The sequence below is a fragment of the Peromyscus californicus genome, unplaced genomic scaffold, assembly GCF_007827085.1.
Source record: "Peromyscus californicus insignis strain IS unplaced genomic scaffold, ASM782708v3 Scaffold_20__1_contigs__length_68692818, whole genome shotgun sequence".
In the NCBI taxonomy this organism is placed as follows: domain Eukaryota; kingdom Metazoa; phylum Chordata; class Mammalia; order Rodentia; family Cricetidae; genus Peromyscus; species Peromyscus californicus.
Window position 1 is genome coordinate 18,629,010 of NW_026294503.1, and position 72,089 is coordinate 18,701,098.

The 72,089-nt window shown below is 39.9% G+C and overlaps 1 protein-coding gene across 1 annotated transcript; it reads left to right on the top strand.

Annotated features, from left to right (window-relative positions):
- The first annotated feature begins 13,015 nt into the window (after nucleotides 1–13,015).
- Slc30a8 (solute carrier family 30 member 8) lies at nucleotides 13,016–51,469 on the top strand. The gene is made up of 8 exons (XM_052747804.1): nucleotides 13,016–13,321; nucleotides 23,570–23,766; nucleotides 34,146–34,292; nucleotides 39,155–39,308; nucleotides 43,061–43,211; nucleotides 46,093–46,198; nucleotides 47,959–48,093; nucleotides 49,467–51,469. Exons 1-8 carry the CDS (start codon nucleotides 13,251–13,253, stop codon nucleotides 49,610–49,612), a joined length of 1,107 nt encoding a protein of 368 aa, XP_052603764.1. The 5' UTR covers nucleotides 13,016–13,250; the 3' UTR covers nucleotides 49,613–51,469.
- The last annotated feature ends 20,620 nt before the right edge of the window (nucleotides 51,470–72,089 follow it).

Below are 72,089 nucleotides of genomic sequence, written 5' to 3' on the forward strand. Positions count from 1 at the left end.
ATTTCAATTTTAGAACAGAATATAACATTCTTAATGTGTCTCACATATGATATAGTTGTTGACTTTAATTCCTTAATTTGTTAATAGGCCAGAGAAAGAACACTGAAAATACTAGGAAGTACTGATGAAGACACTGAACAAAAGTTGCATTAATATTAACTGGAATAGCCACTGTGAGAAAACCCTTCTTTTCTCATATTCTGTGTACACATTTTCATTATAAACTCCAGAAGTAATACATAGGCACCCGTAACTTCACAGCTTTTTCCTTTCTTTCTTCGTTCCTTCCTTTCTTTTTTTTCCTTTTTTCTTTTTTTAAGACATGATATTGCTATATTGCTCTGTGTGGTGGCTTGAAAGAAAATGGCCCCTAAAGGGAGAGGCATTTGTATGGCTTTGTTGGAGTATGTGTGGCCTTGTAGGAGGAAGTGTGTCACTGTGGGGATGGGCTTTGAGGTCTCCTTTGCTCAAGCTGCTCAGTGTGGTTCATAGTTCATTTCCCTATTGTCTGTGAATCAAGATGCAGAACTCTCAGCTCCTTCTCCAGCACCACATCTGCCTGCACACCGCTGTGTCCGCAACAATGATAATGGTCTAAACCTTTGAAACTGTAAGCTACCCCCAATTAAATATTTTTCTTCATAAGAGTTGCCGTGGTCATGGTGTCTCTTTACAACAATAGAAACCCTAACAAAGACAGTCAGCCTGGTCTTGAACTTGTGATCCACTTGCCTTATTAGAGTGAAGGTGTTAATGTTGTGTGCTATCATACTCAGCTTCTGACAGATGCTTCCTATCTCCACCCCTCTCTCTTCCACAGAGCCTGTATGTTTTCAGTATTAAAAATTAAACCTAGTGTCTCTTACATGTAGCCTCTTTTAATTAAAAAATTTTTTTTTGACAGACTCTCAGTAAGTTAGCCAGGTTGTCCTTGAGGGAGTATTATAGTCCCAGAGGGCATTGAACTTGTAATCCTCTTCTCTCAGCCTCCCGAGTGGCTGGGATTATAGTTCTACATCACTTGTCCCAGATTCTGTTATAGATAATTGATAGAAGATATCCAACATAGATGCAAAGCTGTGGAGGGATGCAGATCATTATAAAGACTGACCAAGTCACATGAGCACTGCCCCCCCCTCAGTAATGCCTTTCCAGACATTGAGACTCATAGAGACCATTTGAAAGGATGTAAGCAACTATTCTGAGTGCTAATGATCTTAACAATAAGATCTGTATAAGGGGATAGAATCTTTGACCAGAAGGTAATCGAGGCAAAACATTATGTCCAACTTTTATACTACTAATATTATTTATGCTGCAGAGTGATAAATAAAACAAATTTAAATATTTAAATTCTAGCCTCAGAATTCTTTGTAACAAGAGCAGACTTTTGATTTGAAAACCTGCCTTGATGGACAGCTGGGTTGTAGCATTAACAACTAACAAACAGGGAGGAAAGGAGGTTACTAATAAGTCTCTGGATGTATAAGTTCAATCTTTGCTCTGATTCTAGGAGAAGGAAGAGAAGTATTTCATAAAAGAAATCATGTAGAAGAGGGTCAACCAGAAACCAAAATAGTAAACATCTCAAATACATTAGTAAAACAGCTGAAGTACTTTGGTTCCATCTCACACAATCAAAACAGTTCACATGACTGCAAATGAGCTCCTCTTACCTTATTCCCTCCAGTCTTCTGTAAATTTAGCCACATTGAACAAGTCCCAGTGGATAGAGATTTCTTCTGTGAAGGAGTTGAGGGCAGTTTCTCTCCTGGCTTATGGCAATAGCTTGCATGGGTGCTTGGATGGAGACACCACCTCTTTGTTCTTTCTGTTTTCTAAGAAAGTTGTTAAAATACACATTTAAAGAAGGCTATGGAGCCAGGTGGTGGTGGCGCACTCCTTTAATCCCAGCACTCGGGAGGCAGAGGCAGGGGATCTCTGTGAGTTTGAGGCCAGTCTGGGCTACAAGAGGGAGTTCCAGGAAAGGCTCCAAAGCTACGCAGAGAAACCCTCTCGGAAAACCAAAACCAAAAGCAAAAAAAAAAAAAAAAAAAAAAGGCTGTGAATTTCTGTAGTCTATGAAATTCAGGGCTAAAGCCAAACAAAGTACATATGGCCAGAACTTTTGATAAGTTTTGATACTTTTTCAGTTTTTCTTCTGTTTCATATTTTTTTATATATCACATGAAGGTATAAGCCTGCCTTTTCAAGACTCTTATGTGGGTCAGTGAAGGAACCAGGAGTCTGCATCATCAATTTTCATTGCTACTTCTGGACCGTCAGACATATGTCCTTTGAAACTTTTTTCAACTTGAGTAGAAGAGTCACCAGATGTTGTTTTGAAATGGAGATGTTCTTGGGAAATTTTGTATTGTCTGAAGAGCACTATAGAGGGGAACACGGGCTCTCTGTGAGCAGTAATTCTTTAGGCTTTGAAAGTCAGTGGGGCTCGGCTGCTTGGAAATCAAAAGCTTCCCACATCAGCATTGGCCAGGTGGTTGTGCCCATTACTAATTTCAGCTGCAGTTATGAAAAGGATAAAGTGGAAAAATAAATATTTGTGCAGTGACTAGAAAAGCCAATTAGTTCTGCACCAGTGAGAAATAATGCAGAACTTCTCATGTCTAATAATAAATTGGCTCTTTCCATATATGTTTTAAAATGCATGTTTATGGTTCAATTTAAGTAGCACAGGAATAAGCATATTATGTAAGCTTTATTAAAAGATATAAGGCTATGAATACCTGAATTTTAAGAATAAAAATAACGAAAGCAGGACCTAGATATGTATTAATTTATCTGGTCAATGAGAGAGTTATTTTGTTGTTGTTGTTTCTAAAATACAGGAGCATCAGTTATACTTCCCTTTTCCTAGCTGTCTTTCCTTCTCAAGAAAGTATATAAGCAAGAGCTGCCAGTTAGCAATGTAATTTCATTCTTAATATCCCTGACAACTCCCACTTAACATTAGGCTTTAAAGATAGAAAAGTCTAGCTTAATGTAGGTTTTTCTTCATGCTGCTTGATTTCTAAAGCTAGATCTGAAAGTGTTTGGTGATTTGTTCCATACTTAACGACACAACATTGCCTAAACAATACCAGACCAGTTATGTATTTGAAACGTTCATTTGAATATCCTTTGAATATTTAACAATTAATTAGAATGCTATTTGTAAAATGATTCTTCTGTAAATCGGTATATTTAATTTTTGTAAGAAGCCTAGAAAAATTTAAGGTAGAAGAAAACCAAATATTCCCCATCCTACATGTAATGACACAAATTCAGGAAGATGATCAAAGTCCAGTCGGTAAGACTTCAACTTTCGTGAGTACAGAGGCTTTAATCTGAATCACTGTGTCGTGGTGTCTTTCTAGTATTACATCTATTCTTCATCCACCCTTCCATTTATTTCTAAAAAATTACTTTGCCCCCATGATAAGTCAAACACTATTTACTAAAAATTGGGGTTGTAAGAGTGGGGAAATAGCCCAGTTCCTGCCTAGCAAGAGCTCAGATTTTCGTGGGTTGGTGAGTGGGGAGGCAAACAAATAATTAAACAAAATAAAATAAACAACAAGCAGGTATAGTGGAGATAGTCATGGAGGTTCTTTCTAAGAAGCTGTGGAGAACTGGTCATGTTCCCGGGGTTTTTATTTATTGCGTTTGGATTACTGTCATCCGCAGGTGACCATCTTAGCTTAGTGCTGTATGAAGAAGAAACTGGAAATGGCTGGTCTCACTGTTTCCTTCTCACAGAAAGATGTGAGGATGGACCTGGCAGGATGTAGAGGCAGCATCCCTCTGCAATGTTAGAAAGGGAGTATTCTAGAAGAAGACTGTCTATGAGTAGTTGCCCAGCAGTGTTATCTCAACCTAACAGAACCTTACTCTCTCTTTTATTATTATTATTAAGAGATTTTCCATTCATTTTACATAACAACCACAGATTCCCTACTCCTCCCTCCTCCTGCCCCCTAGCATTCCCCGCCAACGCACCCCCCCCATTCCCACCTCCTCCAAGGCAAGGCCTCCCATGGGAAGTCAACAGAGCTTGGTACATTCAGTAGAGGCAGGTCCAAGCCCCTCCTTTTCCAAGGCTTTGCAAGTGTCCCACCATAGGCACTGGGCTCCAAAAAAAACAGCTCATGCACCAGGGATGGGTCCCGATCCCACTGCCTGCCTGGGGCCCCCCTAAACAGTTCAACAACTGTCTCACCTATCCAGAGGGCCTAGTCTAGTACCATGGGGGCTCCTCAGCTATTGGGGCACAGTTCACGCGGTTCTGAACCTTACTCTCTTGAATGCCTGTTTTGTAAAGAAGGTAGTCAGTATCACAGGAATTATCTACAAACAATGATATGCCACACTTTCCTTTAGAAGTGTCTGGGGATGTAGGCAAGTGGTAGAAAGCTTGCCTAGTATTCATAAGTTCCGGGTTCAGTGCTCGGTACTTAAAACAAAATGGAGCCGCAGACACAGTCCTTGGGTTCCTATCGATCACACTGAAGTCACCACTACAATCCTCTTCATTGGCTCAGCATCTCTGAAGTCTAATTATCATGTGTGCCACATTTATTTCTGGAACTTGGTAGGATGGAGTCTCTTGTGGATGTTCTTAAGGGAGAGTGATGGCCAGCTCACACTTCTAATTAGTCTTTTCACATTACTTAATGTCTTAGCTAAATTGATTTCTGTTTGGTAGCCTTCCCATTTCCTCTCCTCGGCTGAATAATAAGTTGCTGAGTGTTTGTAAACACCATGCTGAGGAAGAATAACCAAAACCCCCAAGTAAATGAGATCCTCAACACAGAGATGCAGGCTAATTTTACCCTAAGGGTGTTAGAAGAGAAATTATGTCTTGAGAACTGTCATCACTCCCACAATTAGACTGAGTCAGAGAAGATTCACCTTCTTGTGACATTTTCTAAAAGATAGGAAAATATTTGCATGCGTGTGACAATGTGAAGGCTTCATTTTAAGTCATGTCACGCTGAAGGATAGTGTTGTTTTAAGTTTCAATGTCTGTCATCTCAGGCGGTGAGATTTCCCCTAAGCCATGCAGAACTGGAACTGTAAGATAATGTATGATGTCTGACATCCTTTTTGATTGATAGAGTTGAGTTTAATAGCCTGAGGGGTTAAAATAGGAGTTCGTAATATCTAACACTGACATTGGAGGTACTCAGACCGGTGATATTTATTTGTTGGGACCTTAACTCTTTGCTCTGATTTTGTGAATGAATATTATTGACTTTATGGATAAAATGCTGGCATTCAAGTGACAGGCTTGTGATTGCTATGTGATATAACTACTGGATGCATTGCTTTTCAAGGGCAATTCCCTCTTAAAAATTCTCGGGAGAAGGTATATGTGTCTAGACTGCTCAGCCTTAGTGTGTGCTTAGAGCTCAATCTTTAGCTGTGTGAATTTCCTTTGGAGTTAGGAGGGCGAGGAAGGTGAAGATGGAGTGGTTGTTTTTGGGTTGAGCAGTGAGCTGAGTTTTTTCCCTAAGGCTCTTCCTTGAGTTTTTCATTTACTTTTTCCCCAGCGACAAATAACTTTTGTGAACTTTGCTTGTGCAGTTTGCTAGTAAAGAAGACATAAAGTGGAAACGGGTTAGCCTTTGCCCACGCACGGGGACGTATGGAGCAATGGGAAGAGTGTCTCACCTTCATTGTCCGGGAGAGGACAGGACTGGGAGCCTCAGAAGTATTTGGGGAAACAAATAGCCTACATAGTCACCATTGTAACAGTCAGCAGACAGTAGCTTCAGAGTTAGTCACACCTGCTTTTGAAAGATGAGTGTGTGCCTACAGATGTACTACTAATTCTGTGAAGACATTCAGAGCACCTTTTAAAAGATGAGTGTGTGCCTACAGATGTACTAATAATTCTATGAAGATATTCAGAGCACGTTTTAAAGGCTGACTTATTCCCAGTCACCTTAACTTTTGATTCCAAGGAGATACCTTTCCATATTTTGAACATACTTTGCTGTATCTATGTGCTACCTTTTAAAAAGTTAAATTTATTTGACAATAAATGACTTATTAAGATATAATCTGAATACTTAACACAACAAATAATTAGAATATGTTTTATTCAGTGTGAAGGAGGAAGGTGATTATTTTTTCGGAGGAATGCCTTCTTAGAGGGCTAAGGTCATTGCCTTCTCTCTGGTAGGAAATTGGAACAAATTTGCATTGATTACCACACTTAAAAAGAATTACAACATACATCCTCCAGACTTACCAACTGAAAGAATTCATCATGAGATCATGATCATTGCCTTGGAAATATGAACTAAGACAGTGGATGGACTAGCCTTGCCTATCAGATATGCTAGTCCTAAGAAGAACTATTCTCAGCAGTTTAATACATCACTGGTTAGAAACTAGAATATAGTATCTGTCTAACAAAGAGTTTGAACCAGCAGCCAATGACCACATGGTTTATAGGAATCTTCTAAAACTTTTAATCTGGCCACTCAGCCATTTGAAGGGTGTATTTGTGTGGACAGTGGACCTATTGTGTCCAAACTAGGACTGATTAGTATATCCACTTTAACTGTGAGCCTATTCCTTATTTAAAAGTTAGGAAGAAAGGTTTATATGTTATAAAATGAATCAAAAAGAACTTTCTTCATTTGTTGACAACAATGTCCATAATTATGATGCTTCAAAGAAGTGATACAAGAATAGTGCTCATTGGAACATTATATTAACTGTAAGATTTATTTCTACTTCTTTTCTCTTAATGGACACTCAAGGGACCTCTGAAAACACATCTTAGAAATTATCTTCTATCTAAGAAGTGAATTTTAGGCCAAATCCCATTCAAATAAGCAAGTGTTACATTTTTACATTGATTTATGTTTCATAAGTAGTATTTTAAATAAGAGAGCATTGTCACTATGTCTTAGATGTTATTTTTCTAACAATTTAGTACAAACCTCTTTCCATTATTCAATCAGCAAACATTTGTTAAAAACTTGCTATATTCTAATCACAAAGAATACAATACTAAATTTTTAGAAAAAATATCAATGATGAAAACATTTGAGCAAAAGATGTAGCTCAGTGGTAGAATATTTGTGTGTAAGCCCTGGGTTGGGTCCCAGCACCACAAAAAAAATAAAAAAAAAATCAAAAAACCCTAATATGATGTACTTCTGAAGCCCAGCATACCTGCATGTACTTGCAATCTTAGTTTCTAAGGCCAGCTTGGGTTACATACTGACTTTGAAACCCCCTCATAAGGAAGCAAACCCAAAACCAAAATGTGAAGACTTAAAACTTTTGGCCAGCTTGTATTACAAACTTTTTTGATGCTCTCATTGTGGGAATGAAGGAGTGTCACATGTTTTATGGTGAATCAGAGGACATACTCGTTGCTATAGATGCTGGATGCCGAGGGGACTGTAAGCCTAGCTACATAAGCCTTTAGGAAATCTGTTGCTTAAACACTGTTTACAACAATGCTTTGTGTCTTCTTGTTCTAATTAAATTAACAGTTTTCTTTTCTAGAGTTAGCTGACTCCAAAGAAATGGAATCTCCCGTCCTTTGGTCATTGTTCAGCATCTGAGTGATTGGATAGAGCTTAGTATTGGAGAAGCTAATACCACGATGCCTCACTTCTCTTCCTCGGATGCAAATTCAAAGAACTCATACAATAGTGGTGAGATTTGCCACAACTGGATTAGCATCACTTGAAACGGTAAACTCACTGGAAGCAAATTCACTAATACCAGAAGAGACGAATTAGTTGTAAAGCCTTGTGGTTGTGCTGCGGAGCGGGAGAAGACAATGCCATCCCTCCATGCATACATTGAAAAGCAATGCCTCTGCTCTTGCCAGAGGACCTCTGAGGCAGCCCTTTGTTTGTCTCCTGGCAGCCAGAAGCCACACAAATCCAGGCTTTGGAATTCACAGGAGAAGATGAGCTCTGCTCTCTTGTGGCTCATCTGGAGGCTTTGTGAAAATTCACCTTAAGACAAGTCACAGGCCTCTCAAGCCACCCAAGAACAGTCAATAGACAGTACTGATGCGGTTCTAATACTGCATTCCAGGTATGGACAGGAGAGTTGTATTGCTGTGATTTCTAATTTAAGAAATTTAGGGCTTTAGCTTTGAGTGACTGTTTTGTACACTTATGTCAAGGAAGAGCAATATCAGAGGACATATTTGATTGCCTTCTGTATTGTAATAAGCCCAAATCACAGCTCTGGTCTTTGCACAACCCCTTGTTTGCATATATAAAATAAAGGAGAGAGACATAAGTACTTGTGGAATTAGAAAGGCTCAAAACAATTGCTTTGAAATTTGTAAGACAAAAGCAACCTGACCTAGAGGATGATTTTAAGGGTCAACTAGTTCAAATTTGCACAGCAACTGTTCCATACAGAATAACTGATACAATATAGTCAGCGTAAGCGTGTCAACCATCTAGACCCAATATTTTCCAACACATTCTAGTTTACTTTTCTATTATTTATTTGGATCTATGAGACTTAATAAAGTGTTTCTTTTATTGTTTTAGTATCAATATTTTATCATATCTTTTCTCAATAAATACAAATTGGATCTTCTCCTGACATGTTTCTAATGCTCAACATCTTTAAAAATGAAAATTGTTAAAGGAAAAAGTTATATGGCCCTAATTTATCAAGGGGAAAAAATAAAATTGGATGGTTTTCAGTCCATTTGGCAGTAATATATGAAATATTTGAAATTATTGATGCTTTGTATGTGTTTACTTTAGATAAAAATAAAAGTTTAATAATGCTGTTTATAATACAACTCAATCAAAATTTCAATGTTTTTGTTTTAATATTAGAACTTTTGAAAAACTTACACAGTGGAAATAACCTTGCTGTGGAAATGCTATTCAGTTTGGAAATAAGAAAGACTGTTATCATCTGTGTGGGAACATGGAAATCTGCACTACAGTAGACTGTGAATTTCCTGCCTTGTTGAAGAAAACATTGTAATGGGGGGCCGATACGAAACGGCATTTTACTGGGAAAGGGGCAGTATGAGGCAGACATGAATGTCTAAATTGAGACAGTTGAATTCAGAGCCTTTGAAAAATCTAAACTGATGTTGATTTCAAGGCCCCAGGGTTTTTCCAGTGGCCACTACCTTCCTCATGGATACTTCCCTTCATTGGTAATTCACAGCCTTTTACTAAGACTGGGCCATCGTGCTTGAATGTGACTGAGTACACAGCAGTGTGTGGCTATATGTTAGAGATTGTTGTCCTATGCTAGGGATTAAACTAAATATATATATATATATATATATATATATATATATATATATATATATATATATACAAACTGTATTAGTTACTTTTCTCTTTTTTGCTTCAGAAAAACACTATGTGGTGAACTTTACTAATGTTCCCATTTTATAGACAAAAAACCTGAAAAAATACAGAGGCTACACAATTTGTTCATTTAAGGAAGTGCAGACATCAGAAATTGAAACTGAACCTCTCTAATTTACAAGCTCAGGTATTAAACTAATATCCCTCTTCTTGTCCACAAAATATGAAAGAGCCAAACGTGATGAAAAACCAAATATATGATTGAAAACAAGATTGCTTTTGTACCCCCTTCTAGATGACAGTTATATGCAAGCAATAGCATCAGTAAATGTTTTTGAAATATAAATTTATTTAGGGGAACACAAACCGTCAGAAATTGGTAGTGCTGTGTCTGGGGTGATCCTAGCAGCATTTCATAGAAACATATATCTTTTCTGTAAATGAAATATAAAACAATATGTAAGTAGACACTAGTGAGATGGCTTAGCAGGTAAAGGTGCATGCCCCCAAGACTGACAATCTGAATCTGATCCCTGGGACCCAGATGATAGAGGAAAAGCCTAACTCCCATGGTTGTCTTTTGACCGTTATACGTGTGTTACAGCATATATGCCACCCTCTTCAGCAAACAAAATGTTATAAAATCTTGTAGGAATGCTTTTTTGTGTGCAAGGATTAGTTATTGCTTGCAAAATCCTAATAAGAAATTGGTGCCGAAAACAGCCAGCTCCAGGAAGCCAAAGCTGTTATCTCCGTGTTATTCTGTGGCTGACAGAATATTTATTCTCAGAGGTAACTGTTGTAAATTGCATTTTGCCCCTTCAGTTGCAGTGAGCTTATGATGGAGAGTGGGTGGAGAGGACAACCTGTAATTCAGGGTGGTTGGGAAGCTGGTTGCCTAGGAAACTGAGATGAACAGCAGAATGCCCACCAAAGCCAACCGTCAACAAGAGGGGGATTTTCTGTTCTGATCTGAGTTGCTTTTCTAGTTTATTCCCTGTGTTTCCTGTGGTATCCAACTAGGACTATTTATCCTCCATGGGCAGTTCATGACAGAGTGACCCACATTAGCTAGGAGAGGTTACAAAACTTTTCATAAGCATTGTGCTGACTAAACATTTGGAAGGAAGATGATAATGCAATTAAAGTGGGTTTGTAAGGTTGTGACAAATGTGAGAATATTTTACACAAGCCTTTTAAATTTTTTAATACTATTTCCATGTGTACATGGTGTGTATACATGGGTGCATGTGCAGACAGGGATACCCATACTCACACATGCAGAGACTGGTGGAAGACGTAAGGTGTTCTCCTCTAGCTCCCTCCACTGTATTCATTGAACCTCACCTTAAGTTCACCATAGAAGGTGGGTTGGCTGAACATAGAGCTCCCAAGACCCCCTCATCTCTGCCCTCCAATGCTTAAATTACAGGAGTACCACCACACCTGGCTTTGATTCAAGTCCTCTGGCTTTCATGCATAGCAAGCCCTGTTGACCACTGAGCCATCTTTTCAGCTGCACATAAAGGCAACTCTTGATCATAACTTAGCTGTACTTAAATTTATGGTTACAAAACTTAATTCTGTTTCTAACATGGAAGTTTTATTTGCTACAATCCACTATTCTCTGCCCTTAAGCTATTTACATGAGATACTTTGATATACAGTAATTATCTTCAAGAATAACACTTAGAAATTTATAAATATTTGATGAAAATGGTATCTAATTTCTCAATACTTTAAAAATATAGACATTTAATTTTTAATTTAAAATATATTACATGTGTCCATACATATTTTATAGCTATGCATATTTAATAATATCCCAACATATGAAATTTCAGTACAGAGCCTATGACCAGGGTAATTTCTTTTAGTTAAATTTATAATTAGATGGAATCAATCCATATTTTCTTGTCTTATTTTGTTTGGTCCCTGTTCCCTATTTTCTCATCTTTGCTTCACCTTATCCTATACCAATACTCCCTATTCCCCCTGTCCTTGCCCACAGGCAATCCACATTGCAAGATTATGTGACCTCTGTACTCACGGAATCATGAGCACTTCCAAATGTGTGTCCATGTCTAAACAAATGACGAAGCTTATGGTCCAGTCTCAGACTTGAGGGCTGCTCTTTTCTACGGTTTCTACAGGCAGCATTCTCCTTTCTGTATCCCAGTGTTGTCTGTCCTTCCCTTTGTCTCAGTCTTAGTGAGTCTCAGCTAGATTTGTACTTGCTTGCCTGTCTTTTCAGCATCCATCCTTCTGGATTTGATTCCTCTCCTCTGTGCCAGAAATTGTTCACGAATGATTCTTGCAACAGAGCACAGTCCTGTGTCATCCAGATGGATTAGTAGTTGTTTTCTGTTTTTGTCTAATTTGTCTCCACAGAATAACTTGATATTTTTCTCAGGTAACTTAGGGTACGTGAGAAGGAAATACTTTGGTTTTTAGACTGCTGGCATTAGCTTCTGACATCTATGCCTTCTCCAGCAAGGACAGATTGCCTCCCTAGAGTTATTTCTTTGACTCTTCACGGTCAGAGCAAAGTTAATAGTCAGACAATAGTGTTCTATGCAGAGCCCTTAGAATTTATATTACAAATGAGGATATTTGAAGTCTTGTAGCTTGCCAGATGTATGGCTCCCCACTGATGTGATGGACCTCAGACAAGGGCAGCTTCTTTCTCATGGTTGACTTCCAGTGCCACCACATCCTATTCCCCTTGTAAAGGATAACATTGATCCTATTAGGGCATTGGGAGTGATCTCTGCTTGACAAAATGGCATACCCCCATAACACTAGGCTGAGAAGTTATTCTGGAGCTAAACCTTTCTCAGTTTTCAGCAGATGGAATCAAAAAGGAGAAGGCAACAAGGACAAAGTGGTTTGAGGCACTTCCTTCTTCTCTGCTCTGCCTCACAGTCTCCTCCACTAAGTCTTTGTAGATCTTTGGTCTGTATTCAAATGACTATTGTTTGACCAGGCTCCTGTTCCTTCTCATCTATGGAAAGGAAGGCCATGTGCAATTGAGGAATGTGTCAATCCTTGGAATTTTGTGACTTGAAGTTCTTTTGGGAACAACTCAGAAGGCTGCATTCCTGATCTACTGTGACTGATGTGCCTGATGCTGCAGCCTGGGCTGGGTCTTCTACACTCAGCTGAGGGTGGATGTACTTTACTGTGAGGGATGTTATTTACCCAGCAGGGAGCTTGTCAAGGGTTCTCAAAGATGTCCATATCCAGAATGGGTTCAGATCATAGATAACAGTGACTAATGACCTTTGTTCCCCACTTCAGAAGTGAAATCCAAAAATGGTCCTGGGAGAAGAGAGTTAAAATCCTGACATCCACTTAGAGGTTGTCTCTGAGCTAAATCCCAGGAGAAATGTTTGTGGGGGGAACCAAACAAAAAGAAAATAAAATGAGGTTAGTGTAGAGAAAGACAGAAGGGTGGTTATTTGCAGTTCACTCAGGTGTGCTTTGAAGGTCTGAGCCCCACATCAGCATTAGCAGGTAATCCCTGAACAACTCCACCCCTTAGAAAGCACAGCGAGATCACACATTATGTGCATGGGTACACACACACACACACACACACACACACACACACACACACACACATACACACACACACACACACACGAAGAGACCTCTTATGGTTCCACCTTCAAGTCTCCCAGAAAAGCAGTTTCTGTGGGTGATAGAAAGAGTCCAGATGATCTTCCAAGAAGACGAAATTTCACAGACCCACCACCAACACTGATGTAGGAGGCCTGTTAACTCAATACTGGAAGCTTTTTGTCTCTTTTCTTAGGCAACTGTGTGAATATAGGAATCCCAGCGCTCCTTTTCTTCCAAAACGGAGCAGGGAGTCAAACGTCAGCAACAACAGTGACAACTCCTGTCTCAGCTGCCATGGAGTTTCTTGAGAGAACTTACCTTGTGAACGACCAAGCCACCAAGAGGTACACCTTCACTCTAGACAGGTAATAAGACACTTATGTCTGCATTGCCATTTTCTGTGACTCGAGTATACACGAAGATGACATATATTACTGCTTTGAAATGGTAAACTTCTGCTTTGCAAATTGGGGTCATTTTGGAGCATCTCTGAAGAGGTTGTCTGATTTGTGTGATTCCTATCCTGAAACATACTGTAGTCTGTGTAGTTGGTGTGATTCCTTAAACACTGTAAGTTCATAAAAGAAACGTTCATCAAGGCATTTTTTTCCTTCTGTGGTTTTTATTACAGAAAGCATGCAAGGACAGTCTAATCGTTTGCTGTTGCTTTTCTTCAACTTCCTATTTTTAAGTTAGAGACTAAACTGTCAAAATTGTATTTAGGAGAAAAAATAATACTTTTCAATGATGGCTCAAAACCAGGTTATATTCATCTCAGGATTAACTAATGAATGGATTATTTTATATCAGTGGATGTTCCTATAATAAATGTAGCTGAATTTAATGTTTCCATATTTCCAGTTTCTTTTAATGTCTTCACCGGCATCATGTGTAATATATTCTTTGATTTTCATTTTAAACAATTATTGATTGAACACACCTATCTTATGTGATGTATATATAATTGAATAGAAAATATTTCTAGTCCTAGATGTCTGTTTATTTAAAACTAAGAGACTAATATGAGTTGTGTATAAGAATGATTACAGAATAGATACAGAATAATGCTGGGGACATTGAATGAGAATTTTAAGAGAAAACATTAAGAGAAGCTATGGCTTACCTGGGTTTGAGGATGAGAGCAAAAAATTCCAGAAACGATAGAATAAGGACTCAACAAAACAAAATAGAATCACAATAGATTTAAGGGAAAGTTGTATAGAGAGTAAGGCAATGTGATAGAGTGATAGAGTGTGTGTCAAGCAAAAGGCTCTGGGTTTAATTCCAAGCCCGGAAAAAAAAAAAAAGAAAATAAAGTGAGAGGAAATTGGATCATAATGAGATCATTGAAAAATAAAGAAAGATGTAAGTATGCTTTATAAAGAAAGATGTATGTAAGAAAGAGAGCTCAGTATATATGGGAAGATCATGCCAAGTGGGAGTTAAGTGGATGAGTGAAATAGACTCAGGTAGAGCATATTTTAAGAGAAAATGTACTTATTAATAATGCATGTAATATTTTCATTTATTTTGTAGAACCAAATTAATGATCTAAAAGCAATGTTATATTTGATCACATCAAATATATTAAAACTGCAAAAGGGACTTTCCCTAAAGAATATTTATAACTTGGTTTTACAAATGAATAGCATACAAGATGGACATCTATCGTCACATATTAAAAGAATTATTTTCTTAGAAAATTTGAGGTGTCAATTACTGACCTCATATGTACTAAAAACAAAGCCTCATATGGGGTTGGGTAGAAACATTGGAAAGCATGATGTTAGCCCTAGGAATACTTCTATGTTATTGAAGTAACAATAATTCCTATTAAAATAGGTTATTAGAATTCTGTAATACAATCAGCCAGCAGTTTATAGTAATGGTCTCGTTCACCTCATAGGGTGAACGAGATATGGTTTCCAAAATGTAGAGTTTACAAGAGCCATGAAATCATTCAGTATTTTCTTTTTAAAGATAAAGATTTAATCTTGAACAGATTTTTTAAAATCCTGATCTCTCTATTTTTCCACTGGAAAAAAAGTGGATGCCAAAAGGAGGGCATGCCTTCGTAAGGTCAGATGGCTGAGTTGAAAGTTGAGAGGATCCATGCTCTTAGTGGGTCAGTTTACTGTCTTTCCTCTCCTGCACCCACACACTACATGGGCTCAAAACCTAATCTAATTGCTTCCAAGACAATCTGTACCTTGTAGATTTCTTAGTCCTTCTCCACCTTTTCCAACCCCCTTGCCCCTGCATTTTTTTTCATTTCTGAGCCTTGCCTCTTAACAATCTTTTTCTTCTCCCTCTCCAAGGATCCCTTTTACCCACCACGGGCTTCCTATTTAAGTAGTGATGTGCTGTCGAGATACTGAATTTTGAAGGAAACCTTGTCTAATTCCACAGAGGGATTGCTTCCTATAGCTGTTGGCTTGCAGTGAACTGTTCCCACAGCTGGTGGCTTATAGCACACAGCTCTATTAGTGAAGACTTAGGCACGACCTTCTTCTGGTTTGCTCAGGAGCCCATTTCCTTCTGGTGTCTAAAAGAGGAGCTCCAAGGTGCCTTTCCTCACCTACCTGGAGTCTTTGGGCTGACTTTTGACTGGAGTCTTTGTTCTTTTTGTCTCTGTTTACATAAGCCTGAGATTCTTGACATGGAAGTTCAGGATAGAAACAGCACAAGACTGGAAGTTGATAGCTGTCACATAGCCCAAGCCCACAGCAGTATCACTGTTACCATGGTAACAGGCTATAGCAAGCCTCAAGGCCTAGATGTTAACATGACAGATATTGCTGGGTGTTATCTTTTTACATACTTCACCATAGGATGGAGGAATATTGAGCTTTGTCAGGGCCGTGGTCACTAGGGTGTACCTTCTCCTTCCTTTGTAATTCTTGTTCCATTGTTGAGAAGCACAGTAGAGCCTGGTGGTGGTGGCACACACCTTTAATCCCAGCACTTGGGAGGCAGAGGCAGGTGGATCTCTGTGAGTTCGAGGCCAGCCTGGTCTACAGAGTGAGTTTTAGGACAAGTAGGGTTACACAGGGAAACCCTGTCTTAAAACCAAACCAAACCAAACCAAACCAAACCAAACCAAACCAAAAAAGAAGTGCAGTGGAAGCAAGAACAGTGATAGATGGTAGAGGTAAGATGCTAGAATCTTTTCAACAGCGTGTGTGTGTGTGTGTGTGTGTGTGTGTGTGTGTGTGTGTGTGTGTGTGTTGATGTGTGTGCATGTGGAGGACATTCCTCAGTTGCTTCCCTCCATTTTCGCTGGCCTGGAACTTGGTATGTAGGTTAGGCTGGCTGGTCAGTGAGTCTCTGCTTCTCCACTGTTGGGATCCCAAGCACATGCCACACAACTGGGTTTGTATATGGTTTCTGAGGATCAAACTCAGGCCCTTCTCCTTACCTGGCAGGCACTTTGCTGACTGAGCTCTCTCTCTCCAGTGCTCTTAGCAAACACTTAACTGGCAGGTTTTGTATTTTTGCTGTCTCTGGAGTCGTCCTCAGGGCACATGCAGCAAATGAAGAACATGTTCACAAAACACGTGTCTCGGGAAGGAGTGAGGGACTGTCTGTTTTCAAGAAGAAGAAGAACATGGATGAAAACAATAGAGTTCTTTTTTTTTTCTGTTGAGAAATGAGGAACTGGGCTTGATGCTTCATGAGAGCAATAGACTAGTGAAAGAGCAGCTAAAAGTTAAGTGGTAACCGCCAGAGATGTCAGAAGTACAGATCCCGTCTGGAGTTGATGCTAACCACAGCCTGGCAACAGACAGTGACCCTGCAAAGGGGTGTGTGTGATGAGCTGGATGTTTGTATTCCCCACGCCCCAAATTCACACGTTGACACTCAAAGGCCCAGTATGGGTTTATTAAAAATATATGGCTTCTAAGGATGCAACCAAGTTTAAATGTCATTACAGAAATAGTAGTCACATAGGCTAAGCCAAAGAGCTCATTTCCTCCTTTGTGTGTACAATGAGGAAAAGTCATGAGAGGGTACATGAAGGCAGCCATAATTAAGTCAGTAAGATCGTGACTGGTGCAGATATTTACGAGCAAACTGGCCATGAAGTTCTAAACCCCAGTTCTGTGAGAAGATAAATTTCTGTTGTGTTAAGGTATCTACGCTGTGATGCTTTCTTCAGTTCAAGAAAACTAACACAAGCCCCAAATTTAATTGAACCCCTTGCATTATGGAATAATTTGTATATTAGAGCAATTAGGAGGCAATTTTTGAAGCGCAAAGTCTGGGTGAGAAACCAGTATAGACAGAACAACCAGAGACTTAATTGTGAGGCCATGGAGAGAGACAGACAAAGAAAGGGCAACTGAAATGACAACCACACTTGGAGGGTAAGGAGAGGGTAAAGATACACATGTACAAGGATGAGTATCCTCAAGGAACACAGGGGATTCACAGGCATGGAAAACCAGAGGAAATGGATGCTGCTGAACTGGATAAGCCAAGTCACCAAAGGTGCATGCCTTTAATCCCAGCACTCGGGAGGCAGAGCCAGGCAGATCTCTGTGAGTTTGAGGCCAGAGGTCTACAGAGAGAAATCCAGGACAGGCACCAAAACTACACAGAGAAACTCTGTCTCGAAAACAACAACAACAACAACAAAAACAAAACAAACAAACAAAAGAAATAAGGAAAAAAACTATAAAAAATTCACATAGGATCAGCACTTTGGAGCCAGAGGTAGGTGGATCTCTATGAGTTTGAGGCCAGTCTGGTTTACATAGTGAGTTCTGGGACACCCAGGGCTACATAGAGAGACCCTGTCTTGCAAAAACCTTAATTAATTAATTAACTAACTAATTAATGAAAAAAGAAGAAACAAGCAAACAGATTTATACCTTGACATTTCATACTAAAAGATTTATTTTACTTTTGTGTGTGCATATGTTTGTGAGTGTGTGCCTGCACACACTTGCATGCACACATGCACACTTGAGTGCACATGCCTAGAGAGGCCAGAAGAGGGTGCTTGGTTCTCTGGGGCTGGACTTACAGGTAGTTGTGAGATGCCTGACTTGGTAGGTAGTTGAACCCTTATGTCTGTACTCAGAGCTGAAATCCAGTTCTTCTGCAAAAGTTCTAAGCACTCACCCCCCTGGGCCCTCTCTTCATTCCCAAAGAGAAGCTCCTGACACCCTAAAATGGAATATCATAATTATGAAAACAGTCTGACTGTATTTCAGATGAGGTACAAAATCACAATGCCCAGGCTTACTGCTTCTAGTCAACATTGCACTGGGTATTCTAGCCAAAACTTTCATGCAAGAAAACAAAATGAGCGACATCAGATTAGAAAGGAAAAATGAAAACTCAATTTGCAAATGATAATATATTTTACACATAAAAATGCTAAAGAATACACTGAGAAACTTTAGATTTAGTAAGTTCAGTAAAGCAGTGGTAAACAATACATATATACAAGTAACAGCATTTTTGTATAGGAATAGCAAAAATACATGAAAACAAAGTTAAGAAAGCAATTCTCCTTACAGTGGCATACAAAGAGTATAATGCTTAAGAATTAATTAAAAAAGAGATGAAGAGATGCCTCATTGGTTAAGAGCATTGGTTGCTCTTTCAGAAGACCTGGGTTTGATTCCCAACACCCACATGGTGGCTGACAACCATCTGCAATTCCAGTTCCAGGGGATCTAATCCCTCCTTTTGGCCTTTGCAGACACTACATACATGTGGTGCATGGGCATACACGCAAGCAAAACACCCATACTCATAAATTAAAAATAAAAAAAATAATTCATCAAATAAATAAAATGCTCTATTTTATGTTAAAATTTACAAAACATTGTAGAAATTATACAATTCAGTGAGAACTACCCCATGTTGGTACAGTGGAAGAATTAACACTGTTAGGATGTAAAATTTCAAAAACTGATATGGAAATTTAATGTGATCAACACAAAACACAAGGTATCCTTTTAAGGGAAATTAACAAGTAGACTCCACAATTTCTATGGTAACAGAAGGGACTTAACAGAACAATGCTCTTGAAAAAATGTGGAGGCCTGTCTTAGGGTTTCTATTGCTCTGAAGACTATTACTCTGAAGACACTATGACTATGGCAACTCATAAAGAAAAGCATATAGTTTCAGAGGATTAGTCCATTATTGTCATGGTGGAAAGCATGGTGGCACACAGGCAGACATAGTTCTGGAGAGGTCGCTAAGAATTCTACATCTAAATAGGCAGCAGAAATAGAGAGGGAATCATTGGGCCTTGCTTGAGCTGAAATATCAGAGCCTACCCCCAGTAACACACTTCTTCCAAAAGGTCATGTCTATTTCAACAAGGCCATATGTCCTAATCCTTTCAAATAATGCAGTAGCCTATACAGACCATTTTCATTCAAACTACAATATTCTACTCCCTGGCCCTCATAGGCTTATAGCCCTATCATAATGCAAAATGCATTTAGTCCAACTTCAAAAGTCTCCATATTCTACAACAGTTTGTACATTGTTTAAAAGTCCTAAGTTGAAAATCTCTTCAGAGACTCATGGCAAACCTCTTAACTGTAATCCCTTGTAAAATCAAAATAAAAAAGCATATCATATACTTCCAACATACAAACGGTACAGGATATATATTACCATCACAAAAGGGAGTAAAGGGAGCATAGTAAGGAAATACTGGACCAAAGCAAGACCAAAAATCAACTGGGAAAAGTCCAAACTCTGCATCTCTATGTCAGATGTCAAAATGCTCTTCAGATCTCCGACTCCATTCAGCTTTGTGGACTACAACACATTTCTTTCCCTTGGGCTGGTTCCACTCCCTATTAGTGGCTTTCCTTGGCAGGTATCCCACAACTGTGGCATCTCCAATATCCTGGGGCCTCCAAGGCAGTTCCAGCTTTTCCTTTACAGCTTCTTGCAATGATCTCTCTGTGCCTCCATGAAGGACACCCCTGATACATACCTGGACTCAGTGGCTTTTCTTAGTCATGGAGGGAGATTCTGCACTCCTTTATTGTATCCTTGATGCTAAATCCAGAACCTCATGTTAGAGTTGCCTAGTTCTACTGCTTGCTGGGGCTGTGCAATATGGCTTCCTTGTTCAAATACATTGACCATTTCTATGTCTTCAATGGTTTCCTTTACTGTCTAACTTGACTGTCCTGGAACTTGCTCTGTAGATCAGACTGGCCTTGAACTCAGAGATCCTCTTGACTCTGCCTCCCCAGTGCTGGGATTAAAGGCTATACCAGCCCTAAACTTTCTTTTTAATTTCATTTCACAAGTTGAAAGCTTAGCTGGGTGGCATCTCGCCCTGATGTTGCAACTCCCTTTATTCCATTTAGCATCAGGATTTTCTTTAGTCTGTTTACACTTCCTAGTGTCCCTTTTCTCCTAAAACTGTACATTTTGTATTTTTTCCTTGCTCAGCTTGCTCTGTTTCGTAATAGATCTGCATAAGCATGGTCACTAATAACCAAGCAACACATTCAATACTAGGTTGTATGGAAAGCTCCTATGCCAAAGATATTAATACATAACTCTTCAATTTAGCCTCAGGCAGCCTTTTTGTACAAGGGCCAACTTTGCCAAAATATCACAAGAATTTTACTAGGCCACATTCTAATATTTTTCTTTTCTGAAACCTCTTAAGCTGGGCCCCTATAGTTTAAACCATCCTCAGCACCACTGTCTTCCATGCTCCTACTAGTATGGCCCATTAAACCCCACTTAAAGCATTCAACTGCTTTTCTAATCCAAAGTCCCAAAGTCCACATTTTGTCAAAAAGAAACAAGGTTAGGCCTATTGCAACAACATCCCAGTTCCTGGTACCCACTTCACAAGGTGTCACATATTCTGCTTTAAAAACTTAACAGCCAGGCGGTGGTGGCGCACGCCTTTAATCCCAGCACTCGGGAGGCAGAGCCAGGCGGATCTCTGTGAGTTCGAGGCCAGCCTGGGCTACCAAGTGAGTTCCAGGAAAAGGCGCAAAGCTACACAGAGAAACCCTGTCTTGGAAAAAAAAAACTTAACAAAAAGTTGATCTGAAAGCACTTTGTTATCTCCATAATTGTTATGCCACTATTACACTAGAGAGAATATTTTTCTGTTCATCCAGGTAACTCACACACACAAAAAGAAGACAAAAGTAGGAAGGGGAAGAAGGATTTCAGTAGAAGAGAGAGATAAAAGAGGATTAAATAGGCTAAAAACAATATAGAATAAAAACACAGAAAAAGCGTAAATACACAGTTAAATTCACAACATGTGATAGTAGCATAAATACACATATAAATCAATTGGATGGGTCAATTGTCTTTCCAGAAGATTTTTTTCAACAAATGTTTTTGGGACAACTAATTATTCACACGCAGAATGATTAATTTGTATATATTTCTGACACCATACTAAAAAAACTTCACTGAAATGGATCATAGGCATTAAAGTAGGTGCTAAAATTATGCAGTTATAAATCATCTAAAAGAAAACATAGGCATAAACCTATGAATCTTGGATTAGGTATGCTTTCTTGATAAGATACTTAAAGCATACAAGTTAAAATTCTATAAATTAAAAAAAAAACCAGAAGGAAATATTTTGTTCTTCAAACAATAGTATAGAAACAATGCCCACACTGTACCAAGTTGATTAGGGGAGGGATGGTGGTGGTGTAGAATTTGTTCTATTCTCAGTTCTAGGAGCAGCATGGTTGGGGTTAGGCAGCTAAATGTAATGAGCTCTAAGCTAAAGTCCTCTGGTTATAGAAGATGGGTCTCATTTGACAAAATTGGTTTGCCTTCAGACTCTTGGGTCAGTTTTGAGGGAGAATATTATATTAGTTTCCTCATTTCTGTGACAAACACCCAACAAAATCAACTTAAGGAAGGAAAGATTTCGCTGTGGTCATGGGTTCCAGAGATTTCTGTCTGTCACGACATGGCAAAATAGCTCCCTTGTGATGGGAACATGTACCAGGGCCTCTCATATCTTAGTTTTACCAGAAAGCACAGAGAAAGAGACCAAAATCAAGGAGGAGTTATAAAATTTACAGGCTGGTCCTAGAGCCCACTTCTGTAGCCAAATCCCATACTTTAAACCTCCAAAAACAGTTATAGAGGCTGCAATCATGAGTTGAAATATATGAGCTCATGGGGGGGGGCACGGGGGAGGGGTGCGGGGCGGGGGAAGCTTTCAGACTCAAGCCAAGGCAGATAACTTCTCTACTTGCATATGAAAACCCACGGACATAGCCTGATACACCCTGACAACCCTTCCAGGCCAGGAGGAAGCTCAGTCTGAGGGTAAAGAAGAGCTTAGAAGGAGAGAAATGGATCTGGAGCCTTGTCTGAATAGTGCTGGATGTCTGCCTGGGTTCCTTTAGGTGTTTCCAGTAGCAGAACCAACAATTCTCATGTATTAACTTTTCAATACAATTTTTGTTTTCTGTATAGACAACTCAAAACATTCTAACCAATATTGACTCTCATTGTACAAAAATGTATATTTATATTGTGCAACACTATCCAATAAAATATCAATAATTGTATCTTGGGGGGTATGGTTACCAGCAATTTTTCTCTGCTTTATGCTTTTTTTTTTATAATTCTAGCTTTTCCATAACTATATGTATATATTTTTTTCAGAAAAATTCAAATATGACATTAACTAGAGTGATCCTAATACTTATTAGCTAAGTCAAAATCATCAGACTTTTAATTTCAGATGGTGATAATCCAAATAAAATAAGCCCTCAGATAGAAGCTCATTTAAAATTTTAACTTTCAGAGCTAGGAATGTAAAGTTCTTAATTCTGAGAACTAATTAGTGTTTTCAAATATGTTTATTGAATTAAAAAATCCTATTAGTTCAAACTCCATGGACAGTGTCATCTGCACCCACTACAAGCAAATTAGGAGCACTGATATTGAGACAGTTAGTCTGTGGCACGGTGGGAAACTGAGGTTTTACATCAGCTGTTTCTGCCTCTTTGACCTTAGAAAAACCACATTACCTCTCTGAAACTTACTTACTCCAGTCAAGAAACTATGCAGTTGAGTTAAATTTTATCAATAGTTTCTCCATCTATGATCCCATGGAAGTCCCCAAATTAAGCTTTGTGTTGGAGCAGGAACGATAGTTACTATTTTGGGACACACAAGTGAGATCTAGCTTTCATAATAATAGTGGGTATTTGGTAGAGGTAATGGGTGATCAGGTATCTGAGGGTCCTCATGAACCCTCAGTACTAAACAAGTAGTAGGATCTACAGAAGTATATTTGCTAAACCTTACAATTTACCCTGATGATGATGGTGGTGGTGAGTTTTGTCCATATCCAGAACCTTTTTAATAATGAAACAATTAAGACTTGCATTTAAGTATTTCTATTTTTTTCCTTCTACTCCCTTAACTCAACAAAAGTGGTGATTGGTAGCAGTTGTGAATTCAGAAGGAAATGTCAAGAGAGCTCCGAATTATATAACTCTTTTGCTAGTTTGCAAATGTCCTGAGAGCCACATTGAGAATGAGTAGGGCTGCCAGGGAGGTGTGTGTTTGCAACCACGTTCACTCCTTGCTCCTGTCAAAATCCTCCTCCTCAACAGAGAACTTCAACAGAAACCTGTGAATAAAGATCAGTGTCCTGGAGACAGGCCAGAGCCGCCAGAGGCAGGAGGCATCTATCACTGCCACAGCAGCTTCAAGGCCACAGAGAACAGGTCGAGCAAGCAGGTGCATGCCAAGTGGAGACTCTGTGCTGCTTCAGTGATATGCTTCATCTTTATGGTGGCAGAGGTGGTCGGTAAGTACTGCCCAGGAAAACTGACAGACAATCCCCTGCATCGCGATAGGAAGGATAACTAGGTTGTTCTTTAAAAGACGTAGTTAATACTTTCTGCATGTATAGCATGACAGTAGGCACATAGTAGTCAAGTTGAAAAATAGAAGAAAAACAAAATCCATTATTATGTCACATTCAGATGATAACCTCTAATAACACCATGGGGTATTTCCTATAGTGCATCTTTTGTGCATAGCTCATGCAATTTTTCTTTTTTTAAAAGATGTAATTGGGACCATGCTGAATGCTCTTATCTATCCTATCAAATACTATTTAAAAATATGTTTATGCCCAAACAAAACAGTATATCATATAAGCATTTCTCTATTGTTAGAAAATTAGGGAGATTTTTCCTGCTTCTGGACTATCCAATGAAGAAGATCTTGATAAAATTCTGCCTATCCTTCTAGTTAATCCCTTGAAAGGGATTCTAAAAATGGAAATAATAGAAATAATTGGTTGAAAGACATGAATATTTTTCTGACTCCTTGAATTATCTGTCAAACCTATATCCAGACACTTGAAATGATTCATCTGTATGGAAACTCCTCATGAAAATGATTTTTCATCCAACTCTTTAAAAATCTTTGTTGGGACTGGAGAGATAGTTTGGTAGTTAAGAGCACTTGCTGCTCTTTCAGAGGACCTGAGTTCAGTTCCCAGCATCCGTGTTGGACAACTCACAACTACCTGTAAATATACTCTGAACCCTATCCTGGCCTCCACAGGTACACATGCACCCACACACACACACAAAGTTATATATATATATATATATATATATATATATATATATATATATATATATATATATGAATGTTTTAGTAGTCATTGCTTTAATTATTAGTTAGAATATTTCACACACTTATGAGTGGACTGTGTTTCCTCCTGCTGTACATCACCTCCCTCCCTCTTACTGTCTTCCTAGTTGAGAATTTTTCAGATTATTTTATTGATCTCTGATAACTCTATATATTGGGGTGTTAAGTCTGGGCTATATTGTTTATAACTATGATTTTAATTTGTTGGTTGCCTTTTAATTTGTGTTTTAACTTGAGAAGCTTTAAATTTTCTACAGGCAATTTAGGTCTTAAATATAGGTAACTACGGAACTTTCACTCTGAGGTGACTGATTGTTTTTGTTTTTAACTTGGGAATCTCCACCCACTGAGAGAATAAAAGCTTTTTAATGCATTTTCTTCAGTTTTTGGATGTAACTTGTGCATCAATGTAAAATTAGATTTTTTTTTTTGCATTCTACAAGGACTAAAATCCCCTTTTTAAACAACTGAAAAAAGTTTCCAGTATCATGACATAATAATTTTTCCATTGATATTCAATACATTCTTGTCATGAATTAACCTTTTTATAAGTTACAAAGTGTGTTTCTAAGGTTGCTTATTGGTCTGAGTTCCTATTTTCTGACAGTAACACAATTAATGTAAGATTTAAATATTATAATATCTGTTGTCTCCTCTCTATTTAGCAGAAATGTATAAAGATTATTCATTTCTGTTTTTTAATATTAAACACAAGACATTCTGTTCTCACCCAGTCTAACTATGATTTTATTTGCATGTAAGTTAATAGAAAAATATAAATATTTATTAATAATTGAAATTTAGCTGTAGTTTTCTGATTTGGTGTTTTCCTAAGATTTTTTTCAGTCACAATTGAGCATGCTAATATAGAAAGCTGAATTTTAATAATTTCATTTTAATAAATAAACCATATGGTTTGTAATTGTCTCTTCCTTTTCAGAGAGCACTCTGGGATCTGGCTCTAGAGAACTTTTTAGGTATTCTTTTGATATGGAGTTTAGCTTTTTTCTCATTTATTGGCAAATGCAAAATTTCCACTTCAGTACTTTTTTCTCTTCTCTATATTTTTATTAAATCATTTATTTAATGGAAAATTTCAAAATTCTTGTTATATAATGGGATATGATGGTCTTCTATTTGAGTTACTCAGCTTGAAGGTTTGGGAATATAGTGTTGTTTTATTTTCCTCCAAACACGTAAAAGAATACTGTAGGTTACCTACACATGGAATCAAAACCTTTGCAATTCTGTTACCTCTGCTACCTGTCACACCGTTACCGATGTCCTAGGAGCTTCCTTTTCATCTGGTTACCTAAAGGGAGGTCTAAATGAGTAAGAAACAGGAGAATAGAGGGCAATGGGCTCCACCCAGCTCTTTTTTGCACTGTGTTTTCTAGCTTCCAGAATAAGCTGTGTTTCTTCTAGCGGTGGAGTCTTCTTGTATTTAGATTTTTACAGTTTTTGAAAATCAGATAAAATTTTAGATCCATTAAATCCAAAATAACCACAGATTTGATACACAGCATTTTATCAAAACTTTATAAAGATAATCAGTACCGCCCAATTTCTATACAAGAGATTGAAAGATTAATGGAGTGGCAAAATAATTTGCTGTAGGCCATAGGCAGTTCCAATCTAGAACATCCTCTTAAAAGCCACCAACGTCTCACAAAAATGCATGTGCGCACTCATACACACACACACACACAGAGAGAAAACATATCTATATACATGTATGCACATACACATGTGCATACACGTATATTCCTACAGCATATTTAGATGTATAAATTGATGAATTATTCTACAAATAGACAATTTCGCTCCTCCCTTTCCTATTGGGATGCTTTCTATTTCTTTGTCTTGTTTACTGGCTCTGGTTAAGGCCTCCAGAGCACGCCCAATAGAAGTGGCTAAGGTGAGTTCCTTGGTTTGCTCCTGATCTCAGAGGCAAGGCTGTCCGCTTTTCTATTTTGTGTAGCGAGAAGCTGTGTCCCTTGTAACCTTCATTTTGTTCAGTCGTACCTCTACTATCCCTAATTCGCTAGTTGCCATTTTGTTTCAAAATGTTTTATGTGAGGCAGGCGTGGGCAGTTATCCACATGGAGTCCTTCTGTCCCTCTTATTCTTACATATCCAACTGCATGAGTTCTACCCTTAAACTCAGAAGTGATTTCACCAGTAAAGGAACACAATGGATACTGACTGATACTTGCCAAGTTTTGAGCTGTATCTTTATCAAGCTGATTGTTCTAAACATGGCTCATCCGTCTTTAAAATTCTTCAGCATTTTTCTTTTGCTTGAAATCTTGTTGAGCATGGGGCTAAACTGACAAGACCACGTGCAGCTGGAAGAAACTGGTTCAGAAGCCGCTTCTATGCTCAGCCCCACTCTCCCAAACGAAGAGTGATCAATGTATTGGAAGTTTCTGATATCTAGGACAAAAAAAAAAAAAAAAAAAAAAAAAAAAAAGACAATTCTCTCCTTGGATTTTCAGATATTCCACAATCAGTCTGCCATATAAATTGTTAATACTTCTTCTCTTGCCACACCCTTACATAATCATTCAGTTCTAATTCAGAGAGATTATTCATTCTCTGTAAAATAATCCTTATGCTTTATGGTCCTGGTAGATTTTGTCTTTTTACTTAAATACAAAAGTCTTCTCTATGTTCCATTCTCCAAAGTTCTAGGCATCACTCAAGATTCCAGTCCACAGCACACCTATTCCCTGAATTTAGATAAAGAGAGGATTATTATTAAGACCTTTTAGAAGAATCTGGGAGGTCCTTCTTCAGGATATGGATTCTGAGCAAGGCCTCAAAGAGGTTCCCTGTGAGGGGCCATCCCATCCCCACTTTTCTGCAGAGTACTCTTGAGTAGGAGCAGCAGGAAATATTAGATAGAAGTAAAGAGGGGAGAGAAAAAGATAGAAAATACAGGATAGCCTCGGGTGGGCTTGGATCCTTATCCACAGTCCCTGCCTGTCTCTGCCCTAGAGTATTTAAAGGAATGCTAAGGGGTGGAGCAAAAGACCTCCCCCCAGCACAGCCAAGTGCTGACCATCTCAGACATCTGGTACCCGGGCTCACCTGCTGGGTAAAGCCTAAATGGGCTCCAACAGTTCCCAAAAGAAATGAGAAAGTCTTTTTTGATAGAAGGCTGAAAGTGATGCAATTATGTTTTAATTAAAAATTTTATAAATCAACAAGTAAAACTAGCAAAAGCACAACCAAACAGCTCATTATTTATACCTGTGGTCCGAGAGGTGGCAACTCTCAGGCCCTACCTTCAGATGTCTCTGTGGGTATGTCTGAAGCAGGACAGGGAATAATGCCCTTAGAGATGCAGGCGCAATGGCTTCAAGGAGGCTGACAGTTCTCTTCAGCTTGCCTTCTCACTGTCCATCATGGCTGCCAGCCAAGTCCTCCTGGCCTGAGGACCTGATACTCACAGTCTCTGGTCTTTGTATAAAGAGGCTGAATAAAAATTACTCTCTTTCCATATTAATGTGGAATGATGTAGTCCCAGAGCTTCCAGAGCCCCACCTGTATCTTATCTGCCTTCAATAATCTGCCTTAGTAACATCTTTTGATCCTTAGACTTAGGACACACCTGCTCAATTATCCTCATATTCACTTTCATTTATACGAGCCAATGACTTAAAATCTTTCTGTTGTTTGAGCTAATTTAGATTAAGCTTTTATGACTTAGAACTGAAAGAGAATTCCTAAGGCAGATTTTGTCAAAGACACGGCTAGAATGGTAATTGGGGGCTCAGCCGGGGAACCCAGTCCTTTGGAGAGTTAGCTTTGCCACTGTGTCTAGACTAGGAGAGAATTGGGGGCCATTGGCCTGCGTTGAGGGAGATTACTGCCACAGTGCGCTCATCAGAGTGGTGGAAGAACCAAGGAATGAAGGGGATAGGCACAACAAGCCCACTCTTGGGCCTCTGGAGCTGTCAAACTGGGACTGATTTTGGCAGCTTGAAAATATTCTTCTTTGTGCGAAGGCCATCAAGGGGAGTTATATTGCAGATACGAACACATATCTCTATTTGAAAAGATGAAAAGTAGATACTGAGAACTCAGGGAAATAAGCTCAAGTGTGTCATTGCTAGAAGCAATTGATAGTTAGGCAGGGAGAGGCATCTGAGGTACCACATTCAGGGTTGCATAACAATGGGAGAGATGATATTGCCTGGCAGTGATGTAGAGCTGGAGCAGGCTCAAGAGGGCACGAATTTGAGAGTGAGAACCTTCTCTTATAAGAGAAAGATGTAGCTGTAATGTGTGACACCCGCATGTTTGATTAGTAGTTTTTTTTTAATTTGCTTTATTCTGTAGTTACCATAGTGACCCAGGTCACAAATATTTTTGATTTAAAAAGTTTACCCTTTTAGAACTTTATACATGAGCACAAAATCTACATCACACTGGCCCCTCCATTTCCCCTTCCAACTTCTCCTGTGCCTGTCACCCCAATTCAGGTCACAGATATTTTTTGAGTTTCCTGCTGCTAGGAAAATTTTAAAACAGGACCTTGAAAACTGTGGTATGTTTTAAATACTTGCTAAATAGTAACTCAAGGTTTTGACACATATTAAATAGTACAGTATAATAAAATGCCACCCATATGATAGCTAAGTCATTCTTTTATTGATGTTCCAATATACTTTTTTCTTTATTAAGAAATTTTTTTTATTCATTTTACATACCAACCACAGATCTCCCTCTTTTCCCTCCTCCTGCCCCCTAGCTTTTTCCCCCTAACCCACTCCCCATTCCCTCCCCCGAAAAGGTAAGGCCTCCCATGGGGAGTCAGCAGAGCCTGGTACATTCAGTTGAGGCAGGTCCAAGCCCCTCCCCCTGCATCATGGCTGTGCAAGGTGTTCCACCATAGGTAATGGACTCCAAAAAGACTGCTCATGCACCAGGGATGGCTCCTGATTCCACTGCCAGGGGCCCCTTATACAGATAAAGCTATACAACTGTCTTGTTTATGCAAAGGGCCTAGTCCAGTCCTGTGGAGGCTCCACAGTTGTTAGTCTAAAGTTCATGAATTCCCACTAATTTGATTTGGTTGTCTCTGTAGGACTTCCCATCATGATCTTGATGTCCCTTGCTCATAGAATCCCTCTTCCCTCTCTTCCACTGGACTCATGGAGCTCAGCCTGGTGCTTGGCTGTGAATCTCTGCATCTGCTTCCATCAGTTACTGGATGAAGGCTCTATGATGACAGTTAGAGTATTCACCAATCTGATTACTGGGGTAAGCTACCTCAGGCACCCTTTCCACTATTTCTAGTAGTCCAAACTGGTGTCATCCTTGTGGATTCCTGGGAACTTCCCTAGCACCAGGTTTCTCCCTATCCCCAAAATGTCCCCCTCTATCAAGGTATCTCTTTCATTGCTCTCCCACTCTGTCCCTGTTCCAACCTGACCATCCTGTTCTCTTGTGTTCTCATCCCCCATCCCTTATCCTCTATTTCTCCCCCCATCCCCAGTTTACTCATGGAGATCTCATCTATTTCCCCTTCCCAGGGCAATCTATGTGTCCCTTTTAGGGTCCTCCTTGTTAGCTAGCTTCTCTGGAGCTGTGGGTTGTAGTCTGGTTATCCTTTCTTTATATCTAGTATCCACTTATGAGTCAGTACATACAATAATTGTCTTTCTGAGTTTAGGTTACCTCACTCATGATGATATTTTGTAGTTCCATCTATTTGCCTGGTAATTTCACGAAGTCATTGTTTTTTTTTTACAGCTGAGTAATACTCCATTGTGTATATGTGCCACATTTTCTTTATCCATTCTTCGTTTGAGGGGCATCTAGGTTGTGTCCAGGTTCTGGCTATTGCAAATAATGGTGCTATGAGCATAGTTGAGCAAGTATCCTTGTGGTATGATTGAGCATCCCTTGGATATATGCCCAAGAGTGGTATCATTGTGTCTTGAGGTAAATTGATTCCCAATTTTCTGAGAAGTCGCCATACTGATTTCCAAAGTGGCTGTATAAGTTTGCACTCCCACCAAAAGTGGAGGAGTTTCCCCTTGTTCCACATCCTCTCCAGTATAAGCTGTCATCAGTGTTTTTGATCATAGCCATTCTGATAGGTGTAAGATGGTATCTCAGACTCATTTTGATTTGATTTGTATTTCCCTGATGACTAAGGATGTTGAACAATTCCTTAAATGTCTTTCGGCCATTTGAGATTCTTCTGTTAAGAATTCTCTGTTTAGCTTTGTAGTCCATTTTTTAATTGAATTATTTGGTATTTTGATATCTAGTTTCTTGAATTCTTTATATATTTTGGAGATCAGCCCTCTGTCAGATGCTAAGTAATTCTTAAATATGAGTTAACAGCATACAATGGTGTAGCTCAGTAGTGGATACAAAGCTGTCTTGGCTACTTTTCTATTGCCATGATAAGACACATGACCAAGGCAATTTGTAGAAGAATGAGTTTCCTTGGGGTTGATGGCTTCAGAGTGTTTTAATCCATGAGCATCATGGCAAAGAGTATGGCATCAGGCAAGCAGGTGATGCTGGAGCAGTAGTTGAGAGCTCATATCTTGAGACACAAGTATGAGGGCAGAGAGAGCTACTTAGGAATGGGGGAATGGTGTAGACTTTTGGAATCTCAAAGCCGACCTTCAGGGATACATCTCCTCCAGCAAAGTTATACCTCCTAATCCTTCTCTAGCAGTTCCACCAACTGGGGAGCAAGCATTCAACTATATGAACCTGTAAGGGCCATTCTCATTCAAGCCCCAACAAAAGCTAATATTATCAGGTTAACAGTTATAGTCTCAGCACTTCCAACGTTTCTCTTCTTCCATGGAAAATGCCACAGGGATTTAAAGCCATCTGTTTAAATCTGAAGGGGTCTGTGTCTAGGAGATGCAGGCCCAGTGTTCCACAGTCACCTTCACTGCATGGGCCTCACGTGATCTGTTTCCAGGGCTGAGACCTCTCTGGGCCTGTGTTGCCTTGATCTAAGCTCATTCTGCACACATCTTGCCATGGCTAAAAATAGAACTGACAACACTCTGCTCCATCCATTCACCACAGTTCCCTTCAGCAATTACTGTTGTGTGGGTCTTTTTAATTAGCACACAGCGTATTAAGTTTCATTATGGTATTCTGAAGCATTTTGTTCTTGTTGTTGATTCTCTCCTGTCCCCGCTTCACCTTCCTGTTCCTATTTCCCACTTAGACCCTTCTATCTCGATATCATCCCTTCAACTTTCTTGTCTTGTGTTGTATTGCCCTCTTCCCCTTCCTCAATAATTCTTTTTATCTAATCTCATGGTCTTCTTTCTAGTTTCATAGCTTGTGCACATTTACACCCATTTTTACAGACAGACAGACAGATACCCCCCCCCACACACCCTAAAAGCTAGTATCCACATATGAGAAAGATCATATGATATTTGTCTTTCTGAGTTTACATCATATAATCATTCCAGATCCATGTGTATTAGCCACCAGCTTCGTTTCTTTCCAAGTCAGCCTCTAAATTGCTGCCAAAGATCTCTCTCAAACACAAACCAAAACATGCCTTGGCCTTGCCTAAAAATTCTAAGCAGAACTCCTCAGCCCGTAGGTTAACCTTCAGCTTCCCTTGCCTGACATGAAATAGTCCCTTTGTCTCTAGTCCAGCATTGGGGTCTCATTTCCCATAGGCCTCTGATCTGCTGCATCTCCTATTTTTATGGAAAAGTGGCACATTCTTTTATTTTCTTTTCCATGTTCCTATTTATTCACGAAACCCCATTATTTCTTGTTAACTCTCAGTACTTCTTTGAAAGTTCCTCAATACTGCAGGGCTCTCTATTCCCAACCCAGCAGCAAGTCTTCAGCACAGTGTTAGGAGATCACTGAAGACAGGGATTGTAATTTGTTTATCTTTGTGTACTTTGCCCATGCTACCCCACACAGCAAGGGCTCAATAAATGCTGGCTGGATAGTTGAATTAATGGTTAATGATACCCCATGCTTTCAGAAGCAAAGGCATATGCTCCTTTTTGCAAACAGTTTGCTCTGTAGCATTCAGCAGTGCCCACAATGTTCTGGATAGTTCTTATTACCAGCTGTGATGGCTGGAAAATGATTGTGGGTCCCAGGTCTCCACATTAACATGTTTCTTCTAAAGCAAGCCCCCTTCATTCTCAGTTGCTTCCTGACTAGCTTAGCCTGCTAAGGAATTCCTCCAAGACTTTCTTCCTTTGACTTAGTGGGCAATTTCAGCATGGCTCTTAGAATCCTCATCATTCATGGCTGAAATTGCAGCATGCTGCTTATCTGCATGTAGTCATTCTCCAGGCAAGAAATAATGCATTATTAACACAGCTTTATTATCAGGACCGAGTTTGGCGGATCGAGGAACATTAGAGGATAATTGGAAGGACAGCTGATTTGTTAGCAAAATGTTGCCTTTTAGCTAATGAATCATTCCGGGTTTTGCACCGACAGCTCAGTAACAAGCTTGAAGACTCCTTTGCTTCAGACCATTAAACTTTGACAAACCAGTTATTAAGTATAGCTCGAGCCACCAGTCTGTGGGGATTATTGCAATTATGAGCCATCTCTGTAATTTTTTTTAATCATTAGGCGAGACAAGGTGAGTCTGATGATGGAGGGCCTGATGACTGACAGTCTCTGCCGCTTTGGAGTACACAAGGCAATAAACAGCCGCGGGAAGGATTCATCAGTCAGCACGCGCTCTTTGCTGGGAAGAGGTGGTACGAGCAATAAAGGTTATTGCTCTCCGACAAGAAGGCCTGTTCGGGAAGGATAGGACACACTTTTCCTTTCATTTCTCTTCAGAGGCTGGAGGTCTTTTCAAAGGAGAACTAGAGGGAAGAGACAGAGATGTCACAAATGCCCAGAAAAGCAAGGTGGCCTCACGTGCCCGTGGTTTTCTACCCTAAGTTTTGTTGGATCGTTTTTGCCCTTGGTATGTCCATGGCACTGTGCCTCCGTTTCCCCTTTCAGCTCTGCTCTCCCGCTATTTATAACGTGCATCTCCAGTGCAGCTGGGTAGTATAATTCAGCAGAACAAAGGGAAGCGGAAAAGATGATGGTAAAATTACAGATAAATAACAAGTCTGTGGGCTGATGCAACACTGTTTTCCAGATAGAAGGTCAAGTCTACAACCTGGATTATGAGACCCTGAGAATCTAGCTAACACCTCCTCAGCCATGTGTACTAGTAGGCCTATTCCCGAGGCCTCCTGCCTAGCCTAATTGAGATGTTGTCTCTATTGACCTCAAAATTCCTATCTCTGTGTTTCCACAGCCTTCGAAATGGCTCCCTTAACATTCATTTTTACATGTTCAATTTTATTTACTTTTAAGGTCGCAGTTATTTTTCAAATTGGGAAAAAGAAGTGGGTTAATTTTACTCGGATAACTTTTTTTTCTTCTCTAGTTGTGTGAGTCAACAATGTTTAATATGCATATGAGTAGAATTGCATTCTGGGCCTTCAACCCTGTGTGTTATTATGCATTTCGCAGGTGGATACGTTGCTGGGAGTCTAGCTATCCTCACTGATGCTGCTCATCTCTTAATTGACCTGACGAGTTTCCTGCTCAGTCTCTTTTCCTTATGGTTGTCATCACGGCCTCCCTCCAAACGGCTGACCTTTGGGTGGTACCGAGCAGGTAAAGGTCTATGATTGTGCATTAATGAATGCACAGTGATACGGAGTCAAACAGGCATTAAAAAAAGGAAGATAAAGTGCAAAGCCCTGTTCAAAAATTCCCACTGGGCCACAAGTTTGGTGCTCAGGATAAAATAACCATGTGGGAATGTGTGCTCTCAACATTAATTCAGCTGACAGCAAGATTCATCGAAGTGCTTCCCCTCCTGTGGGACAACAAGAATATGTGTATCATGTTAGCAGCTGCACCATCCCCAGGGTCTCTGTGTAGCAGCAACTAGGAAATGTTCTTTCAGTTACTCTGCATCCTTGAGAGAGATGATAAAGGCAAAGAAGCTTCTGCCACGTTACAAACTAGAGCCACAGAGTCCAAGAGAGTGGCGGGAGCGAAGGACTTCTCCCCAGGGAAGGACTTCTCCCCAGGGAGTCAGGCCTGAGATATGGGGCTTTCTCAGTCACACACAGCATTTAGTCATTCCTATGGCTGGAATGCTGCCTTCGGATCTCATGTTGGAATTTAATGACTGTTGGCAAGGTGTTGAGATGGGACTTCATGAAGTCATGAGAGCTGTGCTCTCATTAGTGGGTCAATGCTGTTATTGTGGGAGTGGAATTCTGATAGGAAGGGTGAGGTCAGAATAACCTCTTTCCCTTGCCTCACACACGCTTGCTTGCTTGTCTCTCATTCTATGATGTGGCATAGAAATGTTTACCAACTTCAAGAACCTTGGTCTTGTACTTGCCAGCATCCAGAACTGTGAGGAAAAAACAGTCCTTTCATTATAAATTACCTAGCCTATAGTATTTTGTTATAGCAGCAGAAAATGCACCAGGACAGCCATTCAGAGAATGCATGGCACAGCTGAATACTTGTTCACTTAATCACCAACAACAATAAAGTGGAAGAAAATGCTGATGATGAGAAAGAAGAAGAGGACATAAAATCCACTCTTTTGTCCTTTCTCAGAGCTGTTTCTTTTTCGAGTGACTGCCTGCTTTTGCCCAGGAGGCAGCCAGTTTCTGGAAAGTGTTTACTATGGGTTCTTTTTACAGTATCCCCCTCACTCATCCACATATATCACAGATCGATGTCCCCTCTCTGCAGGAGGAGTTTATATATTAGCTGGAGGAGTTTCTGTTGAAATGTTTTGTGCCAGTCTTGGAAATACATAGTTACAGCTCTATGATTTCGCACTGGCTGTGAAGTCAAGGCAAAGGAGATCTAATGGCAATGCATGGGTAACCCTCATGGCCAACCTTCACAGTGAAAGATGTTGGTTGCCACAAACCACAGGTTGTTCACTGACAATGTGAACTATTGGTTTTTGAAGTTAGAATACTAGGAAACTCTGTCTTCATACGAAGCAGTTTATCAGTGCAGGTGTTCTGGATTGGTTTCCCTTCAACATCCAGAGAGAAATGAACAGCATCAGAAAGTTTGTGAGAATGAGTTTAGAGAACTCTTGTATCCGTCCCTGGACCCTTGGAAGCCATGTGAGTTTGGTTGAGATCTCAGCCTTTGTCAGTACAAATTTTTATATGTGTTCAACACCTTCTGGTATTATTAGAACAGTTTTGTTTCTCTAGAGTGTTTTCTTTTTAAGAGAGAGTAGACCCAGAATTTTCCATCATTGTTTAGACTAGTGGTTCTTAACCTCTGTGGTTCTCTACTCCTTGGAGGGGCTTGAACAACCCTTTCACAGGGATCACATATCAGATATTCTGTGCTGCAGATATTTACATCACAGTAGAAAAACTACAGTTATGTAGTACCATTGAAAATAATTTTCTGATTGAGGGTCACTACAGCATGAGGAACTGTATTAAAGGGTCACATCATTAGGAATGTTGAGAATCACTGGTTTAGACTATGTCGCCTTGACCATGGAAATCTATGAGCCCTAGTATTCTAAAAGGCCAAGAATGTTCAATAAAACTCTCTGCTATTAGGTAAAATATTTTGAAATACAGTGCATGATATAAATATTGAGAACTTTAAATGTGACTGGTAGGATATATTGACAATATTTTTAATTATATGTCTAGTTAAATGGATGTACATGATTGGTGGCTACCATGTGAAGCACTACCTAGAGACATAGGTGGGCCATGTGAATCCACAGCCCAGTCTGGCTAATCTGCTGGCCTTGAGCTGGTTTCTTGGAAACCATGGTAGCACTTGCCCACGTTTCCTCACGTGTTTCTTTTTCTAGCTAGTTGATTTTGGATCCCTACCTCATGTTTAGATCTACCTGTTGATCCTTGAGCTTGGTATGAGAGCTTTATTCACCTAGTTCTTTTCTCACTAGACATTTCTAAACAAGGGCTTAGGATGGGACATGCTCAACTTGAATATCTTGATTTAGATCCCCCAGTGGATAGGAAACATACTACTCACCATCTGTGAATCCAGTCTCTGTTTCCGGCTAAGTAGAAATTTTTTTAGCCTGATTCTCATTAAGTTCAGCAAAGGGAGCTTTAAACAATCTAACTAATTAAATAGTAATTCTTGAGAGTTTGTTTAATGGTGTATGTTTCCCTGAACCAGATTTAACAGCAAGGTTCCCACTGGACAGCTCAGAGAGACATTTACTCTCTCAGAGGTCTAGAAAAACAAAAGTATGAGATAAAGGCATGAGTAAAGTTGTTTTCTTCTGAGGTCTGTCAGTGAAAACCAGTTCCATAATTCTCTCAGACCTGCTGGTGGCTTGCTGCCAATCTTTGTTGTTTCTTGGCTTAAATATCTCTGCTTTGATCTTCATATTGTCTTGCACTCTCTCTGTATGCATGTCTATTTCCACACTTCCCCTTAGAATAAGTAAACCAGCCATATGTGATTATAGGAACATCCTATACCAAAATGATTGCATCTTAACTAGTTGGGTGCAAAGACCCCATTTCCAAACAAAGTGACAATATGAGTTACCGACCAACGAATAACATTTTTTTTTTTTTTTTTTTTTTTTGGTTTTTTGAGACAGGGTTTCTCTGTGTAGCTTTGCGCCTTTCCTGGAACTCACTTGGTAATCCAGGCTGGCCTCGAACTCACAGAGATCCGCCTGGCTCTGCCTCCCGAGTGCTGGGATTAAAGGCGTGCGCCACCACCGCCCGGCTAACATTTTTTTTTTTTTTTTTTTTTTTTTTTTTTTTTTTTTTTAACATACAAATCTTTGAGGGACATAATTCAAGCCACAACACAAGCCAACTTGTATCCATATACTATTTTAAAAATCTACCTTATAGATAAAGAAACTCTCATCTGTATAAAGCCAGATAGGCAGTCATTGGTATACCATGTGGGTGAGATACTTGAAGTCAAGTCCTGCATGCATCTCTGCATCAATACTACCTATAGTGTGAAAATGTTCCGTGGATGGACCATCAAATGTTTTGAGTGTTGCATGGGCAATAATCACATACGCATTCTATTATGCATGAAACATACAGTAGCGCACCAAACTTGTAATTTTATGGATAACTTCAGGAAGAATCTAAGCATAAAGAGTGAGTTGATGTGAGAAAAGTGCAAAATGACTAATATCAATAAGTGGTGCATGAATGTGTCAAAATAGTGAAGATCATATATAAATGACTAAAGTCTGGGAAGCGATAGCCACATAGTGAGGAATAGTACATGATTTTGCTTTAATAGGACCTACTGTGTAGGAATAATGTAGAGGGAGTGTTGTAGTTGGTGTTAACTGTCATCTTGACACAGCCTAGAGTCACCTGAGAAGGGACTCCCAGCTGAGGGATTGCCCAGAGCAGACTGGTCTGTGAGCATGTCTGTGGAGGATATTCTTGATTGCTGTGAGAGGGCCCTGCCTAATGTGGGTGGCACCATTCCCTAAGCTGCTGGTTTTGCACTGTATAAGAAAGCTAACTAAACATAAGCTATCAAGTAGCATTCCTCCATTGTTCCTAGTTGAAGCTCTTGCTGGAGTTCTGGACTTGACTTCCCTCAGTGACCGACTGTGGCCTGGAAGTTAAGCCAAAAAGACCCATGCCTCCCCTAAGTTGGTGTTTGTCATAGCAACACAATGAGATCAGGGCAGAGAGCAGAGACTAGCATAATAGAATTTGCCTGATCAGTGGCTCACAGGGTATTTCTAGACCCTTGTGGGTTTTTAAAATCTATCTACGAGGCTGAGTGAGAGAACAGGGAAAGGTATTAAGGAAGGTTCATGTGAGCTAAAGTACTTTCTTTCCTAAACAAGCACACTGAGATCGCGCTTATCTTCAAATATTAATGCAAATGTTTCCATTTTGATGTTTCTTTTCCTTGCAGTTGCTCTTAAAAAGCAGTTGGAGTGCAGAGAAGCCCTTGAGTTCGCCTCTGTGTTTACAATATGTCCGGTTGGCAAATGAAACCCATTTTCGTAAAGTACACTCTGAAGCTTTCCGTTTTTACTAGCTTGTTCCTCTAAAGGTGCCAGTGCTGGCAAGTTGTAAATGTTTTATGGTGAAATGAAGAGTTTCTAAACACATTTTACTCGTCGTATCTCATTATTTCATCCTCTAATAAGTTTCCATCATTTTAGCACCTGTGTAAATTAAAATCCCCAAGGAGAACAGGGAGGGCAGGCGGCAATTAATATGTTCTAAAAATTTGCTGAAAATGACTCAGTAACAGGGAGCATAATGAATTCTGATGTTCGTGTTTTATGGATGCCGTGCTAAAGTGCCTCATCTCAGCTCTCAAATCCATTCATACTTTTGCTTCATGAGTCCCTGAAAAAAAAAAAAAAAACAGTTTGAGGCCATGTTCATAGGCAGGAGGATCAAAGAGTCTCTGACTCTTTTGTGGGGATTCGGGTTTGTAAGGGTGATATTCATGTTGCTTTCTGTGAATTTGACTCCCAGAGATCCTTGGTGCCCTGCTGTCTGTCCTTTGCATCTGGGTGGTGTCTGGTGTGTTGGTGTACCTTGCCTGTGAGCGCCTGGTGTATCCTGATTACCAGATTCAAGCAAGCATCATGATCATTGTTTCAGGCTGTGCAGTGGCAGCCAACATTGTGTAAGTCATCCCATGCCGAGTGTCTATTGGGCTTATCTTCAGTCCTATCTAGAGAAATAGTTTTAAAATGAAAAAAACATTTCCTGTGTCTGTGAAGATGCCAAAGTTCTGACATGGTGTTTGAGTGCCACTAAGATTGAAAATAGTGTCGTTCACTATAGATTAAGGAGTTTTCAAACAATGGCTTCCACTAGCTACCATATTTGAAAGCTTCCAGCATGCCAGAGGGTGGGAAAGGATCTTGCGATGTACATATCAAATTGAATTTTGTGGTCTTTCAACCCCACCAAGTATGAAAGGGAAGCTCAGTTATGTTAACTAGGTAGTGAGGATTTAGGATTTGAATCTAGATCCATGTATTTGGAATAGAGTTTCCATCCTCTCTACTTTCTTATGTGTGTTAATGACCCATGGGATGTGGCTTCCAAATGGTTCAACTTTTGTTAGGTAAGTAGATTATGAATTCTCAGACTGATGAATTGACGGAGACCTCAGAAATTATCGACTGTAGTGTGGATTCTGTGTTCAAGGTCTCTCTTGCTGTATTTTCATAAAGTGGCCATCACCTTTGTATATTTCAACCAAAGCAAAAATGGGGGTTTTCCTTCCATCAAACTCTATTTTAGCCTTACAACATGCTACTACATAAAAAGTTGTTATGGAAAAAGAAATCCCTCCACAATTGCCTTCAGAAAGAATTCAGCCTCCCAAACCTACTTCAGACTTCTCATCTCCAGAACTCTAAGATAATGAGTTCATGTTGTTTTAAGCTCCTAAAGTATTTTGGTAATTTAGTAATTCAGTAAAATGAAAATATTATACAGATTGAGCATTCCTGATCCAAAATTCTAAAATGTCATGAAACCTGAAACTTTGGAATACGTTTCAAGCTCAAGATTCTGAAACTTGGAGCATTTTGAACATTTTGAATAGTCAAATCAAGGATTTTTAACTGGTAAATTTTATGTGAAAATTCACACACACACACTCACACACACACACACACACACACACACACACACACACACACACACACACACACCTTCAAAGTTTTAAACACCTCTAGCACCAAGTAATCATCTTTCTGTTTTCCAAGACAGACTGATACATTTCACAAGGGAGATTTGACATCAAAGACTTGACAGTGGTTGAAGAAATAGAAATGATACAGCATTTTTTTAAGAGAAGGCATGATGGGATCTTTGCAATTGGTAGACACACTAACTTGTATGGTTTGAAAATGTTCCCTTGGGTTATTATATGAGTCATATTTAGGCATCTCCATTTTTACTTCATAGTTTATATGCACAATATCTGAACTGAAAGTTAAAAATGGTATTTAATGTTCTTCTGCCATTGGCTAGAGCCTATCTTCTAGGAGTTAACTTGAAACTAGCTTTACTTTGGAAGAAAGAATGCAGACAGGTGAATGTGAGTCTGTCTTCTCTAGGAGATAAACACTCAGAACACGTGTCCTGCTCACTGGGGGTAAATAATAACCTCTTCACATAAGGAGAACAGTATGTCCCAAAAGCAGTAGGAAAAATGAAAGTATTAATTATTTCCAAAGAGTCATACTTCATGTAGGTATGCAAAGATGGCAGATCAACCCAGCCAACTACTACATTAAATCTGGGCCCTTTAGGGTAGATCTTGATCTTTACAATAGATACCATCCAGATTTTCTTTTTACTGCAGCTGCTTTTGAGCATTGCCCTGACCATTGCAAGTACTTTTCATACTTAGAATGACAGCCTGCTTGGTTGCTTGGCCTTCCCTGAGCAAGTGAGCAGGTGGTTATTTATGGATAAAGGGACAGAGTGACTAGAATGTTTCTTCCAGGAACTGAGAATGTAAGTTTCAAGGACTGCTAGATGCTGTGTTGTTGGAATATGCAGAGATATCAGAACTGAAATTTGGGAGTAAATCTGCTTCTTGGGAACCCCAAACCAGGACAGAAAGTTCCAAGAACAACTGTGAAGAGTCTTTGATAAAGTTGTAGACAGAGCCCTAAAGGAAAAGTTTTTCTGCATAATTTGTGAATTCAGCCCAGTTGCTGTGTGTATCGAAACCAGATTCCTCTTCTGGTACAACCATAGTGGCTATTTTTAGTAGACATGAACATAAATGTGTGTGTGTGTGATCCCTGCTATCTGTGCCATACATGTATGCTAGGGAGATATCATGCCCAGTGTGTGGTACAAATATTTAACAGTGCCTAAATATATGTTCCCCATCATCTTAAAATAAAACAAGTAAAAGAAAGAATGACAATGTGATGAACATAAACAACAGATCTAGAAGATCCATAGACTGCCAGCCTTATCAGGCCATCTGGGGCGTGTGGAATGGTAACTCATAGTTGACAGTGAATTTCTATCCAAATACTGACAGTCTGAAAACTGCATTATGGAATGATCAAATCTTGGTGGGTATCTGTGATTCTGCTTTTGGTTATGGCCTGAGATTTAACAGATACTTTGCCCATATGTGATGTTTTCTTCAGTTTGCTTGAAAGAGTCATGCTAAACTTTGCAATATGTTACTATACGTGTTTGTACATATACAAGTTCTTTATACTAGATCAGATGATTTCAGTTGCTGTATGAATAAGTATATATGCAGACCTAGTATTTTCTTTATTGGCCATTAGAAAATTATTCAGATTTCAAATAATCATTCAAATGAACCAAATTAAACACAATAAAAAAAATTAAAGATTCTAACATTGGGAGCAGGATAGATAGCTCAGTCAGTAATGTGCTTGCATCAGAAGCCTGAGTTCTTGAATTTGACCCCTAGAAGCCATAGGAAAATGTTAGGCATAGTGGTTTGTAATCTCAATGCTGGAGAAACAAAGGCAGGGGTCCTTTGGTCGGCTTGCCTAGCCAAATCATTGAGTCTCACAATAATGAGACCCTGTCTCAAGAACAGGGTAGATAGCTCCTGAACCAAGGTGGTTCTCTGGTATCCACAAGTACATGCACACATGAGCAGGCACATACACAAGCACTGGCACACACATGAGCACATAAACATATAGACACTTAGACTGATAAATTCCCTCCGAAAGCCATAGACTGTATAACAAAACACCAGTATCAGACATGAGAAACCTCCTTTTGAGTGTTGGTCAAGGGAGACCAAGAGATTCCTCAAAAATATAAGCTATTGCTATTCTTGCTTGCCTCCCAGAACTTGAAGATCTTATTGCTGAAGACACCATGTGCTTTGTAGACAGGAGGAACTGAGCTAGTATTGACCTGGAAGCCTTCTCCCGGTGGACTAACTCTCATAGAATTTAAAGGTTCTATACAAGCTGCCAAGGGAGATAACACCAATAGTCTGAGCCAGCTATAAAGCCTAGGAACCATAATGATAAGCTCAGCAAGGTATACTCAGGGTTGCAATAGTGGCATTTACATGTTGGGGGCAACCAAGAGCCATCTAATTGGACTAATGTTTGGTTTTCATGAGAGCAGCAATGCTTTTCAATTATAGTGTGGAACAGTATAGCATTATGTTGGCGAATTCTCCAGGAAACAGAGGTGAATGTTTGAAATATTTCCTTTTGGGAGTTTTTAAAAGTTCTAAGATATACTTATAATCAAATATAAGTCCAACGTAAGGCACTGATACTTTAATTACCTGACAGTTTAGATAATAAATGCTACAGGTGACTCCTCCATTCTGCTGTGTAGGCTTTTAAAGGCTTATTGTATGTGTGTCAGGAACATTGTTCTCTCTTTCAGACTAACTGCAATCCTGCACCAACGGCACCTTGGCCACAACCACAAGGATGTACAAGCTAATGCCAGTGTCAGAGCAGCTTTTGTGCACGCCCTTGGGGATGTATTTCAGAGCATCAGTGTGCTAATTAGTGCTCTCATTATCTACTTTAAGGTATGTTTAGTAATCATAGTAATTCTATGGGTGAGGTAGCGTCGAAATTAAGACTCAAATACCACTAATATTAGCAGCTTGTGTTTACCTGCACAAACCACTTTGCAAAGTTAAAACTAACAAATACTGAAGCCTTAGTATCCCCCAGATTCTAAAGAGCTGTCTTTATCTGTTGGGCTTTGAGTCTTTCAAGAAAGTTCCTTTTGATATGGTGTTAAGATGTAAATCAATGGAACCATGAACACCTTGGGGTTATTTAGATGTAAGCAATGGATGAGATCTCTGGTTTATTTAAATTATGCTAATTGGCTGAAATGTATGGAATGAACTCAGAGACAGAAATCAAGGTAGAAATAAGGGCACATTTTGGTATCTATGGGTATCATGCTGAAATAAATGTGTCTGATCAAATATTTCTCCTGTTCTTGTCACTGCCGAGAGTCATTATTTCTTAAAGATCTATTTATATTTATTTTATAAATTAGTCCAATAACGTGTCTCTGAGTGAGTATGTGCACATGAGTGTGGGTACCCATAGTGATCAGAGGAACTGGATTTTCTGGAGCCTGATGTGAGTGCTGGGAAGTGAACTCAGGTTCTCTGCAAGAGCAGCACTCCCTCCTAACCCCCAAGCCATCTCTCCAGCATTCTGAGAATCACATTTTACGGGAGGGTGTCTGGTTTTTCTGAGTTTGGGACTTGTGCCTACTGCTTGGCTGGGAAAGGATAGAGCACTTGATTTATGGACCTATTTGCATTGTTCTCAGTGTGGGAGGAGCTTCTTTTTCCCCAAAGCAGAGCTCTGGGTCAAAATGAGAAAGGAGAAAGGTCTCCCAACCTAAACATGTAAATACTTACCAACAGAGACGTGTGTTTGGGACACAGAGAGAGTGGGGCCAAAAACAGCACTCAGCTCTGCCTTTTTCTATCATGCTATGGTGATTTTTCATTTTGGAGAGAATAGTGTTTTTTCCTAAAATGTTCAAATACGTAAGTGAAAGTAAAAGAATTCTTGAACTCAGATAGAGAAAACACACCTTGAAAACTTCAAGTCAGTAAATAAATAAAAACTTTTAAAGTAAAATAAAAGCTTCAAGTCAAAGGCAAAGACAGTTTAAAACCATAAAGATTAACAGTTTGAGTTTGCCAGAAGGGATGGAGAATACCAAGGAAACAAAGCCTTCTAACCCAATGGGACCCGTGTACATATGAACTCAGACTGTGGCAGCATGCACACATCCTGCTGAGACCTAGTCCTGGTGTGGTCCCAGTGCTCAGAAGGGGACAGGACACAAGCCCCCGTCCCCAGCCCAGAAGCTATTCCAATTGATAAGCACGCCTACATGAAAAATTAGTTTCTCCAGTGGAGTTTCACCATTCTGAAGGGCAGGCCCCATGCCCAGGAGTAGATGCCACAACAAAATGAAATCAGTGGCATTGCTGGAGGTTCTTTGTCTCATAGTGCTTTGTCAGGGCACTTTCTAAAAAATCTTACAGATCATTTGTGTATGTATTATGACTTCTGGTTTTGTGTTTCACGGGGCTTTTGTGTGAATGAATGTGTGAGTCTCTGCATCTATTTATGCTTCTTAAGATTTTTCTTTGGCTCTTTTTCTTCTGTTTGTTTGTCTTGGCCTATTCCGTTTGTTTTATTTTATCTTTTATTATTGTTGCTATCAATTATTATTATTACTATTATTATTTTAGGTGCCTATGTGTACCCTGATGAGAGGGAGAAAGACAGGGTGTGGATTTGGGTAGGTGGGGAAGTGGGAAGGATCTGGGAGGAGTTGGGGGACGGGAAACAATAATTGGAATAGATTGTATTAACCAATCTATTTCAACTAATAAAAAAACGAACTTGCAATGCATTCTTAACAGACCACTAGTTTTCAGCAATCCAAAACCTAAGAATGTCATCAGATAGCACCTGAAACCTATAGTGGGATCTTCCCAACTTTGCTGTAACCAACCGCCTGTCCATGGCCTCCACCATGTAGTTGGTAAATACTTTGATTTATGGCTTTCTTAGTTGTGGAACTAATAAAATCCCATGTAACAACTTCAAAAAAAAAAAAAAAACTTGAGTCCCACACAAGGGTTAGGTCGATGCTACATTTCCCAAGGGAAGTGGAGCATAGACTTTTCTGTGTCCCTCAGCGTCACTACAGCACTGCAATCAGAATAGCACATATTTCACTCCAGTATCAAGGATATCAATTAATGGAGGGAGGGAAAGAGAAAGAGAGGAATGTATATATATAAAATATGGGGGAGGGCTCAAGAATCAAGACTCATGCTTTGGTTTGTGCTTTAAAGGCTAAAATAAATGACACTCCCATTTCCTCCCTCACCCTGGTTAAAGTTGAAAAGCATTGGCTAGTGTGACCACCTTTTCACATATTTCCATGACTACAGTGTTCTCACATTAATTTGAGAAACTTTAAATCAGGTTCTTTTAAGAGAATACTTAAGAATATCGTTCAGTTTAATTCTTAAGTTATTGTGAGCACATTTCCAGAAGCCTCCATTCATTAGTCACTAGAAATTTAAAGCTTCTTCTGTGACTGAGTCCCCAGGAAAAGCATTTTGCCTTTGAGGAAGGTAAATGGGTAGTAGAAAAAGAAGGACTCAGAGAGGTTTACTTAATTTATTAACTGGGTTTCTTTTTTTTTTTTTTTTTTTTTTTTCGGGACAGGGTTTCTCTGTGTAGCTTTGCGCCTTTCCTGGAACCTGCTTTGGAGACCAGGCTGGCCTCGAACTCACAGAGATCCGCCTGGCTCTGCCTCCCGAGTGCTGGGATTAAAGGCGTGCGCCACCACCGCCCGGTTTCTTGATGGAAAGTTTGAACTCAGTTAACCAAAGCTGTTGTGTTTTCCAGCCAGACTACAAAATTGCTGATCCAGTGTGCACATTTATCTTTTCCATCCTGGTTTTGGTCAGTACCATCATGATCTTAAAAGACTTCTCCATCTTACTCATGGAAGGTAGGAGTGCTTTCACCATTTTTCCTAGGATTGATGTTCCCTTTCCCCTTTGATCTTAAAGGGATGACTGCAAGGCATGTTCTCTGTTGATTTGTATTATAGGGCAAAATTAGAGTGATAAGGATTTTTAATATCGGATTTTTTTTCTTATATGGAATAAATAGAAACAGCATATGTATGTGTTAAATTCTGTCTCACAATGTAAAGATACCAAGCATAAATATTGAAAAAATTATAAATATGTCCCCAAGTATACTGGAAAAAAATCTAAGAAATACAAGTGGAGTCTTCCTCTTAGCATTATAGTTGAACACTTAGGTCTCATGTGCCTCAAAGTACAGGGACACTGTGATGACTTTTATTTGTTTAGTAAGTGCTTGCTGAACCCTGTGAGATCATGTCCGGAAAATTCGACTTACAAAGCTGAGCAAAGCAGTGATGGACCCTCTCCTAATGGGGGAGGAGCTACACGTGAGTGAAAGGAGAATTGTCTAAACCATGAGAAAGAATAGAACAGCATGTGTTACAACAGAAGAGAGGCATGGGACTTCAACACGGCTGAGGAAGAGGGGCCAGTGGGAAGCTGGGGAAATGATGTTTCAAGCTTGTTCTTAGTCCAAAGCAGATTTTTGCTGATTAACCTCATCGCACATAACCAGTGTGACCCATATATTCTTCTGCTTTACCTGGCTCCATGGGTTCTCCAGTCAATCAAAAATAGATGATAGTAGTAACTCTCACAGTCAAGAAAGCAGCTCATGACTAAAGCTTGCTGGGCACGTCTCCTTCCTCTATTCTGTATTTTGGTGATTTTCTTTACATCTGGCATAACACAGTTGGCGTACAGCTGTTTTCTGAGCTTCCCAGACTGCATCTCTGTAGTTAAGGGTGACATGCTGAGACTAGTTCAGTCCCAAAGAACAGGTAATTAGCCAGGAATTGCAGCAGATGCCTGTAAGCTCAGCAGTTGGGAGATACAGGCAGGGGAACTGTTATAAGTTCAAGACTAGCCTGGACTATATAGTAAATTTGGGCCATCTAGGATTACATAGTGAGAACCTGTCAAAAATAAATTTGAAAAAAATAAAAGCCAAACTGATTGGCTGGTGGCCTTCCCATCTTCCCATGTGTTCTACATGATTCATTTAGAAAGAAGAGTGACAGTCAAGTTATGATAGTCTGTGACCCAGATGTTGAATGCTGACTTTGCAAACCAAGTGATAAGCTATCATTGCAACGTTAGCATTTCCTCTTAGCACAGTTCCTGGGGTGACTTATTGGACAACCGACATTGCATAGCATTATAATTTACAAAGAACAGGCTTGTTCCCTGAAGTCCCCCCATCATTCATGATATACGCATTGCTCTTACTGGCCATATTTTACTACGCATATGATCAGAGAAGCATCACAATTTGAGGAAATTCACAATAATTGTAGTCCGAATGTAAACCCAAGATGTATAATACCAAACCCCATGTTGTTTCATTATGTTTTGTAGAGACTGTGCAAAGATAAAAGCACTGTTAGGATGATTACTATTGCTAGATGTTGCCTAGCAAATTCTGTATTTTCTCTGTGGACTTGAGATTGGTGACAAGGCCTTTGACAGAGTCAGATTTTTAAACATGTGAGGAAAAAAACCAAAGAAGGGACTGGATGCGAGTTGGTGTTTTGCTGAAGACTGTGCAGCTGACTTAGGCTTCCCAAGCAAGTGCATCCAGATAAGTAGCAAGAGGGTCACACTCTTCCTTTGACAGGTGTTCCAAAGGGCCTGAGTTACAACAGTGTGAAAGAGCTCATCCTCGCAGTTGATGGTGTGATGTCTGTACACAGCCTGCACATCTGGTCGCTTACAGTGAACCAAGTGATTCTCTCTGTTCATGTTGCTACAGGTCAGTGAGTTTTGTAAACACCCCGGGCAAGATTCACTCCATACCCTGAGACCTCAGTCATCTCTCTTCCTTTTAGAGCTGCCCTTACTATCTATTGTCTGTCAAAACAACTGTAAAATGTGTTGCTCTACCCAGCGTCTCTGAAAACCAACCCACTTATCAATGTTGTCATAGCAACAGTGATCCCAATGGCATCCTCTGGGCTGATTGCATAGGGTAGAGAGACAGTACAAACGGCTAAAATATCTCCCCAACTTCAAGCCCTTGGCCTCAGGGAAAAAAATGACTCCACCTGTTTGTCTGGGCGCCATCTCAGTCTAAATAATAGGAATGAATTCGACAACAAAAATAAAATCTCAATGGAGTATCTTCTGTGTAAAAGATGGTTTTCTGACCCTGAACACAAAAGAAGGGAAATGGAAGCTCAACTTTGAAATTCCCACAAGCTAATAGATGTGTTGAAAGATGGTCAGCCATCCCGTGGTCATGCAACACACTTCATAGAATAGACTCAAGCCTGTTTTTTTCCACGTGGAAGAGGATTATGTCCATGATAAGTTTTCAGACTGGGGGAAATGGGAGGTAGGAGGTTTTTCATCCTCTTAGGAGAAAGCTCAGGCCAGGGGTACTATGTTAGGCTGTTAAAAGATGACTGAAGAAGTTACTTAGAGGCAAGGGACAGGAATATCAGTGACAGTCTTTTGAAGGCTGTGCTTTGTCAGATGTCCCCATCTTCTCCGTACCAATATCTCACCCCAAGGGGAAGAATATAGCAAACAATCAGGTTACCCTGGCCGGGCGGGGCGGGGGGGGGGGACGACTTTGCAGCCTTCTGATATTATTTAAGGCAGGAAAAAGGATGGCAGTGAGGGTGGATGCTCTAGGGAAGGTCTGGGGGAGCTCTAAATGTTTCCTTGTTCCTGCCACTTGTCTTGATATAAATTCTAATTAAATCCAAGGGCTGCAAAAGGGAGATTTGTGGGGGCTGGTGAGCAGGGCCCAGTAAGACACAATAGCTCAGTCTGGTCCTGCTTCTTTCCAAGCCTTGTCGCTCCTTCCCTGTACTGCAGAGGTAATTGGGTAGGAAGAGTATGCATAGTGACGGGTACTTTACTGCACTCACGTTCCCCTGCCTTGTCTGTGTGAACAGAGCTAAGTGCTAGAGCCAAATGCTTCTTTAGCATTTAGCACCCATTGGGCACCGAACACTTGAAGCTGAAATCAATCAGCTCCTGCATCTTTCTCTCTCCCTCTGTGTGTGTGTGTGTGTGTGTGTGTGTGTGTGTGTGTGTGTGAGAGAGAGAGAGAGAGAGAGAGAGAGAGAGAGAGAATGTATTATCTGCATTAATATTCCTGTGTTTCTTTATCAACAGCTGCTAGCCAGGACAGCCAGTCAGTCCGGACAGGGATTGCCAGAGCCCTCAGCACTAGCTTTGACCTGCACTCCCTCACCATTCAAATAGAATCTGCATCAGACCAGGATCCCAGCTGCCTTTTCTGTGAAGACCCACAGGACTAGCTCAGCCACACTGCCAGCTTCCTGTGTCTCACAGGCCATGAGAAACTGCTGTAAAGTTTCGGTAACAGACAGTTAAGCAACCAGCGAAATAGATATGAGCAAGTCACGGCAATGTAACATGCATGTTCTTCTTTTTTATTTATCCACACCCACCATGAATGAAGATGTACGAGATTCATCAGTTTCTTGGATTATATCATAATCAGTAGTTGTTTCCAATCATAGGAATATATACAGAGATTAATCCTAACTGGGAAATGAAATAGCAGATGTTTGCAACCACAGGTAATAAATAAATGGTTCACTTCCCTACAATAATGGGTATACCTGAATTCAGGAATGCCTTTCCAGGGATCTTCAGCATGAGACACAAATATTTGGACAGAATCTTGAGGCATTAGAACTCGACTCTTCCACCATCTCCAAACAGACATTCATTATTTACGAAATGGTAGAATTCCCTCTTTTAATCCTGCATGTAAATTACGATGCTATATGTGTAAACTACTGAATTCTATTTTAGTTCTCTCTGCAAAGGGTATGGGAAAAGGAAAAAGTTCTGAAATTGCTAGCTTTTGAATGTTTTCATAAATTGTAATTTAATAATGCAAGAAAACGAGGAGGCACAGAACAGGATATTTCTTATCCAGGTCACAGGGAAAGGACTTAAGTCAAAGAATTAAGATAAATGTCAAGTTTTGCACAATATTTATAAATCACTGTTCTTCAATCTGTACTGCATTTTCTAACAGTATAACTTTTAGAATTTCAACTTAATACTATTATTATATAGATAAAACAAAAAATCAAAGAGGATAGGTAATTTTAAAATGTTATTTTTTCACTCATTCAAAAGGTATTTTTTGATACCAGACTTAGGATGAGGACTGGGGAATAGCTTTGTTTTTTATTTCTGTAATTGAATTACACCAGGTAACGGAAAAAGAAAGTTTATGTGGCCTATGGCTCTGGAGGCTGGGAAGCCTCTTCATGAGCAGTAGCTTTGGGGGATGGTAATAGATGTTCACAGAGTCCCTAGGCAGGGCAGAGCATCACAGGATGCGAGGACTAAACATCCTGGCTTACTTCTTGCCCTTCTTTGTACAAAGCCACAGTCCCACTTAATTAGTGCCCCATCTTTGTGTTCTCATTGGACATTCCCTCCCCAAGGTTCCACCACCCCAAACCACAGTCAGGGTGGGCTTCTACCTCATGAGTCCCCCAGGAGCATTACATTTCAGTGTTAGCTTTAGTGGGGTTGTTCAAACTGTCATCAGTGAATGAAGCTGACGTAACACTTGCCCTTACAGAGTTCTTTTTTTCCTTTCGTGGTGGAGACAGACTGTGTATAGATGAAGACAACTGAGAAACGCTAGAAGAACTAGCCAGTGATGCAAAGACAGACTGTGAGATTGAGGCAGGTCAATGAAAAATTTCTCAGAGAAACCAGCATCTCAGCTGAGATGGGAACAAAAAAAATATGTGCTAATTAGGTGGGATGTAGGAGGAGCCAGGTTCTAGAAGAATCAAATCAGTGAGTAAGCACCCTGAAGAACTTGGGGAAGGCCCTTGTTGCCAATGGTGCACTATACAGGTGCATTAAAGACTGTGACATAAAGGAAGCTGGAGAGAGAAGCAAGCCAAGTCAGAATGCAAGATCTACCTTCCCCTTGTGCTTACCTATGCTTTCACTTTGAATGTATTTTCCTGTGTACTCTGTTCTCTCCCACCCACCCCCTCTCTCTTATTTTGACGAAATAATCTGTTTCAACAGTTGGTCATTACTGCATATGTGTGTACCAATTATTAGTTTGTATTACTCATAAGAATATGATAAATAAAATGTGGAGTTTGAGAAGCAAAGCTCTGATAGTGGTTCCTTGATGGATGTATCCTATCCATGACTGAATATGCCCTGCTATTCACAGACTGCACTGAGCTTGGCTCTGAATGAAAATCTGGCGAAGAGAAGAAAAAAGAGTGAATTGGAAAGGCTGTGATTTGATGAAAGATGGATCTGGGTCGTGCGGTGAACAACAGAGCTGTGCAGGGGAGGAGCTGCAGAGGCATGGGTGGAGGAGAGACGGCAGTGGGGTGGAGAACATGCGTTAGAAAACATGGCTTCCGTCTCTCTCTGCTTTCTTCCACATCTCTAACCTGGACCTCGTCCTGTTTCTCTGAACTTCAGGTTCCTCATTGGAAAGTGAAGTTTCTATGGTTATGAAGACATTCAGATCTGAGCTTCATGGACTAATGAACGTAAAGAACAGGGTTCTTCTGTGGGCAGTAGTCTACCTTACAGTCTCTGACCCTGGGCACTGTAATAAATACTAAATATGGGTTTTTCTGCCAACTACTATAAAGCTTGTGTTTTTGAGGAGGAATTAAAATATTTTTATCTCCCCACCTTGTAAGACTTTTATGCAAATGTTTTAATCCCCTCCCCCAAATCTGGAAAATCTTTGTATGTACAAAGGCCCTGCCGATTAAAATGGCTGATCCCTCTACCCTCCATTCCTTTTGGGCTAAGTTTCTAAGGGGAAAGACCATGAGATCACATGCCAGCCAATGAGGAAAAGGCACAGCTGCCACCTGCATTAGAATTAAAAATTGAATTCGCCATGTGCTTCCTCCCCTGCTTTAGTGAGCAGGGTGCCCTCTTGATCAACAGTACAGTTTTGCGTTGTTGAGAGACTTTGATTGGAATGGTGGTCTCTTTCTTGGCAAACTCAAACATATTTCTAACAGTACTGTTCTTACTTGTGACTGAGTCATTCTTTGTTGTGAGGAATATTGTCCTGTGCTTGATAGTGTATTTAGTAACATCCCCAGGACCTAGTTGCACTTGTTAATTGTGGATGTAGTATACACACACACACACACACACACACACACAGAGAGAGAGAGAGAGAGAGAGAGAGAGAGAGAGAGAGAGAGAGAGAGAGAGAGAGAGAGAGAGAGAGAGAGAGGCAGAAGTGGAGGTTGTGGAGAATTGGACCTTAAATGGCTGCCTTTGAACAAGAAGCCAAGAATCAGAAGTAGAACGTGAGGATGTCTTTCATGTTGGGTCCATTGCTATTTACTTATTTTCCAGATCTTTCTTTGAGGAGGCAGGACATTTAATGCAATTCATCTAAAACTTAAGATATCCAAAGTTATGGTATATCAAAGCCAGAGAAACTTGGGCTCATATCTTCCTCTTTATTCCCCTTGGTACATAACTAGGTGGAGTATGTATCTGAGAACCAGGCCCTCAGGCATGGCTCACTCCCTTTCTTTCAACTCTGGTGAGCACAGGGTTGAGTAGGTAAGAACAGGTCCTCTGCAAATGTGCCCATCCATCTCTCTCTCATTCCATTATTTGCATAGGGAGATTGAACACGCTCATCTCGAGACTTAAGTTTAAACCACAGAAAAATGGATGGCTTATTTCATATTCCAGCAATCAAAATATTTCTTCAAGTTATAGGATACCGACTCAAATATTAATCAAGTGGCATTTTGATTTGTATTCTGTTATTTATAGATCTTCTCCCAGGACCTCCTCAGGAAGGACAACTGGCAAGAAAGGTCTATATCATTCCAAGTTCTTGATTAGATAATATCATATAATTCTAAACAATGGAGCTTACTTCTAATAAGGAGAGGACACATGTTCCATTTGAATATGTTAATTATGGAGGTGTAAATGTGCAGGAAGTTATTAGAAAATTGGTCACAGTCCTTAAAATAGATAATTTTTTTTCTAGTCTGAATTTGGACATGTGTATAAATATACAAAATATTTTTTCAAGTTATTATTCCTTTATCATCTTGACAGTAAATCCTTCTAGTTTTAAACTCTATCCTGTTTATTAACAGGCCATTAATTCATGAAAATTTCAAAGAGATGCTACTCAAAAAAGAGTATTTCTGCCTATCAGAGTGTTTATATCTTGGGACCCACCATTGAATGTGTTTGCAGGAACCTAGAGATTTCCAAGGAGAGCATACAAAAACTTAGAAGTTGATTCTCCAAGTTGTCGAAATGATAATTAACCTAAAAGGAGAAATCAAGCTGCATTGACTTCATTGATTGCACATGTCCGCTCTGAGTACTTGCTTTGTGACAGGCATTGTGCTTGACAATCGGGTTATAAAGAGGAATTAGTCATAGTATATGCTTCTTACCCACAGTGCTAACCCACACTTTGTCTGGCAATTCAATTAAAATAAAAGTGTGCAGGCCGATGTCTTGGAAATCACAAGTCAGTAGCCATGGTTTATCACCTCTACTTCTGCATTTATGTAAATCACCTAGAGACGAAGCTAAAGAAGAGGCACTTTGGACTTTGAATTTTATAATGGGCTTCCAAGTAGCTAAGAACAGGCCATTCTAGACAAAGGCACAAAAGTGAAAAAGACACATGTGTTATTCTGTTATTCTTCTATTTAAAAAGACGCAAGCTTATGGGAAAGGACTCTCTCAACTCTGTGATTCTTGACATCATATAACTTTGCAACTTTATGGTGATTATTATGTAGAGAATAGCAGCAGTCCAGTCTTAGATGATCTATATGTCACTGCCAGCCTCCAGTGGGATGCTTGTAACTCAGAAGGCATTAATGATTGTTGAGGCAATGCCTCTGAGGCTAGAGGTGGGCCTTGTCTTTGCTTTTTCATTTATATTTGTATTTTTTTCTGGAATTTTGAAGGCCAAGAACACCTCGACTTTGACATAGGAGGTCACATCTCTTCAGATCAGTCAGCTCCACCGACAGGCTACTTAGCATTCTGCTGATATCTGGTCCTGCTCCGTGGAGACAAATCGATGTGTCCCCCTCTTCATTGAGCACATCCAGGCAGCTGCTCAGGTTTCTCATGTCTCTGGCCACATCTGGCTTCCCCAATGTTTCAGATCATGCTAATTTGCTTCCTGTGTCTCAAGAGCTATGGAATGGTTCTTTATTTTCACATTTTCTGGAGGTCAGAGTACTAATGATGAAGTGGCCTGGCAAACTTGGTGGTTTTTCAAATCATGGTCAGATTTTATTTTATATAAAAATGCACCATATGCAAGGCATTCATGGAGGAGAGAGGGTGATATGTCTACCAAAGGAATTGTCTCATGGCTTCCAGTTAACCCTCTAAAATGTCTGTTTCTTGGAAATTCCACATCTTTAAATCAGCTCACTCCAACGATGGATGGTAAATTGCAAGACAACCTAAAGTTATGATTTTAAGGCTACTAAGATGAAAAAGCAGATGTCGGCAAGCATGCTTGCATGTCATCTGTGAGTTCTGGAGTTTTGACTCACCTTTTGCCCCTTCCTTAGCATAGTCAGAATTCTGAGCCATTGAAGGGAGTGGAACAGTATAGGTTTCTTGCTTTGAGGCATTTTATTCCTCCAGCTCTCAAAACATCATTTCTATCAAAGCAGCGTGCCTCAGTCTTCTGAGTACTGAAATCAGGTCAACTGCTCTGCCATTTCCATCCTTAATATGTTTCTCCATCATCCAGCACAGAGTTGAGACTCTACTAGGGCTCTGTGGTGATGGTAGGGCTCATTAAAAAAATTGTATGTGTTCCATATGTTTAGCCTCAGATGGAAAATGGAAATTCTGAAGGACATGACTGAGAGAAAGTTTCTGCATGGAACATCATCGATCTGAAAGCTAGGTCACCTAAGTTTGGATCTTAGCCCTCTATCTTATTAGCCCTGTCACCTCTCAAGCTGGTTACTTAAATACTCTGACTCTCCGTTTCCTGAGTGGCAAAACCTTCCTATCTAGGTGTCTGAGTAGCTAAAACATTGGGACAATTAGAAGAGTTAGACCTGCCAGGTGGTGGTGGCGCACACCTTTAATCCCAGCACTCGGGAGGCAGAGCCAGGCGGATCTCTGTGAGTTCGAGGCCAGCCTGGTCTACAAAGTGAGTTCCAGGAAAGGCGCAAAACTACACAGAGAAACCCTGTCTCGAAAAACCAAAAAAAAAAAAAGAAGAGTTAGACCTGTGTGAAGTGTTCAGTCATCATTCAGGACATATTAGCTATTATCTATCACATATGAAAGTGAGGATGTGAGAATGCATGCACATACACACACACACACACACACACACACACACAGAGACACGGAACAAACACAGCTTTAAATCATCCAGCTCTTTAGAAGCTCTTAAGTCATCACCACATATACCACCACAGACAAGCAAAGTGGTTGGTGAAAATTAAACAGCCTTTCCATAAGAAGGAGTAATTGAGACTTGCTGAGATAAAGGCGTTTTCTGAGAGAATGCTTCCTGCTGAGGAAATCATGAACTAATTAAATCAGTCCAATCTCTTCCTGTCAGCCCCTGAAAATTTCTACTCTCATCTTTGAAGTAGAAACTGAATTAGTCTCTCAAGGTACATTTATTAGCAAAAGGTGCAACCGCCCAGTTCCAAGAGGGCAGTGATAGCTTTCTTAAGTCTTACTAAAATCTCCTCTTTTTCAACCCATCTCTGCCCCAATTCATTCATTTTAAAAACCATTTTTATGGATGTTCATTTATTTATATTTTGTAGTGTGTGTGTGTGTGTGTGTGTGTGTGTGTTCACCATGTGTGCATGTGTGCATGCCATTGTGCTTGCCCTTGAATGCTTTTTGAAGGCTAAGCGAGGGCACTGTGCATCCTGCTCTATCACTCTTTGCCTTACTCATTTGAGACAGGTTCTCTCAGTGAACCTGGACTGGCATTCAGCACACCCCAGAGAGCCTCCTGTCTCCACCCACTGCGGTACTGGGGTTGCAAGGCCAGGCAGCCATATCTTGCTTTTTACATGGGTGCTGGGGTTTGGAATCAGATTCTCACCCTTGCACTCCTAGCCAGTGGACCATCTCTCACAGGCTCTGTTTCAATTCTTTCTCACCAAGTACAACATCTCCTTCTACTTCCTAACTAGCCAATTGCAAAATTAGATCACTTTTCTGTCCTTTCACCAACAAAAACCTTTCCAGCATTCTGGTGACAAACAGCAAAAGGTCTACCCTCAGTCACATCTATTTTATATAGTCCTGGTTGCTCTCCAGATCCATTCCCACATAATGAAACATGATCCAAAGACCCCTCCACAGAAAAAGGCCTTGTTTTTCACATTAAGCTTTAAAAAAATGCCTTCAGGACGTTATTCTCTCAGTTCATCTCCCTGCTCCCCCAGTTTTGGATCACAGGGCGATCTGTTTAAATGACTAATTACAGCCATCATTAAAAGCACCAAACAAATGTTGTCTGTGAGTACCCACTTCCCAAGTTTTACAAGTTTTTCTTGACAGTGATGGGGCCACTTAACAGGCCATTACAGGCGGATGTTTAAAGAAAAAACATTGACCATATGTGGTTTAGTTTCTTAACTTTCAAATTTCACACTTAACGCTTGCCACTCTGTTACTGGGCACCTGTTTAAATTCTATTTTAAAATGTTAATATATGTTGTTTAGAATAAATTCAGGAAGAAGAGCATTCAGGTTAATTTTTCTCTCTTTTTTTTTAAATAACCAAAATCATCGTGAAAATCCTTTCCATTCCAACAAGGAATCCTGTTATGAAAATTTCTTTGTAGCTCTCAATCTTTTATTGGTAGAAAGAGCCTATTTGATAAACTGATTGACTTAAGGAAATGGATATTGATCTAAGAGTTCATTTTTAAACTCATCTGGGTCAAAGGTATCAAAATCCAGTTGCAGAGGAAGATTGGGGTCAGAGGTCATGTGGTAATGCTTGATAGTTGTTAGAAGCAACTTCAAATGTAAAAGCTAGGAAGTGATAAGAGGTATCAAAGTGTAACCCTTTTAGGAGTATCAGTCAAGCCCTGGAGATATCGATAGAATTGTCCTACATTTCCTTTCTTCAAAAGCATAGATGATTGCTAACCATATAATTGTCCTATTTACAGCCATCAAAATGATATGGCTACTGGTCACCGTCCAATAGTACCATCAAATATTACTTTCCTAGATTTGTAATGCTTTGGTGTGGTTGGAGATATTACAGATAAAGGGTATCAGTTATGCTGAAGATATTAAATCACAGCAAGTTAGCCTGCACAATGGAATGAGGATGACATGTGAATTGGTCCATGTTTGAAGGTCAATCTCATCTTCAAAAAGGGACTTAGTAAACTAATTCCCTGTTTTTATGCACTCTCCCATGTTTTAAGAGGATATTTGAGAGAACTGAAGAACAACCTCTTACTGCCCTACTTCCGCTTAAAATTGCCTGTGGCATGGCAAAATTTTACAATGGAAAACTGAATGCTACATATCGGCAATTCCTTAGAGCAGTATTTTGACAAATAATGACCTTGAAAGATAAGGCCTCTTTTGGTGTGGTAGAGGATGTTATAGAATTCAGCATCTTGAATCAGTTTGCATGGGAAAGGATAGTTCATATTTCTCAGCTGTAACAGCTTATCAACAAGAAGCAGCCCCGCCCCCTCCATTGAACCTCCAGTCCTTTCTACACAGGAGGCAGCAGAGGGTGTTTTCAGCATCTCACATTTGATCATCTTTCACAGGGGTTACAAACAGAGTTCCGATGGAGACACTGGGTGATGAGGACATACAATTATTTTTCCTCCTCTCCTTATTGCTATTATATTGGTACTTTTTTCAAGTGTCCTAGAATTTGCTACTCATCCTTCAAATGTGGTTGTCATTTACCTCAGTAGAAACATCTGTACAACAACAGAGACATGTTAGAAATGTGGAGTTGGAAAAAAAAATCTAACCCTGGGCCCTGAGAGTTTTCATTCACTCAATTAATTCATTTGTTTATCTCATCTTTCTAATACAGATAAACTACAAGCCAAGCACAATGGCAGTGATCATGGTAGTGCTTTAGAAAAATTGATATTCATCCCAAAGATTCCTATTCCTACCCAAGATTAGAAACTACTGAATTTCTAGACTCTAGGGGTCTTAAAAAAGCCTCATATTTATGTGCTAGGCATCAACTCTGAGAAATAAACACACCTGCACTGATCCTCCCCTGTGAAATATATTACCTAATAGAATTGCTCAGGTGTAATCAAATCATGGAACCAGCCACATTTCCTGATGTCTTCTTCCTGTTTACTCCCAAACATGGAAGTGTTTCACTTCATTTTCCTCCTTCAATTACTAAAAGTCAATGTCTGCATTGTTAGGAGCAGAAGCGGGCAATGATAGGAGTGTTTATTTTTGAATGTTAGTGCTTGGATACCACTCAGAAATAGAGCTGGAAAATCAAGAGGTGAGTGTGTGTGTGTGTGTGTGTGTGTGTGTGTGGAGGTTGGACAAGATGACAAGATGAGGAGTTTAGTCTGAGACAAGAAGCTTAATAAACCAACAGTTGAGAAATAAAGAGCCGTTTATGTGAATCTGAGCCAAAGTTGAAGAAACAGCACTCTTGATGTCCCCACACAATTAGGGATGTGTAGGGAGGGGCTCTGCTCTCTTTTAAGTTGCAGCATCAGGTCAGAGGGAAGACAGTTAGAGAAACACTGGTTTCATCTTCATCTTACAATTTCAAATTAGATTATCTTCAAACTGACATTTCTCATGTCTGCTGAGTCCATTGGCCACACTAACCGCACAGTCCCAACCTAACCAAACAGGAGCTGGTAGATGCAAGGAAGCTCATGATTTCTGAGCAAGAGAGGGAGGAGAGTGTAGCTTGAGTTTTCCTGCCTGGCCCAGGGTCAGGGCAAATCTCTCTCACCTGCCAGTCCCACAGCCGCTCAGACCCAACCAAGTAAACACAGAGACTTATATTGGTTACAAACTGTATGGCCGTGGCAGGCTTCTGCTAACTGTTCTTACATCTTAAATTAATCCATTTCTATAAATCTATACCTTGCCACGTGGCTCGTGGCTTACCGGTATCTTCACATGCTGTTTCTCATCATGGCGGCTGGCAGTGTCTCTCTGACTCAGCCTTCCACTTCCCAGCTTTATTCTCCTCCTTGTCCCGCCTATACTTCCTGCCTAGCCAATGGCCAATCAGTGATTTATTTATTGACCAATCAGAGCAACCCATTTGCCATACAGAACATCCCACAGCACTTCCCCTTTTCTTTTTTTTCAAAAAGGAAGGTTTTAACCTTAACAAAGTAAAATTATATATAATTTGGGAATTTGGACGTAGCTTCTCTTACTACTTCCTGCTGGAGGGGGGCGCTGTATCTTATGTGGACACAAAGAAAATTTTAGGATTATGGAATAGTCCATGAGGCTGCATTGTCTGAGCCAGTTGCCTTCAAACCATTCTGGATGTTGGATCATTTGGGCCATGGTGTCATCGGAGACCTTTCAGGGGGTCTTGGCTGGTCAAACCTGATGTATCTTAATCTGGAACTTATCTTAATCCATAGCCTTTGGCTTTCTGTGGGAACAAAATCAGAGTCTCCTTTCCAAAGCAACACATCCTTACATCCAAATTTTGAAGTCAAGGTATCTTTAAAATATACATATTGGTTTAACTCAACATATTTTACGATCAAATGTTTTTCTGCAGTTAAAAATCCCAAAGACAACACAATCCAGATTCTCTGTGTAATATTCATCTTTATGTGGCTTATTTTTTATATTAATTTTACTGTCTCTTTAAAGACTTTATTTTTTAAAACTATGTATTTGTTTATATAACTTTTTATATCACCTTTTTTTGTCTCTTTCAAGCCTACATATATTTTACACTCATTGTAAACTATTACATCTGAATCTGTCTTATTGTGAATCTATTGCTTTAAACTGCAGCAGCTATGGCTGCTGGCTCCGCCCACCTCAGCTTCCCAACATGGCGGTAGTACATTTTCCACCAGCTCTGGGAGCTATCGTGGGTCTATGCTTTGATCCAAGCAGCGTGTAGCCCAGAAACCTCTTTTTTTGTTTTGTACTAGCAAAGGCTAAATCCACCACACAGCTTAATGTGCCACTTGCAGAGGCCTCATTCCTGCCATACTGCAGGTTGAGGGCACAGGCTAGGAACCTGCCAGTAGCTCAAACCGGCAGCTGCCGCTCATTTGAGAGAGACAATTAGGAACTGTTTTTAGCTCCATTTTAGAATCTTCTTTCTCAGTTTTTAGGTGGAAACTCTTGCCACCACATTGGATGCCATTTGTAGCTAGAGTTTTCCTGCCTGGCCCACAGTCAGGACAAATCTCTCTAACCTGTCAGTCCCACAGCAGCTCAGACCCGACCAAGTAAACACAGAGACTTATATTGCTTACAAACTGTATGGCCGTGGCAGGCTTCTTGCTAACTGTTACTACAGCTCAAATTAATCCATCTCTATAAATCTATACCTTGCCACATGGCTCGTGGCTTACCGGCATCTTCACATACTGTTTCTCATCATGGCGGCTGGCAGTGTCTCTCTGACTCAGCCTTCCACTTCCCAGCTTTATTCTCCTCCTTGTCCCGCCTATACTTCTTGCCTGGCCACTGGCCAATCAGTGATTTATTTATTGACCAATCAGAGCAACACATTTGCCATACAGAAAATCCCACAGCAGGAGAGTATGACTGAAATAGTGTGCATTAGTAAGGAAGGAAAGCCCAAATCCAGTGCATAATGATGATTTAAGTTCTAAAGCAGCAACTATGCACAGAACAGTCACACAACCAGAATTCTGCTGGCAGACGGGGGATTTGGTGGACTCAATCCAACACTCTCTTTGGATCAATTCATTGTTTTTCTTGTTTTCTATGAAACAGGAACTAAGTTTATCAACTGAGTATGTCAATGAAGGAGAAGACACTGAGAATTTGAAGTAGGAAGATCAAGAATGAAACAGTCATCTGGAAAAAATAGCGGGTGGAGAGACATAACGAAAGCATGATTGCCTGGGTGTGCCCGTTGCTAAGTTGTCTCTACTCCCTACCCACTCATCTGTGCTTGGCTTCAAGATCTTGCAGAAGGGCTGTGTTAACTGCATTCCTCCTTAGCTGGCTGCTCCTTGCTAGCAGGCCCTAGAAGCCTGAAGCCAGAAGCCTGGACTGAGGACAAGAGAGCTCTCTTCTGGTTTGGGTTCCTGCTTGGACCTCTCACAACAGAGCCAGTCTAGCAAAGCATTTTCATGCTGGCAGCAGGGTTCTTTCTCATTCCCTCTCTATTTCCATTCTGAAGTTTGCCCGACATCCACAGAGCCAGTCTCAATCATCCCTCTCCAGAGAAGAGCAGCACCTTGCTGCTATCTCTCTTGAAAGAGCTGGACTGTAGCTCCATGGCAGCGCTCTGCAGACCGAGACACCAGACACAGTGCCGCTCCTCAGGGAAGGTCTGTAGCCCCTTGGGGTTTAATCCTTGAAGCTGCTGAGCCCTATTACTTCCTTAACCATAGCAACATTACCTCTTACCTGTGCTGTTTCAGTGTTGTTTTCTTGCCTCTTTGCCTTTCCATTCTTTAGTCTACAGTCAATATTTTATATAAAATATAAAATTGTTTGCATGGTCATATGGGAACCCCTGTGATACTGATGCTTTGTGAAGACCAGCAAACCGATTCATGGTCTCTGGTTCAATTTTATTCCTGAAAAAAGAACTAAAAACAGTCACTGTTGTGTAGTTGTGACTGTTAAGTGAGAAGTTGTGTATAAATCCTTTAGCAAGATGCACCCCTTACAGTAAGTTCTCAATAAATCCTAACCATCCAATTTCAAGTTATTATATTTCTGACTTCTGGCCCAGTGCGAGTCATTCTAGTATCAGAACAGTCTCATCTCCAGCATCAGAGCAACCTCATCTCCAGCATCAGAGCAACCTCATCTCCAGCATCAGAGCAACCTCATCACTAACATCAGAGCAACATCATCTCCAGCATCAGAGCAACCTCATCACTAGCATCAGAACAGCCCCTCTCAATCTTTTTCCTGCTGCTGTGTTTGTCACAGGAGTGTTGTTTTGATTTTTTAAGCTGTTTTTTTCTTTTTCAAACTATGAATTTCTATTTTGTTTTGCACGTTATCACTTAGCACAAGGCCTTAGCAGAAAGTAGCATTCAATGAATTGCCTTATTCAAAATGAAATCATCTTGCCTGGGAGACTATTCTGTTATAAATAAAACAGTGAGTCACTTTAATTCTTTCATGTTTCATTGTAAACACAGATATCTACATTTGGTCTCTAGCCTTAGACTATGACTCACTCTGCCATGCATTAGATTTACATTTTTATTTTGAACTGGAAGATTTTGGACAGATTCTGAAACAGAGTTTAGTTCCTCAGAGTTAAATTGGGCTAATGGCATCTATGCCACAAGTTTGTTATAATCATTAGGTAACTAATGTGGCTGGAACACAGCATAGCCTAAGGATGTGATTGCTTGTTTCTGTTTGAAATATATCCCTGTTTGTGAATGTGTGGATGACAAGGATAGGACATACTGAAGATATATATTGTCTAACTAAGAGACGTTTGGTCTTATTTGAAGAATTAAATGATCAAATAATGGAAAAATACCACTCATATCCTAGAACCTTAAAAAGTAGATTGGCTGCAGGCAGTACAAAAGCCCATTGTCTCCTTACAGAGTATTCAATGAACCATTCACAAAAAGCTTTTTAAAAAAGGAGAGTGGATTGAATGTAGAACTGTTTTAGGGAATTGATATAAATAACTAAGAGATGGAGAAGATAGAAATAAAGTTCGTAAAAATAGAGTGATGGAATTATTGTACAGATTTTATGGGCAAGATTATTCAGAGATCATACTTAGGAAATGCTTGCTACGCTAAGGCATTATCATAGAATATGGGATGAGAGTATGCACTTTCTCTTCCACTCACAGAATTCACAGGGAGAGTGAAGATGTGAGATGGAGAATGTGGTGGAGTTGAAGGAAGGATAAGGGATTGAGGATAATGTTTGGGTAAAACTGACTCAAAGTTCCCTATATCCTGAAATGGAATGGAAATGGCACTGTATATACCCATTTCCTCCCTCACCTGGAAAAGTCCAATAGAAATCCAGGTGCCAGTGGAGAACAGACCTTAACTTACCTCCAATGTGCCTTTGCTTTCTCATGAACATGATTATTTAGTGAACACTTAATGAGTGCCAGTTTTGCATAAAGCCCTGTGGTAAGTTGGGGCATCCAGGCATTACACTGACAATTCATAGTCTAGTGAGCAACACTATGGTAGTTTTGAATGAGATATCCCCCATACTCTTGATTATTTGAATAATTGGTCTCCAGTTGGTAGCACTGTTTGGGGAGCCTCAAGTGTGATCTTGTTGGGGAGGCATATGAAATTGAAAGATTTGGGTGTGAAACTCTGATTTTTAAACTCCCAGCTTCTAAGCTGCAACTGCTGTGTCTCCTCCACTCTGCCATCATGGACTGTCATCCCCCTGGAACCACAAGTCCAAATAAATGTTTCTAAAAGATGCCTTGGACATGGTGTTTTATTACACCAATAAAAATATAACCAATACAGACACTAATAATAAACAGATAAAGATCTAAATAAGACGGTTTGGGGGCAGTGACAGGAGGAATAAAATGGAGCCATATAATGTGGTAATGATCAGGAGTACGACACAGGAAGGCAGTCGCACATATAGCAAGGCCATGGGAGTCCTATTGAAAAAAGGTGACACGGGCTGAACTTGTATACAAGGAAGGTCCAGCCATATAAAGAGATTGAGCAAAAGGAGCAAGTCCTCAGGGTACTTGAGGAAGAGAGAGACTAGCATGTATAAAAACCAAAGTAAGGACTTGTTATCCCAGAGAAAAGAAAGCGAAGGCAGCGTGTTCGAGCATTGCAAGCAAAGGATGCAGAAGAGCGGCAGTCTGGATACACAGGTGAAATCCAGCAGGCGGAGACTGTGCCTGAGACCTCATTGTAAGTGCAACGCCTTTCTCTGATGGATGGAAACCACAGCAAGATCCGGCTGTGCTGCAAGTCTTTAAGGCAGTGCTGTTTGGAAAAATATGTTTTCAAATAACCCATTAAATATTTTACCCAGGCCCACGAACCTCTTGTAACGAAATGTCTCACTTAGTATGTACTATTTAATATTTATAATTAAAAGATCCATATGGAGAAAACAAAGCCTTTCACATGGAAATGGCCCACAGGAAGCCGCAAGAAGAGTTGAAAAGTAGAATGGACGTCTAGGGATCCCACCCCACAACCCTGAGATGTATCTCCTCCTAAGAGCTTTCTGGCAATCTGTCATCACCAGCATTTAATTGGGGTTATGGTCCAGGAAGCCCACCCCTGGTTTGGAGTTCTTTATTTTGTTCTTCCTTTTTAGGCATGGCTTTCTATCCGGGGTCTGCAAGAGGGATCCATTTTCTTCATGTGGTCACCAAGGAAGAACTGCCTGTATTCTGTCTGTGTCTACCATGGGACAGGCGTGGGCTTCAGGAGAATCTCAACATTGTTTCAGATGCGATACTTATTTAAACCCTGTTTTCTTCTGAAAATTTAATTTTTTAAAAAGGGAATAGGGGTCTATTTTGGAGCCACTTTGAGTGACCCTGGGCCTGGAAAACACATATGTAGGTTACCTCAAATTCCATGTTCCAACTTGGAAGCAGTTTTGTGAACTTTTTATAGTTTTGAAGAACAAAGAAAGTCATACATTGCAGCTGCCAGATGAAACGATTACCTAATTTGTTCTAGCATAATTAAAGCTCAGGAGGCAGAAATTGAGATGAAGACCTGGAAATGCCAGGAAAGCAGAGTGATGGGCTGACCCTCTCTCTACGTTTTCTGGGTCCTCCAGCACTGGAAAATCCTGAGAACTCCTCCAGAGTCTCTTCCTGTCCTCTCTAGCTGACCTGCAAAGCCCTCCAAGAACTTTATGGCTAATCCCGATCAGCAAATCGCTGACTCCATCCTAGTTTCAAGGTTGCTTTATTGACACAGTGGATTGGCTGGAGGAACAATTCTCCTGCAACAATAAATCAAGGCAAGTTTAAAATACGTTGATGGTGTGGTGGTTTGAATAGGGATGGCCCCCATAGACTCAGGTGTTTGAATGCTTGGCCTATAAAGAGTGGCACTATGAGGAGGTGTGGCTCTGTTGGAGCAGGTGTGGCCTTGTAGGAGGAAGTGTGTCACTGTAGGGGTAGGCTTTGAAGTCTCATATGCTGAAGCTACACCCAGTGTGGTACTAGTTGCTTCTGCTGCCTGTGGATCAAGATGTAGAACTCTCAGCTCCCTCTACAGCACCATGCCTGCCTGCATGATGTCATGTTTCTCACCACGATGATAGTGGACTAAAGCTCTGAAAGTGTAAGCCAGCACCAATTAAATGCTTTCCTTTGTAAGAGTTTCCATGGTCATCATGGTGTCTCTTCACAGCAGTAAAAACCCTAACTAAGACTGGATATATCAGAGAGGCAGTTATAAGAGAAGCGGGGGAAGCTTTCCTACAGTCCCAAGATGCTCTCTGAGCTTTTGGGTTGGTGTTAAATTAACAGATTCCAAAAGGTTTTTAACCTATTAGTCACAGGATATTAGTTCTGACACACAAGTGGGCAAGGAATGTTGTTCTAGAGGCTAGAACTAGCCCAAGATAAGGGAATAATTAGTCTCTGGACCTGCAACATTCCAATCTCTCTGCACCACTGAAATTCTAATCAGTCAATCAGTCCCTGCAGACACAGTTTCTTTTCAGGAGTTTTTGTTCACAATGCCTCCTGTTTGACAAGCATCACATAATATGTGGCATTCAGGGGCCACATATTACTCACTATGTTATTATTATTATTATATAATAGTGTTATATTGATATTATAAGGTCCTTGATAGATAGGAAGGCTCATTCCTAGGATCTGATGTAGATGAGATTCAGTAGTAAAAGCTACATAACAGATTGGATTGAGATTGGATTTCCTTTTATGGGGTCATCGTCTGTCATTCCTTTCTCTCCTCTCATCTCTGTGATTCACTGAGCTGCCTTCTTTTCACCAAGTGGCAATGCTTGTCTCTGGATCTGTGCCTTCAATCATTTTCTCTTTCCGGAACACCCTCTCGTCTCTTCCTTTCCTTTCGTTACTTCAAATTTCCATTTACCTTTCAAGGCCCTGATAAAGATCAGCTATTTCTGTATCTTCTCTGGCGTCTGGCCTCTTCCTTCCTTAACATGTTGTAGGTACTTCATCAAATTTATTATTTTGACTCCTTCAAAAACAAGATTTTGAGCTCTTCAAAAATAATAATATCTTTTTTTTTTTGCTTTCTCAACTAGATCTTTATTTCTTACCAAGTAATGATTTTTCTCTTACTCATTTTCCGCGCTCACAGAACCTGTCATGGCTCCTGGGCTCTAAGCTATCATTGGAGGATTTTCTGAATGAAAAATTATACAATTTGTCCTAAAGCACAGACAGGATTTACTAATCTTTGATTAAACTCTTAGGGGAGGGGTGTAGCCGGAGCATGTGGGGACAGGTGATAGGAAGTGCCACAGTATAGGTACCAACACAACCAGTTCCGTCATGCAAATTCTTCCTCTGCAAAACTCTGTTGGAAATAAGAACCTTGGTCTTCGTTAGTTTCTTTAGTTGCTATGGAGGCCAATGAGATTACAGAGGTGAAAGCCCTTTGTGAACTGCCAATCATCATATAATGAGCAGGTACTATCCTTGCTTTAGCAACGATGCTGTGCATGGTACTATATTATAGAAACTATACAACCAGTCTGCCTCTTTCTGTGGGAGTACAGATGTCCCTTCTCTCTTGTAACCACCAACACATGTTGAAAATATACATCTGACTGCTTGCTTGGTTGAAGAGTCAGCCTATTCAGATGATTTTCTATTCATCTATCTGACTGTGAGGAGCTCTTTCCTGAGAACTTCCTGTGACACTATTTGATCTCAATGTTTGGAAGGAAATTTCAACGGAAATAAGGGAGAAAATACCAATTCTTGGAAGAGGATCATAGCAATTGTAAGCAGAACTGTGTCTGCAAAGTCAAGGTAATTCCAGCATGAAGCATGGGGTCAGGTCTGAACTTTTACCCTGCATAAAATAGGTCAAGTTTGTAGGACAACATTTTGGTAGGATGGTCTTGCTTATCTTACCATAGGAGCATGGACACAGTTAGACTTTTTCAAATGCCATTTACCTGGGCTGGAGTCATGTAATAAAATAAAAAAAGCAATTACAGTTTGTTTTCTGACTTAGCATATAATCCCGATTAACCTGTGGGGGCAATAACCTCTGCACTAATGTTTTTCCCATAGTTCTGGACATCTTTGACCTTCGAACAAAATTTAAGAAGGTAAGAGGTCAAGGACTAAGTGATTTTAGAAGGTGCAGTTGGCTTCAAAAATCCTGCCGACTTTTTTCTTTCTTTCTTTTTTTGCAAAGAAGGAATCTGGCATGCATTCTAAGAGTAGTATTAGCGGGGTAGCTAAGCCATAAGCTCCGAAGTGTGTTGAAGCCTCTTAAAGTGAGCGTTTGGCAGGGGGTGTTTATTCAAATCAGGGTTTTCTTTATTTAGAAAGAGATGTCTCCTATTTTCTAGGATATCAATCCAGCTGACATAAGTGAGGCGAGACAGAAGAAAACAAACAGCCTGATTGATGTGGGCTTCTGGACCTCACATGACTCTTCAGGGGAAATGAGCATCTTAGACAGGAGGACTTGGATACTGAATGTTAAATTGATTAAAGGCCAAATAACAAGCCCCTGGCTTTCCCTGGAGCTGGGCTGAGATGGTGCATGTGGTCGTATTTGGATGTGCAGTTCTCAGTCCTATCTAACTAGCTCCAGGCTTTCTGCTCCACTGAGGGTAGGAGAGGCTGCCCCTACCTCTTTTTGTTTTTCTACAGTGCTGTGCCATCTCGGTATTCAGTAAATACTGAATAATCTATATGGCAATAACAGCTTGAGCTTGGCATACCTCTTCAAAAGTCTTGGACAAGGGACAGGAGATACTGAGCTAGCTGCTGGAGGGAAAGAATGGGGTCCAACCTTGCTTTCTCACAGATGACCATCTTAATAACAAAATGTTAGTAATACATATAAAAAAAAACCAACTAGTAAGGTGTCAGGCACCGATTTGACAAATATATTTCTCATTAAGCTTTCAATAAAACATGATGTGTATAATGACTTCTATATGAAAGATGGGAAACAGAGATTATGACTTACCCAAAACTAATACATAATAAAAGTAAGGTTGGCGCCTATGTTGTAGAATAATACATGCCTGTTGTATTAGTCTACAACATAGGCTCTAAAACTATCCTATATTCCTCCTTAGCCCATCTCCCCCATATGGCTATATGAATAGCACGGCATGGCAGATGATGTGGAGGGACAAGGGGGCTTTCAATTCCATTACGTGGTGCCACAGGAGTAAAATTCCTCACTAGTGCTAAACTACAAGATGATGACATGGAGGCTGAGGGGAACACACTGGAAATAAAGTAATATCAGGTGTTATTTTTCCCCACATGTTTCCTAACCTAACTACCCCCAAGAAATACTGAATTGTGCCTCATTTGAGAAATTCAATTATATTATTCACATACCATTCACATAATGGTAATGATGATGGCCACATAGCTTTAGAAGAAAACCTCCCAGCTGTTGAATAATGCAATATTATCAAGGTTCATTAGCTATAGAAATGAAAATGCAACCCCGACATGCTATGTTCTGTAACCATCAAACATCCTAAAAAAAAACTTTTCAGTTTTTGAATATGCCTCAACATATTCTACTTAACAAATAAGAAATTCAAATTTTGTACAGCTCATTATTGAACCAGAAACTGAAATGCCTTCGTTTGACAAAGTCAACCTCATATATATTCTTTTTTAAATTATGAAGCAAAACAAATGGAGTGGAGAAGATAAAGCCCTCATACTCCATTTTCAGTCACACAGGGGATGGGATATAGTCCATTGATTCTATTATATACATAAGGCTTTTGACATTAGATTGAAATGGGAAGGATGGAGAATCACTCAGAGGGATCCAATAAAATTAGAATATAGGTTCCAAAAAAACAGATTCATAACATTTGCTTCAATTAAATTGGAGATCATCTCACCATCACAGATAAATACTTTGACAAAATTGACACTTTTTCATGAATAAGAATATTCAGCACACTATAATTCTAGTAAATTCCTCAAATGGATGAATGCCATGTGTGTAAAAACCAAGTTACCATTGAGGTAAAGGTGGAAGACTGAATGCTTTCTCTTTAAGATTGGGAATAATGCAAGAATACCAATTTTGCCATTTATTAAGCATATTACTGTGTATTGTAGCCCATAGAAGAGATAAGATTTGTGAGCCATACATCTGATAAGGAGCATTTATACAGAATATGTAAAGAATTCTGAAAATTCAACAATAAAAGCATAAGCAGCCCAGTTTTAAAAAAGAGACCAATAATTTGAATAGACATTTTTCTAAAGATACACAAATAATAGTAAGTACATAAAAAAGTGCTCAGCATCATTACTTTTATTAGTTAGGGTTTCTATTGCTGTGATAAAACATCATGACCATGGCAACTTGGAGAGGAAAGGGTTTATTTGGTTTACAGTTTTACATCACAATACACTATCTATGGAAGTCAGGGCAGGAAGCTAGAGGGAGGAACTTACACAGAGTCCATGGAAGAGTCCTGATTCTGGCTTGCTCTTTATGGCTTGCTCAACCTGCATTCTTATAGCAACCAAGACCACCAGTTCAAGAGTAGCACTGCCAAAGAGAGCTGGGCCCTCCCACATAAACCTTCAATTAAGAAAATGTAGCATAGGCTTGCACAGAAAAATCTGGTGGAGAAATTTTCTTAGTTGAGGTTTCCTCTTCAAAAACGACTCTAGCTTATATCAAATTAACATTAAAAACTAGCTGGTAGGTACATTATTCATTGGTGAAATGAAAATCAAAACTATGAGCTACCAAACTAAATACATTAAGATGGCTATAATTGAAAAGACAAAGTTAAGGGTTGATGAGTATGTAAAAACACGTAAACTTGTAATGTTACCTTTTGGAACGGAAGATGATGTGGCCACATTGGAAAACAATTTGGTAATTTCTCAAAATGTTAAAGTTACTGTACTATATGACTTAGTAGTTTGACTCCTAACTACTACTATATATACATTATATATATATATATATATATATCCAAAAGGAATGAAAACTCTCTCATAACACAGAATGTTCATAGAACATGATCAAAATAACCCAAGCTATTTTGTACTCAGACACATTTTTCATTAATGTAATATTCTATTAATTCTTTTAGTATTTTATACATGCATAATATGTATTTTGATCATTTTCACCTCCAACTCTTTCCATACACCCCCCCCCCCGCGTTCACTCTTTCCCAATTTTCTGTCATTTTTCTTTCTTTCTTTTTTAAAATAACACATTGAGTCCAATTTGTGCTACCCATATACACACAGGTGTGGAGCCACCCACTGGCGCGTGGTCAACTGACCAAAGCTCATTCTCCTGTAGAAAATATGTCCTCCCTCCAATAGCAGTCATAAACTTATTACATACACTTTTTTGTTGATGTGATCAATACCTCAGAGAAATAGTTTAAGAGAGTGTGGTGGCTTGAATAAGAATGGCCCCCATAGACTCATATTTGAATGCTCAGGGAGTGGCATTGGCAGATGTGGCCTTGTTGGAGTAGGTGTGGCCCTGTTGGAGGAAGTGTGTCATACTGGGGGTGGGCTTTGGGATTTCAAATGCTCAGGCCAGGCCCTGTGTCACTCTCTCTTCCTACTGCCTGTGGATGTACATGTAGAACTCTTGGATCCTTCTCCAGCACCATCGAATGCCTGTGTGTTGCCATTCTCCCTATCATGGCGATAATGGACTAAATTTCTGAACCTGTAAGCTAGCACCAATTAAGCATTTTCCTTTCTAAGAGTTGCCATGATTATGGTGTCAATTTGTAGCCATAGTAACCCTAACTAAGACAGCGAGTAAAGATTGATATTTGATTCATGGTGTCAGACCAAGGCAGGCTAGCTCTGTTGCTACACATCTGTGACAAGATAGGAGCAGGGCATGGCAGAACAATATTGTTCACCCCATGGCATCAAGGAATCAAATGCAGGGAAGGGCTAGAGATTGACTATAACCTACAAACCCTGCGACTTCCTACCTTCAGCTAGGTCCTACCTCTAAAATGTCCACTGGCTCCCCAAACAGCACTACCAGCACAAAGCTTTAGTGCATGAGCCTACGGGGACAATTCATGTTAAAATCATGACACAATCTATATACTCAGCAGTTAATGAATGAATGCATCAAACTCTGGAATATTATTCCTCAATAAAAAGAATGAAAAACTGGCACATGCACAGCTTGGAGAAAATAACCTTAAGTGAAAGGATGTAGTCACAAAGAATCCAAAGCATGATTTCACTTAAATTGAGGGTCAGGAATAGGCAACTCTACAGAAATGGAAACTCCCTTAGTTTTTCTTACAGCTGAGGAAGGATGGTTGTGGGGGAGCAAATGG

Bases quoted from the DNA above. Each gene is read 5' to 3' on its own strand.
- Slc30a8 (XM_052747804.1), top strand. From the start codon at position 13,251: ATGGAGTTTCTTGAGAGAACTTACCTTGTGAACGACCAAGCCACCAAG. The intron at 13,322-23,569 runs GTAATAAGACAC...CCTCCTCAACAG, and splicing joins TACACCTTCACTCTAGACAG to AGAACTTCAACAGAAACCTG. The intron at 23,767-34,145 runs GTAAGTACTGCC...TGCATTTCGCAG, and splicing joins TATGGTGGCAGAGGTGGTCG to GTGGATACGTTGCTGGGAGT.